The following is a 72,089-nucleotide window of genomic DNA, read 5'->3' on the forward strand; positions in this document are numbered from 1 at the left end:
CAGATAGAAAGACTGTGGGGAAAGAAAACAGCGACACCAGTGGCCAGCTTGGACATTACAAATCTGACTTGGAAATTAAAAAGTGAGGACAGTGACACCAGTGGCTACTTTTTTGACACTGCAACTCGACCTGGAAAGTTAAGAAATGAAGACAGCGACACCAGAGGTCTGAACTGTAATATCACCTTAACAAGGAAAACAGCGACCACTAGTGGTTGGACTTAAAAATATAATTGAAGACTAGTAAAATAAAAATAAGGACTGAAAAGAAATAAGTGGTAAATGTTAGTGAAACCTTGGTTGAGAATATTTGAAAAGGTGATACTATTATGTCAACAAATAAGAAATATAGTCAAAGTGTGATCTATAATCAACAGGGTAGAAGGAACTCAGGCCAAGATATAGATATGGAAGTGAAAGAACTAATTTTAAGCCTGAAAGGAGATATAGGTGAAATGAGAAAAGAATTCACTGACTTGAAAAGGGAAATGGACAACAAAATGAATGGAATCGAGGAAAAACTAGACTCAATGAATATAAAGGTGGAAGACAATACAAAAGCAATTGTTGAGATGAGAGCACAAATAAATGTGCTCTCAGAAGAAAATAAGGAATTGACAAAAAAAATAGAGGAAGGGGAAACCAAAACACAACAATTAGAAGAGATCATCAAAAAACCTCTAAGGAAATAAAACATTATAAAAAAGAGGGGGGGAAAGCTGATAAAGAAAGGGAAGAATTTAAAATAACACAAGAGGCTACTTGGGACGCGATGTCTATGTTACAGATGCAGTCCAAGGAGAAGACCCTAAGACTGAGGAGGTGTCCCAGAGAGGTTGGATGAAAATCTACAAGGGGCTTTAACTAAAGAAATAGCTACCTGGCTAGAAATAGAAGAAGAAGAATTAGCAGACAACACAGAAAATTTATTTAGAGTTAATTCGAAAAAAGCAAAAGAAAACCAATGGCCAGGAGACTGTTTAATAACATTCACCTCAAATAAATGGAAAATAGGATTTTCCAAACTAGGAGACAAAAGAAACTTATGATAGATGAGGAAGAAATGGTAATCCTGAAGAAGTGCCCCCACGTCTCTTGAGAAAGAGAGATAAATACCAATTTTTAACAAAACCTCTTAAAGCCAACTCCATATTTTTAAATGGGATAATCCAGAAGGATTATCCTTCCACTTAAAGGTAGGAGAAGGAGATTTGATAATCCGGTGGATTGCAGATATTTTCTTCAGAAAGTACAAAGATGAACTGGGAGTAAAAAAACAACAATTAAAGGAACTCCTAACCAGAAAACATCACGCCAAGACAGCAACTCTGAAAGTGAATAAATAATAATAAAAAAATTTCTCTTCTCTCTTAAGAATTAACAGATTTTATTTGAATAAATAAATAAATGAATCTCAAAATTTCCCTTTGGAATGTGAATGGATTAACAGCAAAAATAAAAGAAATAGAATATTTCATATATTATTGAAACAAAAAAAAATGATATTATATGTCTTCAGGAAACGCATATTAAAAAAGAACATAAAAGATTGCTGATAAACCCAAAACTAGGACAAGAATTTGTAGCTGCAGATGAAGTTAAAAAAAGGAGTAGTGATATATGTAAGAACAGGTTTAGAACCACAATTAATATTTTCAGATCCGGAAGGTAGAATAATTGTATTGAAAATAAATTATCTCGGAGAAATAATACACATAATAGGAATATATGCGCCAAATACCAAAAAAGCAGAGTTTTTAAAAAGGTTGAAACAAAATTGTTGGAATATGTTGAAAGTAAAATGGTAATCTTAGGGGATTTAAATGGAGTAATTGATCCGAAAATAGATAGAACAGGAAGTAGAAAGGAAAATAAAAGAGGGAAATTACCGACATCCTTTTTAATATGATAGAAAACTTAAATCTGAAAGATGCTTGGAGATTCAAGAACGATGGCCGAAGAGAATATACGTTCTTTTCAGATTCAAAAAATATGGCAAGTAGAATAGATGCCATCTGGCTCTCCTCAGAGCTACTAAGCAGAGTTCAGGAAGTTAAAATATTACCAAGAACAATATCGGATCACAATCAGATTTTATTACATTTAAATTTGGAATGGAAGTCAGGTATTAAAAGATGGAAATTGAACACTTCATTATTATATGATGAAAAAGTAATAAATGGCGCAAAAAGAACATTACAGGAATTCTTCAAATTAAATAACAAAAAAGACTCAGATATAAAGACAATATGGGACACCAGTAAGGCAGTAGTTAGAGGATATTTTATCAAACAAAATGCCATACAAAAAAGAGAAAAGAAAAAGAAAAAAGAGGAAAAGGGTAATTCTAGAAGAATTAGAGAAAAAAGAAAAAGAGTTACATAAAAATCCAAAAAATAAATAAATTTAAAAACTGAAAATTAATATGCTGAAAACAAAATACAAAATTAAAATAGAACAAGAAATGGATGGAATTTAAAGATTTGGAAACAATTTCGAATTTGCAAACAAACCGGGTAAATACTTGGCTTGGCAATTGAAAAAAAAAGAGAAATGAAAAATTAATAAACAGAATAAAAGTAGGGGAACAACTATTGATGATCCACAAATAATAATGAAAAATTCATCCAATATTATGAAGAATTATACAATAAAAAAGATGAAAATAAAGAGGAGATAAAGCAATATTTGGAAAAATATAAAATTGGAATTAATATAAAAGAAGAAGTGAAAGAGCTAGATACCCCTATAACAATACAAGAAATAAAAAACTCAATCAAAAGGAGTAAATCAGGGAAAACCCCAGGGCCAGATGGCCTCCCAATAGAATATTATAAAAGATTAGAAGACATTTTGGTAGCCCCTTTACTTGAGATAATGAATCACGCATTAGAAAAAACAGAAATTCCGGATTCCTGGAAAGAAGCATATGTCACACTCCTGCAAAAACCTGATACGGATAATGAAAAAATGTCAAATTACCGACCAATTTCCTTGTTAAACAGGGATTATAAAATCTTTGCTGGAATAATAGCAAACAGATTAAAAGAATTGGCCAAAAAAGTAATACACCCTAACCAAGTGGGTTTTATACCCGGGAGACAACTGTATAATACACAAGGAACATCGTGGACATAATAGAATACCTGGAATTCAAAATAGATAAAAAGGCGGCCTTACTATTGTTAGACGCAGAAAAAAGCATTCGACAATGTCTCTTGGGAATTTATGAAAAAAACAAGCTGAAATAATTGGCATAGAGGGAAGAATGCAAAAGGCCATTGAGGCATATATAACTATCAAAGCGCTAGGCTTATAATAAATGGAAATCTAACGGAAAGCTTTTTGATTTCCAAAGGAACAAGACAGGGATGGTCCCCTTTCGCCTCTACTATTCGTTTTGACAATAGAAACTCTCTTACAAAACATTAGAAATAATAAGAAATAAAAGGAATAACATTAGGTAAGAACTCTTATAAAGTGCGAGCTTTTGCTGATGATATTATAATAACCACCCAAGACCCGATAGAGAGTATACCAGCAGCTCTGGAGACAATTAAAGAATACGGGGAATTAGCAGGATTAAAAATAAATTATCAAAAACATCATTATTAACCAAAAATTTAGAGTTAAAAGAGAAAAGGAATTACAACAATTAACAGGATTGGAGATTAAAAAGTACTTGGGGATTTGGTTAACCTCTAAAAGTATTAATTTATACGAAGATAATTACGTAAAACCTGGAAGGATATCAAGAAAAACATGGAATATGGAATAGGCTGCACTTATCATTATGGGGAAGAGTCTCCGTTGTCAAAATGAATATATTGCCAAAGATGACATTCTTATTTCAATCCATTCCAATTTTAGGGGGCATGAAGTGCTTTAAGGACTGGAAAAAAGAATTGATGAAATTTATTTGGAACGGGGAAAAACCCCGAATAAAATTTCAATTATTGACCGATAGTAAGAGAGGGAGGTTTTGCACTGCCCAACCTAGAATTGTACCATGCAGCAGCAGGGCTATATGGATAAAAGAATGGATTACATTGGAGAACCCAGAGATATTGGACTTGGAGGGATCAGACAATCGATTCAGTTGGCACTCCTATCTGTTATATGATAAGGTTAAGGTCCACAGGGGTTTTTTAAACCATCTTATAAGAAAATCTTTATACAACATCTGGTCAAAATATAAAGGAATTCTAGAACCAAAAATCCCCCTGTGGACCTCACCAGTGGAAATTATAACAGTTAAAAAACAAATATGGAAGGGAGGTGGGCCACATATCAAATATTACTAGAAAAACAACAAGAGGAATGGTCTTTAAAAAAATATGAAGAGGTAAAGGAATATTTGAATGACTGGCTACAATATTTCCAGATTCACCAAAGATTATAATGGATAGAAAAAGGGGTATCGCAAAAGAAATTCGAAATTTGAAAAAGAATTAATACAAAGCAAAGGCAGATACATCTCACGTATGTATAATTTACTATTAGACTGGGATCTTAAAGAAGAACAGGTGAAATCTGTAATGGTTAAATGGGCCCAAGATTTAGGCCATAATATCTTGATGGATCAATGGGAAAGGCTCTGGCAAGTAGATATAAAATTCACTGCCTGTTACTCTCTTAGGGAAAATGCCCTTAAGATGATGTATAGATGGCATTATACACCGGAAAAACTAGCCAAAAGTATAACAATAGATCACCTTTATGTTGGAGATGCGGTAAAGAATGTGGGGTCCTATATGCACATGTGGTGGAATTGCCAAGAGGTTAGTATATTCTGGAATGATGTCTATGAAGAACTGAAAAAATTACTGAAATGTACATTTAAGAAAAAACCGGAATTATTTTTACTAAGTATAGTGCCAGATGAGTTAAAAAAAACCAAAAAGAACATTAGTACTGTATGGAGTAACAGCGGCCAGAATATTAGTAGCCAGGAATTGGAAGAATAAGACTTTACCAAATATGACTGATTGGCAAAATTGATGTTAGAGTATCTTCAGCTAGCGATAAACACTGGAAGGGTAAGAGAGCAGTCCAACAAAAAGTCCACATTGAATGGAAGTTATTTAAGGAATACCTGGAGAATAATGGTATTAGAAGCTCCTTTATAGCAGAATAGACTGAACCAGATGATAAATCAAGTAAGAGTTAATAAGGAGATAAAGAGGAATAAAAAGAAAAACTTATAACTGTGCGATAAATATAGATAATGAATAGCAGAAACAGCGAGTTTAATTGGAAGTCTTTTTTATTTAACATCGAAATGTTTTAATTAGTGGAAATTATGTTACAATTTTTTGTTTTTGATGTTGTATTGGATTATTCTTTTTGGTAATAATGTAAATAATTCATTTTTCCTTTCTATTAATTCTTTTTTTCTTTCTTCATTTACATCCTTCTTTCTTTCTTTTCCTTTTTCTTCTTACTTTATGTTATGTTTTGTTGTATTTTAGTTCTTACTGTTGTGATATTGTTACACGTCTGAGTGTTTTTTAAAAGAATAAAGTATATTTAAAAAAATAAAAAAAATAAAAAAAAGCTGTCGGTTGTATTTGAAGACTTTTTTTTTTAAGAATAAAAGCAGCATTCTGCAAGATACTCAGCCCAGACAATGAGATCCAGCGCCGAGGGCCTTCTGGCAGTTCCCTCACTGCGAGAAGCAAAACTACAGGGAACCAGGCAGAGGGCCTTATCGGTAGTGGCGCCCGCCATGTGGAACACCCTCCTATCAGAGGTCAAAGAGATAAGCAACTACTTGACATTCATAAAATACCTGAAGGCAGCCCTGTTTAGGGAAGTGATATTTTAATGTATTTTAATATTTGTTGGAAGCCGCCCAGAGTAGCTGGGGGGACCCGGCCAGATGGGCGGGGTACAAGTATTATTATTATTATTATTATTATTATTATTATTATTATTATTCTCTTTCTCAAGGACTCTTTTGTGCCAACTAGGGTCCGAGGACCAGGTGAAGGAGTCAAAGGAAGTCAGAATCTTTTTCCTTTTCAAACACTGAAATGAACTTTACAAACAGGCAGTGGGGTTGTATAATACTTGCTGGGAACATAAACCCTGTATGCCAGTGGTTCCCAGTTAGCTAAGTACCGTATTTTACCGTATTTTTCGCTCCATAGGACTCACCGGACCATAGGGCGCACCTCATTTTTAGAGGAGGAAACAAGAAAAAAAAGCAAAGCTCCTTTTGCAAAGGGGGGAAAAGCAAAGAGGAAAAGCCCCATTTTTAGGGGTTCAACTCACATTTCTGAAAAATCTTAAGGAAAGGGAGCCGTTTCTACTGTTTCCAGACAGATAATCTAATCAGCCAGTCACATGTCCTGGGGAAACAAATAACCTCCCTCTGCAGCACATTCAACAAAGGAGGGCGGGGCTGAAGGGAGCCGGGACACTTATCTCTCTCCTGATCTCTTGCTGAATCAGCTGCTGAGCGGGGTCCTTTCAACACTCCCTTTTCTCTTTGTAAAACTAAAAAGAACAATCTGCTTTTGGCCCCTGGGGAATTCAGCTCCAGGACAACCATTCGCTCCATAAGACGCACAGGTATTTCCCCATACTTTTTAGGAGGAAAAAGTGTGTCTTATGGAGCGAAAAATATGGTACTGCAGACTCCTTGTTTTTCAAAAGCCAAACCATGGGCCAAAACTACATTTGGACATTGTGATATCTCTGCAGCAGTTTTGTCATGTGAATGGCATCATGGAGCCCAGGGGCAGAGCAAGGGGGGGCGGGCCGCCCCGGGTACCGCCCTGGGGGTGGGCACTCTCGGGGCAGGCTCTGCCCCTGCAATCGGCGCCGGCTCGTGGGGCGCGGTAACTTTTAACAGGTTTGCAATGTGTGAACATGCGCTAGGGAGTGGCGCCCCGCCCCCAGGGGGATGCCCCTGCGTTTGCTGATGGAGCCCCTGGGTGGGTGGTACGTGGACCACCAATTGGGAACCACTGCTGTATATGATCTTAAAAAGGTAAAGGTACCCCTGTTGTAGTGTTGTTCTTTTACATGGATAGAATTCTAAAACATGGGGAGAAAAATCCATTCCTATTGTGGTGTGGATGTTATGAGAAAGAGCTGACCATCTTTTTAATGGTAGAAGGCACGGGGAGTGGGTGAATAAGTAGACATCCAATCTTGATTGGTCAGTGTTGCTCTTTTTTTTCTTTCCAGGTACTGGAATGACATTTCGCAACATTGGCTAATGAACGACGGCTGCACCGCAATGTCCTTTGATTGCAATGAAAAATGCTGGATAGCATTGGATTGTTATCTACAAATGCCGTATATTTGCAAGAAGGTGCCTGATGATGCTTGGATCTATGAAGACACTTTAAGATGAATGAAATTGGATCCCGTGATCTCTTCATAAAAGCAAAACCAAGAGCTCACTCACACCCCAATGTTTTAATCCACAATCCACACTGCCATCTATGTTATGGGACTCTCGGCATCAGCCCTCAAAATCATCTTGAAAAGACCTTATTCTGCAAGCTTAAATGTAGAGGCTACAAAAATAGAGAAATGGAAGGTTCCAATCATAGCCTGTTTTCTGTTTAATGTGTTATTTGCAATGCACACCAATATGTGTTTCCTTACTCTGTGTGTCTGATGCCCCATTGCCCATTCTGATCTCCATGGTCGCTACCTTACAAGGCACATAACGACAGTCTAATCACAAATACAACTAGCAGTCTAATCACACAATACAACTTTGGCCTTTATCACTGGGAAATTCTGGCGCCATTACTCTCATAAAGAGCTAACATTGGGCAACAGAACATTGAACTGCTCTTGATTTCTTCAGAACTTGGCTGGGGTCCACACCAGTGTGGGCACAGCACTGGCAGCATGTGCTGCTCCTTTCATGGCATTCATGATGGCAGGGTGCCAACTTGAATAAAATATTGGGGTGGAGCAGGTCAGCTCCCCCCTCCATAATCGATCACAAGACATGCACACACACCATTTGAATGGTAATGCCCATTAACTTGGGGGAGACGGCACCCTAAAATTTTATTGGGGCCTCTACCCCTAGGAGTTGACTCCTATGCACAGTGGCCGTCAACTGGGTTAAGTAACCAATTAGACTCTGCTGTCCTGAACCAGACCTTTACAAGGTGTGAATAGCTTGGTCTGTGTTGAGGACTAGCACCTCAGGAGTCTAGTCGGGGACCTCTCCTGCCACGTCTGCATGATTGACGGTGGAAATGGTGTTGTTGCTTTAATCTGTCCTGCATACCCAACCAAGGAGAACTGGTATTTTAATTATTTATTGACAAAAGTGATATCTTCTTGGTGGTAAATAAGACACTTGTGTCTTGGTAGTGGATGCTTGTTCCTAACTCCTGAAAGAGAAGATTGTGGCAGTGTTTCATCGAGGGGAGAACTGAGCTGGCCTTCAGAACTTCTAGGTATTCCATCCTGTCATGTGGCTTCCCCTAAGTTTTCTGAAGCCATCTTTCTTAAAGTCTAGAATTTGAGTCTTAGTATGCTTTGTTGCTCCTTTCCACTGTATAATAAACTCCAGAAGAGCATGATCACTCCCACCTAATGATCCTGCCACTTCTACCCCACTAACCTGGTCATCATTATTGGTTAGGACTAGATTTAAAATGGCTGATCCTCTTGTTGCTTCTCCCACTTTCTGGACAATGAAATTGTCTGCAAGGCCAGTGAGGAATCTCTTCGCCCTTATGCTCTTGGCTGAGTTTGACATCCAACAAATATCAGGATAGTTGAAATCCCCCATTACTACTATCTCACTTCCTTTTGAATGCTTGGTCATCTGTTCCAGGAAGGCATCATCTGTGTCCTCAGTTTGGCTTGGGGATCTATGGTAAAGTCCCACAATGAGATCACTGTTATTTTTCTCTCCCTTAATTTTGACCCAGATACTCTCAGTTTGGCTTTGAAGTTTTAAATCCTGGATCTCTTCACAGGTATACACATCCCTGACATCTAGATTTATCTGTCAGGAGAAGAACCCAAGGATAAAATATAAATTGCTAACACATGCTAAAGAGAGAGGAGGCTTCGCCCTGCCAGATTTAAAATTATACTGTAAGGCAGTCCATGCAAGCCAATTTTAAAATCCAAATAGTTATAGTCTTTTTCCTTGTGTTGGTCTTGTCGGAGTCAGCATTCAAAATGCCTAGGGATTTACCCCCCTTCCCTCTGCGTATTGAATGCGCCGGGTAGGTTCTCCTTTGTTCCGATTAGTCTTAAGATTTTATATCGCTGGCTTTAGCCCAATTAAGTCTCTCCACTTGTTATAGTATTTAAGGAAGAAAAGTTTTTAAAAGTCCTTCAAGACTAACCTTTTAATTGTTTGAAAGAACTGGTACTTTTAGAACAATTTTATCATGTACTACCTGTACATCTTTGAGTACTTGTGCATGACCAGAACCCTAAAAATGCCAAAGATGCTGCAGTGCTGGTGGAAAATGTCTGTGTATCATGATTGATGTGTGTGTATCATGATTCAGTGCAGAAAAGTTGGGGAATTCCCCAAACTAGTATATGGGAGGTCTTTGCGCAATCCATTAAGCTTGTTAATGTTGTAATTTGTCCAGGGAAACGGGAACAACGGGCATGCTCCCCTGCTGGCCCAAACACCCCCGGCCGAACTGCCGGTCGAACGTCAAAGCCCTGGAGCAGCAGCAGAAACCATAGACCTAGCTTCAGAAAGCCAGGCACTCTTTCTGTTCACTTAGCAGCAGAAGATGCACCACAGAGGCTGGCATGAGCATTATAGTTAAGCATTTATTAGGCGAACATGAGGACAAAAGAAAGCATACGAGCAGTCACCTCCATGTTCGGAAAACGAAAACAGAAAGTACAGACTGAGGAACGGAAGTTCCCAGCAGCACACTGGAACACTATACATGTGATAAGCTCCCATCCTCAGTCTGTTGTTAAGGTGGAGTGGGAATTACAACATCCTCCCCCTTTCCATGTAACCTTAATCTTTGGCATTACACACCAATTGTAGTTTCCGAACATACACCTGAAGTTGTTCTCTATTAACTACCTTAGACAACAAGTCTGCAGGAATCTCATTACCTGGCATGTACGACACCTGAATGATTCCCTTTCGGATACACTCCCTTGCACGATGTAACTTAATCTGCAAGTACTTGGTTCTTTGCTTGCAACTCTCTGAATTAAGCAAAGCCAAACAAGACCTGTTGTCCTGGTATACTTGTACAGGACAAGTCACATTGACTCCGATGTCCTTGAACAGTTGTATTAACCATTCACAGTCCATGAGTGAAAATGACAGTGCATTTAGTTCTGCCTCACAAGAACTTAAACTTACTGTCGACTGCTTCTTGCACAGCCAGTCAAACAGACAGTGGTTGTACACGTAGCATACTCCAGAAGTGCTTGTACCATCTGTGGTGTCACTTCCGAAACTGGCATCTGCAAAAATTTCAAGTCCTCCAGTCTTCTGACTGGTGAATCTCAATCTGTAGTGCATTGTCCCTTTTAGGTAGCGAGCTACGCGTTTCAAAGCTTTCCAATCCTGGACTGACGGATTGTTAGCATGTCTGCTGAGCAGGTTAGTGCTCGCAGCAATATCAGGTCTAGAGCACCTGGCAATGAAATTTAGTTTGCCCAGAATGCATCTATACAGTGATATGTCAGGAAACATCTCAGCTTTTTCATCTCTTTGAAAACCTGTTACCATTGGGGTATCCACAGGATTTGCATCAGTCAATTTAAGTTTGTTTAGCACATCAGTGATTTTCTGTGTTTGGTGAACCAGAAAATTTCCTGTCTGGTCCTTCTCAACCTGCAGAGAAAGGTAGTTGGATACCTGGCCAAGATCCTTCATTTCAAAGTGTTGTTTAAGTTGTGCTAGGGTGTTATGGTATACCTTTTCATCTTTCCAAAACAACAAAAGATCGTCGACAAAACAAACACAATACAGTTTGTGTTGCCCCTCCCCTTTCACGAACACACACGGATCTGCCTTTCCCTGGTGAAAACCAAGAGAGAGCAATGTCTCTGTAAGTTTGGTGTTCCAACATCTGGCACTCTGCTTCAAACCATACAGGGACTTCTTAAGTTTACAGACCATCCCTTTCTGAACTTGCACTCCATCCGGTGGAAGTAAGTACAATTCTTCGTCTAGAATCCCATACAAAAATGCTGTATTCACGTCATGGTGGGAAACGTGAAGTTTTTTCTCTGCAGCAATTTTGAGCATGAGTCTTATACTCTCATATTTGACTGTGGGGGAATAGGTTTCGTTATAATCTTGACCTGGTACTTGGGAAAAACCCCTGGCAACCAACCTGGCTTTATGCCTCACAATCTTTCCATTTTGATCGGTCTTCGCTTTAAAAACCCATTTACTCCCAACCAGTCGCATTCCTGGAACTACTGGAACCAGTTCCCAGGTTTGGTTCCTATCCAATGAGTTAAGCTCATCATCTATGGCCTTAAGCCATGGCTCAGCATTCTCAGGGGAGAGTTCTTTTACCTCCTGAAAACTCGAAGTTTCCCACACCTTCTTTGAGCTACCAACTACAGCAGTAGCTGTGCTGGCAAACTCCTCATCAAACCTTTTTGGCCGTTTGCCCTTCGTGGCTCTTTCTGAACGGCGCATCAGACGCAAGTCTTCAACCTTCACCTTCTCCTTCTCCTTCTTAGGAGAAACACTGCCAATGGTGAACAGTGGTTCTTCCAATTCAGCATCAGACTCATCTGATGGTCTAATTGAGGCTTTGGCACTCTGGTAATCTGCTGAATCGCTGTCGCTATCAGCGGCACCAGCACCTCCCACTGAATCGGAATCTGAAACCTGATCACCATCCTCAGCTTCCTCTGCTTTCTCAGTGTCAGGATGACTCTGAAAAATCCCCACATTGTCCCCCCACTTGGCACAATACTCCACACTCCTGGTGAATCGCACTGTTTTTGTGTCGGGCATGTAAACTCGGTATGCACCTTTCTCATACCCTACAAATATCCCATGTACACCACGCTTTCCGAGCTTGCTGCTCTGTGGAGTATGTACCCACATATCAGAACCAAAGATTCTCATGTGCTTGACAAAAGGCTTCTTGCCAAACATCCTTTCATAAGGGGTACATCCTATGGGTGTAGACAGCCTCCTGTTGTAAGAATAAACAAAATGTGCTAGAGATTCTGCCCAATACGCTTCTGAAAGATTTGCATCATGCAATTGAGTCTTCATACCCTGTAGCAACGTCTGGTTTGCTCTTTCGCAAATCCCATTTTCCCATGGGGATCGTGGACAAGCGAGATCATGTTGGATTCACTTCTCAGTCAGAAAAGCCTCAAACTGCTGAGAAGTGAATTCCCCTCCTCTGTCAGTAAAAAGACATTGTATTTGCTTTCCATGGGCATTTCTCAACCAAGCATAGAATTCCTTGAACTTGGAAATGCATCTGACTTTTGTTTGAGCAAGTACACATGAATAAATCTAGAGTAAGAATCAATCAAAACCATAAAGTACTTTGCTCCACCAAGAGAGGGCGCTAATGGACCAACTAGGTCTGCATGGACAATCTGGTAGGGTTTTGAAGCCTGCCTGCCAGATACCTTGCCCTTAGGAGCCACCCTCACTTTGTGCTCTGCACACGATTTGCACTTCATGTAGAATTTACAGGGCTTAATGGTTAGACCCTCAACTACTTCTGGCATTTTGGTCAGCGTCTGCCAGGACATGTGACCAAATCTCCTGTGGTGAGTGTGTATACAATCTGCATGGAGAACTTTGTTAGCACTCGCCACACAACAAGAATCATCATTCTGCACATTGTCAACATCATAAGCAATTTGAAATAAATTGTTCATATAGTCAGCATGCAAGAGTTCCTCATCGTCCTTGCTGATGACGCAGAGGCCCTTCCTAAAGAGAACATCGAAATTCTTCTCTGTGAGCTGGGGAACACTCAGTAGGTTCTCAGATGACTCAGGAACATACAGTACATTGGTGATAGTTGACTGCAAACTCCGGAGTTCCACCTGGCCTTCTCCAGCAATCCGGATTGAAGTTCCATCGGCCTGATGTATCTTGCCATCCTGTGGCTTGCAGGAAACAAATAGTTGCCGATCTTTGCAGATGTGGCGTGTCGCTGCAGAATCCACAACAAATCTGCCTTCAGTCTTTGCAGTATCTGTTCGTGCAACAAAAACCTTGTTTTGCACATTCTTTGACCTTCGGGTCCCCGTCTTCTTGCCATCTGCAGACTTTTGCTTTTGCTTGCCTTTTGCCTTGGGACAAAATCGTTGGACGTGGCCTTGAACTCCACAGTTCCAGCATCTCACAGCTGATAAGGCCTTAGCTCCCCCTGGTGGCTGCAACGCTGTACCAGACGACGTGGCTGCTTGCTCCCCCTCAAGTGGGCAATCAGGAGCTGCTGCGTTTGCGTCGGTCATATTCATTCTGCAGGACTGCAGTTACTTTGGCTGCAGTTAGCTCTTGTGCAGGAAGGGTTGCCAGCTGGCTGGCTATCGCACTGTAGCTTTGATCCAAAGAGTCCAAAATCAACACAGAAAATAAATCTTCTGGCACATTGAACCCTCTGTGCACCAATTCCTGTCTCAGTCTTAATAACTCCAAGATATGGGCTCTCACATCACCCCCTGGCTCAAGCTTTTTAGTGTGCAGCTTTCTGAAGTAGAGAAGCACAGACCCCGCCTCCTTCCTCATATGGGCGGGTCCTTAAGGCTTCCCACATCTCTCGAGCAGAGACTTTGCCATTTATCGTTATTAGCTCCGCCGGAGATAGTGATAAGACAATCAACCCCATTGCCTTCGAGTCAGCCGATGACCATGCAGCAGTTACAGGAGTAGGGGCTGCGTCTTTCACAGTGTGCCATACTGCATGCCGTCTTAATTGAGCTTCACAATAGACTGCCCAAGTCTGATAATTCTGTCCGTTTAATTGTGGACAGTGGTTTTCCCCCATCGCTCTATCAGAAAGATCCATTTCTGCTTTTCACTGCACACTTCAGCCAGCGAGAGGCTATTTTACAGCTTCACTATCTCAGCAGATTTATGACCTGCTTTCCTCCGGCCTTAATTACGCTTGGCACAGACATCAAAGTCTTCTAGCCGCCGACCGGGATTCATGCTTGTTTCGCTCCTCCACATACCTCTGTTTCAGTGCTGTGAATCTGGGCCCATAACCCAGTTGTTGTAATTTGTCCAGGGAAACGGGAACAACGGGCATGCTCCCTGCTGGCCCAAACACCCCCGGCCGAACTGCCGGTCGAACTTCAAAGCCCTGGAGCAGCAGCAGAAACCAGAGACCTAGCTTCAGAAAGCCAGGCACTCTTTCTGTTCACTTAGCAGCAGAAGATGCACCACAGAGGCTGGCATGAGCGTTATAACTAAGCATTTATTAGGCGAACATGAGGACAAAAAAACATACGTGCAGTCTCCTTCATGTTCGGAAAACGAAACAGAAAGTACAGACTGAGGAACGGAAGTTCCCAGCAGCACACTGGAACACTATACATGTGATAAGCTCCCATCCTCAGTCTGTTGTTAAGGTGGAGTGGGAATTACAACAGTTAAAACAACAATGAGAAGGTGTGTTGCAAACAAGCCCTTTGTCTGTTCAAGACTATATGCAGAAGCTACAAGCAACTTTGAGTAATGGTTGGAAAACTTCCCAATAGTGTCTTAAGTTTCCCAGCAGGTGGAAAACATTACTATGATAGAAATTCTACTGTGAGAGTTTGTCCCTGGAGATAGTGTTGGTTTTGTGTGGCATTAAACCGCACAAATTTTGTGTGAATTGGGTGTGTAATGACCGATTAGGCAGGGGCAGAGGAAGGTGGGGGTGATGGGAGCGCACGCCACCCCATTGGCACGGTCCCAGTGGGTTTCCATCGCGGCTGCCCCCCTGCCCCACAGGCTGCGTGCCCCGCCCCCAGAACACGCACCCCACCCCTGGCGGTGCGCCCCACCCCCAGAACATGCACCACGCCCCTTTGGTGGTGCATCACGCCCCGGAACGCATGCCAGCCCTGCCCCCCGCCTGCTCACCACCCCTGGTGCCGGAGAAATGAAGCTCCGCCACTGCAATTAGGTTCTTTTAATCTGTTTAGGTGTTTAACATAGATGAGACCCAGTATACTCTAGGAAGGCACAAGTAAACCTTAGACAACCAATATTGGATTTTCTCTATACAGTGGTACCTCGGGTTACAGAAGCTTCATGTTACATAAGCTTCAGGTTACAGACTCCGCTAACCCAGAAATAATGCTTCAGGTTAAGAACTTTGCTTCAGGATAAGAACAGAAATTGCGCTCTGGCGGTTGCAGCGGGAGGTCCCATTACCTAAAGTGGTGCTTCAGGTTAAGAACAGTTTCAGGTTAAAAGCAGACCTCCGGAACGAATTAAGTATGTAACCAGAGGGTACCACCATAATATTGTTTTATTAATTAACAAGTAATTCACATGTCAAGAAAGGAATAGGCACTCAACCATACATCCATTCACCACACCTTTCATACTCACCACTCTTCACTCTACACTGAATGATCAGATCCAGTAAGAGCCATGGGGTGACACAGAAAGCACTGTAAATGTCTGGCACACATCTTAGGCTGGAGGGCTTTGCCATATATACACCCTGTTGTTTGGGTGCTTGGCATTATACAATTCCTTACTCCTGTTTTTTGGCATCCACGTTATCTCACAACTCTTATCTTGAAGGTAATGTTGTGTAACCCATCTCTATGCCTCCTTGTCTGTGTACTGTTCCTGTACAGTTCACAGCACACAGTTTTTGCAAAACATCTTGATGTTCTCCACATTCCATTAGTGCTTATACAACACAGTTAACAATCAGTTCACTGACAGCTCAAAGACATCGCTTCCATTTTGTGGTGTTCTTCAGCCATCTTTGTTGTTGTTGTTCAGTCGTGTCCGCCTCTTGGTGACCCATGGACCAGAGCACACCAGGCACGCCTATCCTTCACTGCCCCTGCAGTTTGGCCCAAACTCATGTTAGTAGCTTCGAGAACACTGTCCTACCATCTCATCCTCTGTCGTCCCCTTCTCCTTGTGCCCTCCATCTTTTCCAACATCAGGGTCTTTTCCAGGGAGTCTTCTCTTCTCATGAGGTGGCCAAAGTACTGGAGCCATCTTTAGCCCCATACAAACCATACCACTTGTTACAGGTGGGACCTGGAGAGGTGGTCAGGCACTTGAGCACAGTTAACTATTTAGTAGCCTGCCCTCAGGAAACACCCTAAACCCTAAGATTTACCATGTGAATTGTTTTGAAGGAGTATCACGTGTATGCTTTAGCCATGCAGTTTAACTATCCTGACCAACTTGTTGATTTGTTAACTGAAACTACAAATATGAGAGGTTTGAAAGATGCTGTTTTTAGCCCTGCTATGAGTTTGTCTCAGCAGCAAGAGCTGTATGCCGTACTAGAGAAGTTTAAAAATGTTTAATTCAAGTAAACCTTGTAGTACACATTTAGCTTTACATAGTATCAATCCCAGTCTCTGCTTCTCCCATTGTAATCATCCTTATCATGTTTCAGAGCAACATTGTAAGGAAATTGCTGATGAAATTCAAGCTATGTTTAATTGGGAGTTATTAGGCCCAGTACTTCACCCTGGGCAAGTCCTGTAGTTCTGGTGCCTAAGAAAGATGGGAGTATAAGATTTTGTGCAGACTATAGACGGTTTAAAACACTGTTACTGTTCCTGTCCTTTCCCCTTACTGCATATCGATGATCTTATTGAATATTTGGGGAAGGCTAAATTTATAGCCAATTTTTAATCTAAGGCAAAGATATTGGCAAATCAAACAGCATTTATTATGCATATGGGTTTGTATGAGTTCATTAAAATGCCTTTTGGATTATGGAATGCTCCTAGGACTTTCCAGAGCTAGATTAATTCTCTGCTTAATGGCATGTCTCCTCGATGTTGTCAGGGAACTCTGAAAGCAGATGGTCCTTAAGAGCTGTTTGGAAGCAATCCCGCTTAATCGAATCTTGAAGGGCTCGAGTGTTGATTTTTTGCCTCTGTTTCCTTCCTTGAAGCCTGCGTTGAGGTATAATCTTGATAGTCATCATGGAATGTATTAATTGGTGATCTGTCCAGCAGTTGTGGCACTTGTCATAGCTCTGACAAGTAGCACATCAGGGCAATCTTCAAGCTCAGACAATTACATAGTCTAAGAGGTGCCAGTGGTTTGACCGAGGGTGCCTCCCTGATGTTTTAATTTATTTTTCTGTTGAGTGAGTGTGGTTGGTAATAACAAGGTTGTGCACTGCACATATAGTCAAAAGTAAGATTCTCTCTGGTTGCTGTTGCCAATTCCTTCTTTCCTAATAATCTCAGACCACAGATTGAAATCCCACCCAACTCTTGCATTAAATCAACCCAGGAGGATAATGTTCTCTTCCTTAGGCATCTCTGATAGGATGGCATCCTGCTAAGAGTATCTCCCCCCCTATAATGTCTTCACCAGCATCCAGTGTTGGTGTATAAACCCATTGGAATAGTATTCTAATATAATAATAATAATAATAATAATAATAATAATAATAATAATAATAATAATATTTTATTTATACCCCGCCCTTCCCAGCCAGAAACCGGGCTCAGGGCGGGCTAACACTAATTAAAATCACAGCAAAAAACATAAAAACAATCAATTTAAAATACAGATTAAAATACAAATTTAAAAATTCAAAATTCAAACTGCAGTCTCATTTTCAACTAGCCCAAATATCAAACAGAGAAACCAACCCCAAAGGCCAGGTGGGAACAGCTCCGTCTTGCAGGCCCCAATGGAAAGATGCCAAATCCTGCAGGGCCCTGGTCTCTTGTGATAGACTGTTCCACCAAGCGGGGCCCATACTGAGAAAGCCCTGGCCCTAGTTGAGGCCAACCTAGCATATTTGTTGCTTGGGACCTCCAAAAGATTATTATTTGAGGACCTTAAGGTCCTACACGGGACATACCAGGAGAGGCGGTCCCTTAGGTACGAGGGTCCTACGCCACATAGGGCTTAAATGTCAAAACCAGCACCTTAAACCTGACCCTGTACTCCACCGGAAGCCAGTGCAGCTGGTAGAGCACTGGATGAATGTGATCCTGTGGCCAAAGACTCGGTAAGGAGCCTCGCCGCGGCATTTTGCACCCGCTGGAGTTTCTGGGTCAGCTTCAGGGGCAGCCCTGCGTAGAGCGAGTTACAATAACCAAGTCTGGAGGTGACCATCGCATGGATCACAGTGACCAGATCAGGGCGAGAGAGGTAGGGGGCCAACTGCTTAATACGGCGGGAGTTGGTTTTGGCCAAGTTTTATATGAAGGGTTGAAAGTTGCCCATTAATACCAGTAGGGACTTCTGACAAGAGCTTCACAATATCATTTTAGATAGCAACGTCTACTCTATGTATTCAACATTCTTGTTCAGGTAGACCTTTCCAGAAGAATGTGTAGCCTTCTTTTTCTTTCTTTAGTTGTCTCTCTCCTGCTCTTTGGGCTTCTTGAAGCACTGCAATATCAATGTTAAAACGTTGCAACTCTGATGGAAGTCCTGCATTCAGGATGCTCATTATCTGTGTTATCCAACAAAGTCCATATATTCCATTCCATGTGTCAAAAGTTCAATTGTCTTTACGACCGCTGGGTGGTGACCCCATTCTCATTCGCGGGATCATCACCTTGTCGTGGTGAGTGGGCTTGCGCGTTCCTATGATCCTTGTGAGCGAAGCTGTCGGGAATCCCGGCAGGGTCACCCAAGGCGGTAAGGTCAAAGGAAAGAGCTAGACAAAAAAATGATCCAATAAGTTCTCGAGGGCAGGACAGGCAGATGATAACAAGTGGTATGTTTACAACGGCTGTGAAGCGGATGAAGGCTGCAGCAGATAAGAATCTACCGGTTGTCGTGACTACTTATGCCACTGGAACAGAAACCTTACTGTGAAGACTGTGTGTTGGTCACCTGCACTGATCTACACACATAAAACAAATTCACGCAAGGTGTCTACCCAAAACCCCATCCCAACCCAAACCCCCAAAAGCCCCCATGGCCATTGGCAAATGGTAACAGGGGCAGCATTGTGAAATCTGGAAGTCCCTAGTCATGAACCAGCACATGGGCGGTGGAAACAGATTCAGGCGTTCTGACTCAAGGAATGAGGCATATATGCTTTGATGATACATTCAGTAAACATATACTGAACATGTTGAAATTTGACTGTTTCTGTTCCTTTTGTTTGTGCTTTAACTTTGCAAATGAAGATTTACACTAATGCACTTTGCCCATATTTCTGGTACAAGTTTGAGATAGGAAGCTTTCCAATATTACTAGCAGAGTTTATGAGGAGGTAAGGACTCTTCTGGGATGATATACTTTGAAGGTAAAGTATGTACCCGGCCTAAATAAAAAATCAAACTAATAACTTTTTTTAAAAAATAAGTAGGATATCCAAATCTAAAACCAAAATTTTCCTGCATTTATGCTTTATGTGGCATGCTGAATAGATATGATGAGCAGCCAATCAGGAAATGGTATAGCCTAAATGGGAGGAGTTCTGGAATGCATCACAAGGGAGGTGGTTGAAACAACCTTAAGAAGAAATTAGAGAAAAGATTGTTCCATGGCAACACCAAGGTATCCAAACAGAAAGAGGTCTGATTTCCTTACAAGCTATGATATTTGCAGGGTCTCATTCCAGGACCAAAAGGTCACTAAGAGACTAAATGATAAGGAGCTTTTATAAACTACAGGTGGTCTTTCTCTTTTAAATACTAGAATTCAGGGTCACCCAATTGCCAGTGCCCCCTAATGGCTGTTTGGCCAATAGCAACCACCAGACAAACAAGAGGTTCTTTGGATTCCACTGGACTGAGACTCTGGGGTAGAGACAAACTTTTATTAATTGGTAAACATTAACAAATAAATTGATCAGCAAAGTAGAACAGAGTCTAATATAAAGCCAACAGCGACTGGAATAAACTACAAAGCTAGCAATATTACTAATAAGCAAAAGATCTTAGGCAACAATAGTTATAATACAGATAGAATAGGTTCAGCTCTTCATGTCTCCCCAGCAGATGGTCATTCTCTTCAAATTCTGGAATGGCACATAGAACTCCCATGTATCAAGATCTCCCTGTCTCCTTCAGCTGCTGGCCCTTATATAGTCCATAGTGAAGGTCTTACCCCAAGTTGGCAAAAGATGTAATTCATGTTGTAATTTCATTTTCATCCTTTGATCTGGCCTGGGAGTTGACACATGTGGGCATGAGCCTTCATTTGCATTCTTTATCTCTGTGGTTTGGTCAAAGTAAGGTTACTTTCCTTGTTCCCAGACAACTGGTTCCTCCTTCCCTCCTCTATGCAGTCAGGTGTTTCATAGCTGGCCAAGCTATGGCGTTGCTTTCACTTCTTCTCAAACAGCCAGGTTCCTTATATTAAAGCTCCAGCTACATTGCAAACCAGGAGCACCACATTCAGTTTTATTCCCTGGCAATACAGGTGCTCTGCTCTTTATCCAGTTTGTAAATCCAGATCCAGATCATGATCCAGAAAATATAAGGCTTTGGAAAACCCATTTACTAGTATATCAAGGACTGCTAGCTCATGTTGGGCTTTTGTTTTAAACTGGAAAAGCCTCAAAACCAGTTTAGCACTTGGAGTGGTGTCCAGCTACGCTTCCTTCTGCATTTCCCTGCTTCTCCAGTGCTTTTGCCGAGTTGTTCAAACTTCAAACTTCTTCTTGCCCAACGGTATGTGTGCCATTTGTGCCAGCAATAAAACCCCCCTGCCAAGCAGGAGACAATATTGAAGGCAATATTTATTTCCTACAGATTTGAAGTGTGCTTACCACCCTCCATGCCAAGGTTGCAGAGCACATCTGGTGGGGTGAATCCATTGTCCAAACCATGGTGGAGAGGAGCTGGTGGCCCACCAAGGAGTTGGCAGCCCGCCAGGTTGTTGCCATGGAAGCATGAGACGATGAGAGAGGCCTGAAGATGGCTCTGATTCAGAGGTGGTAGATATAGTAAGCTCTTCAAAGACTGTTTAAAAAACAAACAAACAGGGGCTCTCCCTATTGCCCTGTCCATAATTCGTTGTTACCTAAAAGAAACCTGAAAATTGTCACTCTTTGAATAAGCACATCGAGGGTTCAACTCCATTGTCCAATTGAAACACCGTTGTGAGGAGTTAGCAATCTTGCTAAGCTGGCCGCCACGCGTGAGATGATGAGAGCGACCTACTGATGGCTCTGAAGCGAGATAAATAGGCCAAGTTCTGTTCTGTCTGACAACCCAACTCTGTCAGAATTTGTTCCCTACTGCCCTGTTCCCACCCTAAGTCCTCCTGAGGGTCAAAATGGGTTGGTGGTTGTAAGTTAATTCTTGGACACAAGGTTCTGATAGGCTTGGTGAGGTGGTAAGTAGAAAATCAGGTACTGAGGATCAATGGCTGACGCTTGGATGCAGGAAAACAGAAGAGGAGGGAAGTTAGTCTCTGATATGGTTGTTGGAACCGGTAATATAATTGGGATGGAGAAATGGAACATCAGAAAAGAGAAGAAGACAGTAAGGAGAAAATAGCTATACCCAAACACCCTAGATCACTTGTACAATGTTATATTGGAGCGGACAAGTTGCTATGTAAAAGTTTTCTTAAAAAGAGAATGTTCTGAAGGATGTCCAGATAGTGAGAATTGCAATGGCTCCAGTAGTGTGTCTGAAGGTGATGTTGAAGAAATGGATCTTATTTGGGGAAAATTGTATGTTTCTGTTCCCTGACATTAGCAGAGTTTTATGTTAAATTGGTCTGAAATTGTGGTGATGGTAATGATGATATTGTGTATGATGGTATTGTGTATTTGTTTATATTTGTGTGTATTCTAAGTTTAAAGTGTTTGCATAGATTGGAAAAAAATGAAACTAAATTATTGCTCTGGGCCAAAGAGTAGACCATGTAAGATCAAGGGTGGAGCTATGGGAGAACAAGTCCATTTTCAGACAGTTCTTATAGACAGTTCTCTGGCTCTCTTCCCACCCCAGAAATCTTCCTCTTGTCCATATAAGGAACATTTCCTGTTGTACATATAAGGGCAAAAGGACATTTAGCCCTGAGTTGTTCATGCGCACTCCAGCAAGGCCATCCTATCTCTGACCTAGTTCCTTCTGTGCAAGGACAGTTACTTTTCTGTGTTATCTCCAGACTATTAGTCATAGCTTGCCAGAAAGAAATACAATGCAGATCAAAGTTCACCGCTTACAGAGAGTTTTCATAAGGCAAAGCTTAAAAGTTCTTTTATACTTATACATTCAGGTAAATATATACAAGGTTAGCTAATTACCCCTTCCAGGAGGATAGTGATTATTAAAATAATATTAGAAGGAGAACCAATTGTAGTTGTTGGAATCTACGGGCCAAATAATGGGAAATCTGAGTTCTATGCCAAAGTAAGATCTCTGCTATGGAATATATGGATATGAATATTATTCTGCTAGGGGACTTAAATGGAGTAATGGAACCGAAACTGGGACAGATTGCAGAAAGGGACCAGGGGAAATGATGGAAAGCTACCAAAAGGTTTTGTGGAAATGGTGAAAATTCTTGATTTAGTTGATATATGGAGAGACCAAACATCCTGTAGAAAAGGAATTTACTTATCTCTCAGAACCCAATGATTCTCACAGCAGAATCGATGGAATATGGGTAACAAAGATATGATAATAAATACAGAGAAAGCAGAAATATTACCAAAAACACTTATGACCACAATCCAGTATCATTAACACTTAATGAGATGGATTGAGAGAGATATTCTGAGAGCCAGTGTGGTGTAGTGGTTAAGAGTGCTAGACTCATAATCTGGGGACCGGGTTCACTTCCCCGCTCCTCCACATGCAGCTGCTGGGTGACCTTGGCTAGTCACACTTCTTTGAAGTCTCTCAGCCCCACTCACCTCACAGAGTGTTTGTTGTGGGGGAGGAAGGGAAGGAGAATGTTAGCCGCTTTGAGACTCCCTTCGGGTAGTGAAAGCGGGATATCAAATCCAAACTCTTCTTCTTCTTCTTCTTCTTCTTCTTCTTCTCTTAAGGGTAAAGAGGAGAAAGGGAGCTAAAAGGCTGATGAAAGAATACTTTGAAAACAACTGGAAGAAAGGGACAGATGTTTAAAACAATGTGGGATGCTGGGAAAGCAGTTGCGAGAGATATTTTATACAACAAAATTCAATAATATATAAGAATAAAGAAAACAAAAAAGGAGTTATTAAAAGAAATAGGAGGAAAGAAAAATTAGCATATATGAGTAAAAACAAGGAGAGATTAAATGAGGAAATTAAAATATTGAGAACAGATATAATAGAATTATAGAAGAAGAGGTTAAGCAACAATTAAATTCTGGAAATATAGGAATTTTGAATGGGCAAATAAACCAGGCAAGGTACTTGCCTGGCAATTAAAAAAATGAAAAAGTGAAAAACTAATAAACAAAATAAAAATAGGAGAAAGAATAATAAAGGATACAGTAGAAATAAAAAAAGAATTCAGAGAATACTATAAAAAACTATATCAGGAAGATGACTCAATAGAGGAGATAGAGAAATATAAAGGAAAATAAATTAACAGAAATAGCAGAAGATTATAAATTACTTAATGAACCAATATCAACTACAGAAATCAAAGAAATAATTCAAAAGACCAAAATAGGAAAATCCCCAGGCCCAGATGGCATACCATCAGAATATTATAAAGAAATGGTAGAAGAAATAGTTGAACCATTAAAAGAAGTAATAGAGGAAGCATTGGAGAATTTATGGGGAAATTGATTAAAGAATTGAATCTAGGCGAAAAATTCCAAAAAGGTATAAATATATAATAAACAAAAGGCGAAAATCATAATTAATGGAGAGATGGGGGAAGAGATCAACATATTCAAAGGTACAAGACAAGGATGCCCTCTATCCCCAATGCTATTTTTTAAAAAATAATATTTATTAAAGGTTTTTCCAATTAAATTCAAATTACAATACATGATAAATTTTTCAAACTCCCCTTTCCTCACCAAGGGGAGCCTACAAAACAAACCCCCCTCTCACTGGGGTGATCCACAATTCTTCCCAATTTAACCACTTACTTTGCACATATCATCTTACCTTTTCGACTTCCCGATCCCCCCCGGTGATTTCAAAATTAACCCAAATTCACAGTTATTGCCAATTAATCCCCATATTTCTTTTCCTCCTTCTCACATTTTTCTTAATTCTTTTACTAAATAGCATTAATCTTACGCTTCTTATTTATCATTTTCTCCTATCCTCTGCATTCACTATATTCCTGAACCTCCATTGCCTAATTCCAAATTTCATTACAACTACCCATTTTAAAATTAATTTCATTTTAATTCTCCCCCCTTCCTCCTATACTCCCTTCTATTCTATTTCTAATTCGTTAACCATTATCCTTACCAAACCATATGTCTGTACCGTAACATAAAGAGAATTTCCATAAAAACATTCATTTTCAACCCACGCCCACCCTTTCAAATTCCAAAACCCCACAATCCTGGGAAACTAGCTTCTGCTCCGTTCTTATCTCATTTGTCCTTGAAACTTTTTTCAACATTTGTCCAGGCTCTGCACTGCCTTCGATTGAGCTCTCTTCTTTACAGCAGCCTTCCCATTCTTTCTTCTTCTTGTTTTGTCCCTTCTGACGTTTCTCTTTTGCTTTCGTGGGTTGAGTCCAAAGATTTTTTTTATCCTGGATCTTCTCTTCTTCTGTAGTTTTATTTTCATAGTTTTCACAAAAGTCATAAATCATTTTCCTGCAAAGCCAAATCCAGAGGTACCACTGTCCCCGTAGCTGATTTAGCTGCTTTACCTCTCACTGTTAAATTGTACAAAAGTTCCAAAACCTTTGTTTGAAAGTCCTTCACCCGTTTCCTTTTTGACATTCTTAAAGTCTAAAAAGCTATGCAGTCCAAACGTTTCTTCGCTGCACAAGCAGCCATCCAAAGTTTCCTCAAAGAGGGTAATAGTATCTTAAAGGCTTCAGAAATTTCCTTGACACAAAGTTATTTAGACAATTCGGACTTGATAATTACACTGTGCCTTTTGTTTCAACACTCCGGGACCCACTTCCGTTTTTGAAGTTCCTTTAAAACAGCCGAATTTTACGATCGCTTTTTTCCTTTTTAAAAAATCAGTACTTACAAAGTCCAAATTAGCCGAATCTTGGAAGAATTGGATGCTCTCTCTGTCAGCAGCCGCTACTTCTCACTGCGAGGATAGCGTTCGATCCACAGCCCCCGCGCCTCAACCTCGCCCATCACGACAGCCCTTACTAGGGCTTACCAGAGAGCAAGGGAGGCGCCCTGGGGGATCAGCCAGATCCCATGCCTCCAGGATGTCTATCCCCAATGCTATTTATAATAGTATTAGAGACATACTCAAGAAAATAGATTGGACAATCAAATAAGAGGCATAGCAGTGGGTTGTTAAAAGATACAAGCTGAGAGCTTACGCAGATGACATATGATCAAACAGAAATCCCTTACAATGTGTACCCCGAATATTAGAGTATATAAATGAATATGGCAGATTAGCAGGTTTCAAATTAAATTATGGGAAAACAAAAATATTAGTGAAGAATATGAAGGAAAAAGATAAAGTGGAATTATCAAGAAATTACAGGATTGGGAATTCAAAAAAAAAGATATTTGGGAATTATATAACAACAAAAACTATGGATTTAATTAATGAGAATTATGGCGAAATATGGAAAGAAATAAAAAAGACTTACAAGTATGGGATAAATTAAATCTATCATTATTAGGGAAAATATCAGTAATAAAGATGAACATTTTATCAAGATGATGTTTTATTTCAATGTATCCCAATATTAGGAGGAGAAAAGGCTTTAAAAATTGGAAAAAGGATTTGGCAAAATTTATATGGTCAGGGGAAAAACCAAGAATAAAGTACAAAATCATGATCGATAAGAAAGAAAGTGGAGGATTTAGTCTCCCCGATTTAGAATTATATCACAATGCGGTGGTCTGACCTGGCTAAAAGAATGGATTAAATAGATGATTCAGACGTATTGGATCTAGAAGGAGTGGAACGAGATTTGGATGGCATGCCTATCTAGTGGATGAAAAAGCTAAGTGCATAAAGGCTTCCTAGGGCATATAATTAGAAAATCTATATATAAAATTTGGGGGAAACACAAAAGAATCCAGAGCCCAAAACCCCATGGTGGGCATCACTGGCAGAGATTGTTGCGGTTAAAAAATGGAATATGAAAGAAATTGGGTTTACTATTAAGATGTACTAGAGGAAGAAAATGGGGGACTAAAAGAGGGACTTTCATTTATATTCAAAGAAAAGAAGACAACAATAAGAACGTCGGAAAGAAGCAGAGAAATTCAGCAAGAGATACAAGAAAGAACTAGGTATAGGAGAGGAAGATCAAAAAGAAGTGAAAATTAAACGCTGAGTAAAATTACCGAAAATAAAACTATTTTATTGTAAGATATTGTTTAATCCTGAAATAAGATCATTTTCTCCTTTTGCAAGAAGCTTTATGTAAATTGTACTGCATAGGTAATAGGACTACAGATATTCAAGACATATCTTAATTGAAAGATTTTAAATCCAGTTAAAGTGATGAATCTTAATATTGTTTCATGGAATGTGAATGGGCTAAATGAAAAATTAAAAGAAATAAGATAGCACATATATTAAAAAAAGACGCATGGGACGTTATATGCCTCCAGGAAACCATGTTTCACAGAAACACAATAGAATATTATGTAATAAAAATTAGGAAATGAGTTTTTTTCAGCAGATAAGAAGAAAAAAGAGGGGTGGTGATTTATGTTAAGCCATAATATTAGCGGAAAAGATATTCCAAGATAAGGAAGGCTGAGTAATAGGTGTCCGAGTGAATTCAGTAAAAGGCAATGTGATTGTGATAAATATTTATGCACCCAAACGGTTGTAAAAAATAATTCTTAAAAAACTAGAAAAACAAATAGGAGAATTTGTGAAGGAGGAGGAAATTATCTTAGTAGGAGATTTTAATGGAGTTGCTTTACCAGAAATAGATAGATCAAATAAAAATAAGGGGAAGAAAGGAAGATTACCAGAATCTTTCTTTAATTTAGTGGAAAATTATGATTTAAAAGATAGCTGGTGGATAAGGAATCCCAAAGAAAGAAAATACACACACTATTCAGAGGTTTGGAATTCGGCGTCAAGAATTGATAGTATGTGGATATCATCTAATTTACTCCCAAAAATAATAAAATGTGAGATATTGGAAAAATCATTAACAGATCACAATCCCATTATGGTAAGAATAAAAGAGAAGTACAGGAAATTTAATTTCAATAGATGGCGATTAGAGAGTACTCTAAATGATGAAACCTATATAATAAACTGAAGGAATTGTTGAAAGAGTTTTTTGAAAAGAATACATCAGAGGAAATAGAGTTGACAACACGTGGGATGCAAGTAAAGCATTTATCCGAGGTTTGTATATTCAGCAAAAAAAGTCTGGTTAAAAAAGAAAGGGGGGGAAATCTAGAAAGAATTAAGAATGAAATAGAAGAGAAAGAAAAGGAATGGAGGGAAAATCCGGAAAATAAGAACCTGGCAACACAGATAAAAATTCTACAAAAGAACTATCCATGCTGGTGGGATTAGAAATAGAGAAAAAATTAAATGGACAAAACAAAAATATTTTGAATCTGGGGGAAAAAAATCGGGAAATTATTGGCATAGCAATTAAGAAAAAACAAAACCAAAAATAATTTCAAGTATTAAAGAAGGAGATAAAAATTGGACCAGCCCAGAGGATATTCAAAATGTTTAGTTAATTATTATAAGAAATTGTATAAAGGAGAAGAGATAAGTGATAAGAAATTAGAAAATATTTCACAAATCGGAAACTTTTACAAATTAGTGAAGAAGAAAAAGAATTTTTAAGCAGTGTAATATCAAAAAAGAAATTTATCTGGCTATAGCAAAGCTAAAACCAGGGAAATCACCAGGTATGGATGGTCTCTCAAATCGACACTATAAAATATTTAGAGAAGAACTGGTAGAGATATATCAAAAATTAGTGAATAAAATCTTAGAAGAAGTTTTCCCAAAATCCTGGCAAGATGCATTCATCACATTAATTCCAAAAGGAGAAGGAGAGAACATACAGGTGGGAGATTTTAGACCAATTTCCCTCCTAAATGTAGATTATAAGATCTTTGCTGAAATACTAGCCAATAGATTAAAAAGAGTATTAAACAGAATAATTGGACAAGATCAACAAGGATTTCTCCCGAAGAGGAAAATGTCTAATAATATGAGGATATTTTTAATCTGGTTGAATACTTAGATTGGTTTCCAAGCAAAAAAGTGGCATTTATATTCCTCGACGCCGAGAAAGCATTTGATAATTTGACATGGAAGTTTATGAAAAGAACATTAGAAAAAAGTGGTATAGAGGGAAAATTTCTAAAAGGAGTAAATGCTATATATAACAAACAAACAGCGAATTTAATTATAAATGGGGAAGTAACAGAAAAATTTGAAACAACAAAAGGCACTCGTCAGGGATGTCCATTGTCACCCCTATTATTCTTGCTATCCATAGAATGCCTACTTAAAGATGTAAAAGAAGATGAAAATATTAAAGGAATAAAAATAGGAAGAAACAATTATAAATTAAGGCCTTCGCTGATGATATTATAATCATGTTAGAAGAACCAATAAATTCAATAAATTACTTGAAACATAGATTACAGATTTATGGGGAAATAGCAGGATTTAAAATTGATGTGAAAAAAACCAAAATAATTACAAAAAATATAAGGAAAAAAGAAGTAGAAGAATTACAAACATTGGCAAATTGGGAGATAGTAAATAAAGTGAAATATCTAGGTATAGAAGTAACGGCTAATAATATAAATTTATTTGAAAATAACTATTCAAAAGACTGGAAGGAAATTAAAAAAGAGCTGGAGAGATGGGAAAATCTAAATTTATCCTTTTCGGGCAAAATAGCAGCAATTAAGATGTCAATATTACCGAAGTTTCTGTTCTTGTTCCAAATGTTGCCAATCGTGGGGAAAAAAGAAGTATTTGCTTTATGGAGAAAAAGTTTAAGTAAATTTATTTGGGGAGGGAAAAAAGAAAGAATCCTATATAAATTTTAACAGATACGAAAGAAAGGGGGGGATGGGGAGTCCCGGACCTCAGATTGTACTATGCAGCAGCATGTCTGTGCTGGATAAAGGACTGGTGTTTATTGGAAAACAAAGAACTGTTGGAACTAGAAGGATTCAGGAATATTACAGGGTGGCATTCATATTTGTTACAGGAAAAAAAGGGAAGTAATAAAGAATTTACCGATCACATAATTAAAAAATCCCTATACAAAATTTGGATAGAATTTAAAGACTTGATTGAACCAAAGGTACCATGGTGGCATCGCCGTTAGAGATGACGGCGATGAATAATAAAATTAAGGAAGAAAAATGGCTGACTTATCAAGATCTGTTAGTGAAAAAAATGATCAATGGGTTTTGAAACCGTATCAACAAATTAAACACCAATGTGCAAGCTGGTTACAGTATTATCAGATACAGAATATTTTTAAAAAACACAAGGAAATAGGATTTGTAGAAAAAAAAATCAAAATTACAAGAATTTCTATTAGAAAATTCGAATAAACCATTATCAAAAATATGTAAATTTTTACTTGAATGGGAATTAAAGGACGAAGAAGTAAAATGTGTAATGACGAAATGGGCACAAGATCTAGGGAGACCCATATATAGGGATCAATGGGATAAATTATGGAAAAATAATATGAAATTCACAGCATGTTCTGGAATTAAAGAGAACATGATGAAACTGGTATATAGATGGCACTTTACCCCAGAGAAGTTGGCAAAAATATATAGAACAAACTCGGGTAAGTGCTGGAAATGTCAAAGTGAAATAGGTACGTATTTCCACTGTTGGTGGAAATGTCCAAAGATTTATGAATTTTGGAATATTATATATGAAAATTTGAAAAAATATGTTGAAAATTACATTTGGGGAAAAAACCTGAAATATTTCTATTAAGTATGACCCCTGAGAATATTCCTGAAGACAGAAAAAACATCCTTTTGTACGCATGTGCTGCAGCTAGGATACTTATAGCTAAAACTTGGAAAGGAGAAAAAATACCAACAGTCCAAGAATGGCAAATTAAGCTAATAGAATATATGAATTTAGCAAGGATGACAGCAGCAATAAGAGATATACAAAAACAGAAAACAAAAGCAGAATGGAAATATGTGGAAGAATATTTTGAAAAAGAAGGTTTGAAAACAGAACTAATGATTTGCTTAGATTAAGTTGCGCACATGGGAGATTTAAATTATATACATATATATATTGTTGCCATTTTTTTTGTTCGTTTGTAAGAATGAGAGTAACTAAATTATTAGTTAGAGTAATGAAATGAGTATTATACTAAGAAAAACCGTTGTAGAAGCAATATGAAGTCATATTTTAAATTTGATGTATAATTTGAAAGAAAGTATTGTTAATTTATGTTTATTATTTGTGTGATGCAAGATTTAATGTTTTGTTGTGTTTTATGTTTGAAATCCTTTTTTTAAAGAAACATAAATTTAATGACTTATTTTAATATAAAAAAGCTAAAAGATTATGAAGAAATTAAAGCGTATATTACAGATTGGTTCCAGTATACCCAAATTAAATATAGATTACAAGAAACATCAAAAAATATATCTAATTTATATAATTTGTTGCTAGAGTAGGAAACAAAGGATGAATTAGTTAAAGCATCAATGATTAAATGGGCACAAGATATGGGAAAAATATTATGTTAGAGCAATGGGAAAAATTATGGAAAGATATGAACTTCACTAGATGTAACATATTGAAAGAAAACTATTTAAAAATACAACATAGATGGTATTTAACACCGGAAAAAAATAGCCAAAATGAATAAAAACTGCTGAGATGTCTGCTGGCGATGCAATCTTAGGAAAAGGCACCATGATGCACATATGGTGGAATTGCCCAAATATAGTTCGATTTTGGGAAACTGTATATAATGAGATGAAAAGAATGTTTAGATACTCTTTTAGAAAAACACCAGAAGGTTTCCTATTGGGAATAGTACCAGGCAGCTTAAAGGAAGAAGACAAAACATTATATTTATATGCAACAGTAGCCGCAAGGTTACTGATAGCAAAAAACTGGAAAAGTGGAGTAATTCCAACAAAAACAGAATGGCTTGCCAAACTTCTAGAATATCACAATATGTCTAAAACAATGGAAGAAATTGGAAGGACCACAAGAGAAAGGGTGGACAAAGATTGGAAGCGTTTAGAGGATATTTGCAAAATTATGTTGAAAAGTTAGATTTCCTATTATAATAAACAAGTTCCGTTATGACTATTGGATATTAAGCAAGTTAGACAACAAAGGGAAATTGTAAATAAATAAGAAATTGGAATAATAGTGTGTTAAAAGAAAGAAAAAGGATAAATGGAAAGAAATTACAGCTGAGCTGATTGGAAGTCAAGCACAGGGTGGTGTGTGGGGTGTTGACAGGTGGTGGGAAAAGGTAGTAGACGAAAGGATGTAAGGAAGAGTATGATGGAGTGTTTGCTTTTTAAGATGTCTAGAAAGAATGTCTGTATGTTGTGTATGTCTTGTCTGTAACATGTGAATGTATTATAAACTGTATTGATAAACAATAAAATAAAGTCTTTTTTTAAAAAAACTTTCACAATTAAATTGTACAAAAGTTCCAAAGTCTTTATTTGAAATTCCTGCGACCGTTTCCTTTTTGACATTCTTAAAGTCTAAAAAGCTTATGCAGTCCAATATGCTTCTTCGCTGCAAAAGCAGCCATCCAAGTTTGTTCTAACCAAACCTTCCGGGACCACCAGAAAGAAGGGTAATAGTATTTTTCTGTAAAACACAGTTCCAGTTGAAAGAAAACCTAATTCATGCCCCCTGCCTGGGGGGAAAAAGCTTTAGAAATTTCCTTGCCACAAAGCTAGACACCAGCTTCAGATTGAAAATTACACTGTTTCCTTTTGTTTCACGATCAGGGAACCAACCTCCATTTTTGAAGTTCCCAGCACAGCCGAATTTTAAAGTCACTTTTCCTTTTTCTTTTAAATCAGTACTTACAAGTCTTAGAATCATAGAGTTGGAAGAGACCACAAGGGTCATCCAGTCCACCCCCCTGCCAAGCAGGAAACACCATCAAAGCATTCCTGACAGATGGCTGTCAAGCCTCTGCCTAAAGACCCCCAAAGAAGGAGACTCCACCACACTCCTTGGTAGCAAAATTCCACTGTCGAACAGCTCTTACTGTCAGGAAGTTCTTCCTAATGTTAAGTGGAATCTTCTTTCTTGTAGTTTGAATCCATTGCTCCGTGTCTGCTTCTCTGGAGCAAAAAACACAAAAGACCAAGATCACAACTGACGTTATGCCAAACACACAAAAATCGGACCGGCTGAAAAATAATCACAACTCTTAACGATTGCATATATAACAAATATAATATAAATCTTAGACATAGTATAGATAGGTACAACCATGCAACTGTAGATATATGCCTGCAACATGTGTCCATAAGTATCATGGGATACACATATTATAGATCAAGGTCCCAAGAGGGATATAATGCAGGTTGTATTGGTTGGTGGTGGTTCTGTAGTTACGCCATTCAAAAGATGCAGATGAAGTTGCCACGAAGATAAAGTTGAACAAAAAATATATTATATTTATATCCCATCAATCTTTTTCCGGGAGGCGCTTCAGACGCCCATACAGGAAGAAATAACTCCTACATATAGGGATAATACTCTGGTAGTAAATCTTTCCGATAGGACTCTCACCTCAGATGAAATACGAGTGTTAAATTTAGGTCTAGGTTTTGTGCCGACCCCTAAGTATTCGGCTTTTCAGACTAGAATTGATTTGTTTAAATTAAGCCGTCAAATAAAATTAAGAGAATTTTTTGGCAACACGCAATTGACACGTGATCCCTTTAAAAAGAAATCCACTTTCACTCCCATTTCCCAGAACCCTCTTATCAAACTTTTGAACATTTGTTCTTCGGGATTTAAGTATTAAAGAACGACAATTAAAAAATTACAGTCCTCATAATCTAAGTAAAAAGATCTGGATATTTTGAACGGTCTTATGTCTGACCGTAACCTAGTCATAAAACCAGCAGACAAAGGAGGAGCAACAGTCTTATTAAATAAAACTGATTATATTCAGGAGGCCGAAAAACAATTAAGCAATACCAAGTTCTATATGCAGATTCCTGGAGACCCTACTACAACTGTTAAGAATAAATTAAAAAATATCTTACAGGAAGCTGTTTCCTTAGGTTATATTAAAGACTCGGTTGCTGATTTTTTATGTCCAGACTATACCAGGACGCCAGTTTTCTACACCCTTCCAAAAATACACAAGGGCATTAGACCACCTCCTGGCAGACCTATTGTTTCTGCATCAAGTTCTCTATTAGAGAATTGTGCACATTACATAGACACCTTTTTGCACCCTTTCACCACTGAGACTCCAGCATACATTAAAGACACCAAACATTTAATATCTCTCATTGAAAATTTGGTCAGTCACGGGGACTAGTATTTTGGCCTCCTGGGATGTGTCTTCTTTATACACAAATATTCCATTAAATGATGTACAATCTTAATTTAGAAATTGTTGAGCGACCACCATCAGACTTCACCTCCTGTACACTTTCTTATGGACCTCCTTGATCTGGTTCTGTCCAATAATTTTTTTAGATTTGGCTCTAATTTTTTTTTACAAAAACAAGGAGTTGCAATGGGATCTAAGTGTGCCCCGAGTGTGGCAAATATTTACATGAGAGACTTTGATCTAACGTGCATCAAAAATAATAATCCCTTTAATCAAATATATATTTTATGGTCGCTACATTGATGACCTGTTATTTATATTTTCTTCCGATATCTTTAATGAATTTGATGTCTGGATCAATCAAGTGAATTCTAATTTAACCTTTGAAGGCAAATCAAGTCCTCATAGCTTACCCTTTTTGGATGTGGAAATCTTTATAGAGGAATCAAAAATTCAAGTACGACCTTACAAAAAAAGCATTGCCAGAAATTCTTTACTACATTACAGGTCCAATCATCCCAAACATCTACGCGACAACCTACCAGTGGGACAGTTTCTGAGGCTAAAACGAAATTCGTCTAAACATCAGGATTTTGAAATTCATTCCAAAATGCTTACTACATCCCTCATGCAACGAGGTTATCCCACGTCGGTTATTAATTCAGCACTTCAAAAAGTCCAATTAAGAGACAGGTCTTCACTTCTAACAGACCACACGGCCCATGAGGTGAATTCCTCGCGTTTGGTTATCCTCGCTTGAATTTAACCATTTGACGTCTCACATTCAAAAATCATTAGACGGCACTGGCACATTGTGCAAGACATTCTAGGATGTAATACTGTGCCTTTGTTTGCAAAACGGCGAACGAGATCCTTTAAAGATTCTTTGGTTCACACAGATATTCAACCCATGTTGACCCAACGTTTTTTTTTCAGGCCCGCCACAGGGCTTTTATAGATTTGGACACTGCAGTGCATGCAAGTATGCTCTACAGGTTAAAGAATTCACAAATGTCAAAGGGTACAAGTTTGTAATACATTCCTTTGCGACATGTGCCACGTCCCGAGTTGTGTATGTTATCAGGTGCCCGTGTGACTTGTTGTATGTGGGATATACACTTAGACCTATAAAAATTAGAATTTCTGAACATAGATCTAGAATAAGAAACTGTGTGATGGATGCTCCTCTTGCTGCACACTTTTTAGAAGCATCACACACGGATGAAGATCTGTCCTTTTTTGTTATTTGGACTTATTCTGGCCCGTTAGAATTAGCAAAGACAAGATTATTGCAGAAAGAAGCCAGATTTATTTTCTTGCTTAATACACTACATCCTGCTGGTCTTAATACAGATATAGATTAAAACTGTTTCTTATAATCCAGATCTTGTCTTTCTTCTCCCTCATCATTTTGTGAATCTGATACTTGTTCTATATACACTTCTGGTCTTTAATTTTGAAATATTTTACATTTGCAACTTAATTAAAACATTTTTTGTGTGTTTGTCCCTTTAAGGGCCTTCCAGAACAATCCGAATTAGCAACACCTGTATCTCTTGGTTGTATATCTATATATAGTCAGCTCTACTTAGTATGTTTGTTCCACCCTCTACACTCTTGTTGTTCTGTGTTTGCGCATCTACTTCAAGTGGTATGTATAACAGCATTCATTTGGCGGGTTGTTAACATACATTTTGGTTTAAGATACTGATTTTGTATCTCCTTTATATCATATCATACAGCGTATTTGGTGCTGAAGAAATCTATTTTATTCCTGTTGTTCTGTGTTTGCGTATTCACTTCGAGTGGTATGTATAACAATGTATTTTATGCGTTGATAGCAGACTTTTGTTGTTGTTTTTTTAAAAAACTGATTTTGTATTTTTGTATACAGCGTTGTTGCTGATGAAGCCTAATTTAGGCGAAACAAGGCTTAAAACCCGGGTAACCTTGTCCCTTGTTTGACGTTTTCGTCGTTACTTCTTCATCCTATTTTGGAGTGGCAATATAGCAAAGTTATTTATTTTTTGTTCAACTTTATCTTCGTGGCAACTTCATCTGCATCTTTTGAATGGCGTAACTACAGAACCACCGCCAACCAATACAACCTGCATTATATCCCTCTTGGGACCTTGATCTATAATATGTGTATCCCATGATACTTATGGACACATGTTGCAGGCATATATCTACAGTTGCATGGTTGTACCTATCTATTACTATGTCTAAGATTTATATTATATTTGTTTATATATGCAATCGTTAAGAGTTGTGATTATTTTTCAGCCGGTCACGATTTTTGTGTGTTTTGCTTCTCTGGAGCAGCAGAAAAAAACCTTTCACCCTCCTCTATATGACATCCTTTGATATATTTGAACATGGCTATCATATCACCCCTTAACCTTCTCTTCTCCAGGCTAAACATACCCAGCTCCCTAAGCCGTTCCTCATAAGGCATTGTTTCCAGGCCTTTGACCATTTTGGTTGCCCTCTTCTGGACACGTTCCAGCTTGTCAGTATCCTTCTTGAACTGTGGTGCCCAGAACTGGACACAGTCTTCCAGGTGAGGGCTGACCAGAGCGGAACACAGTGGTACTATTACTTCCCTTGATCTAGATGCTATACTCCTATTGAGGCAGCCCAGAATTGCATTGGCTTTTTTAGCTGCTGCATCACACTGTTGATTCATGTCAAGTTTGTGGTCTCCCAAGACTCCTAGATCCTTTTCACATGTACTGCTCTCAAGCCAGGTGTCACCCATCCTGTATCTGTGCCTTTCATTTTTTTTGCCCAAGTGTAGTACTTTACATTTCTCCCTGTTAAAATTCATCTTGTTTGCTTTGGCCCAGTTCTCTAGTCTGTTAAGGTCATTTTGAAGTGTGATCCTGTCCTCTGGGGTATTAGCCACCCCTCCTAATTTGGTGTCATCTGCAAACTTGATCAGGTTACCCTCAAGCCCATCATCCAAGTCATTGATGAAGATGTTGAATAAGACTGGGCCCAAGACAGAACCCTGTGGCACCCCACTAGACACATCTCTCCAGGATGAAGAGGAGCCATTGATGAGCACCCTTTGGGTTCAGTCAGTCAGCCAGTTACAAATCCACTGAATGGTAGCATTGTCTAGCCCACATTTTACCAGCTTCTTTACAAGAATATCATGGGGCACCTTGTCAAACGCCTTGCTGAAATCAAGATAGGCTATATCCACAGCATTCCCTTCATCTGCCAGGCTTGTAATTCTGTCAAAAAATGAGATCAGGTTAGTCTGACATGACTTATTTTTCAGAAACCTATGCTGACTTTTAGTTATCACAGTGTTCCTTTCTAGGTGCTCACAGACCGTTTGCTTAATGATCTGCTCTAGAATCTTTCCTGGTATTGATGTCAGGCTGACTGGGCGGTAATTGTTTGGATCCTCTCTTTTCCCCTTTTTGAAATTAGGGCAACATTTGCCCTCCTCCAGTCTGCAGGCACTTCGCCTGTTCTCCAGGAATTCTCAAAGAATACTGCCAGTGGTTCTGAAATCACCTCTGCCAGTTCTTTTAATACTCTTGGATGTAGTTCATCTGGCCCTGGAGACTTGAATACATCTAAATTAGCCAAGTATTCCTGTACTACCTCCTTACTTATTCTGGGCTGTGTTTCCCCTGCTGAATCATCTGCTCCATATTCTTCAGGTTGGGCATTGTTTTCTTTCTTGGAGAAGACTGAGGCAAATAAGGCATTGAGGAGTTCTGCCCTTTCTCTGTCCCCTGTTCGCATTTCACCATCTTCTCCTCTAAGTGACCCCACTTTTTCCTTGTTCTTCCTTTTGCTACGGACATACCCATAAAAGCCCCTTTTGCTGCTTTTAACCTCTCTAGCAAGCCTGAGTTCATTCTGTGCTTTAGCTTTTCTGACTTTGTCTCTACACGTGCTGGCTATTTGTCTGGTGGTTTCCCCCTTTTTCCATTTTTTGTACATATCCCTTTTAAATCTTAACTCAATTAAAAGTTCTTTACAAAGCCAACCTGTCTTCTTTAGGTCTCCTGCAATGATTTTGCAATGATCTCAGAATCAGAACCAGTGAAGGCGGTGAAGGTCCTGCGTGAGTGCCTGGAGGCAGTTGGAGGATGGATGGTGGCTAACAGATTGAGGTTGAATCCTGACAAGCTAGAAGTACTGTTTTGGGGGGGACAGGAGGCGGGCAGGTGTGGAGGACTCCCTGGTCCTCAATGGGGTAACTGTGCCCCTGAAGGGCCAGGTGCGCAGCCTGGGTGTCATTTTGGACTCACAGCTGTCCATGGAGGCGCAGGTTAATTCTGTGTCCAGGGGGGCTGTCTCCCAGCTCCATCTAGTACGCAGGTTGAGACCCTACCTGCCCGCGGACTGTCTCGCCAGAGTGGTGCATGCTCTGGTTTTCTCCCGCTTGTACTACTGCAATGCCCTCTATGTGGGGCTACCTTTGAAGGTGATCCGGAAACTGCAATTAATCCAGAATGCAGCAGCTAGACTGGTGACTGGGAGTGGCCGCTGGGACCACATAACACTGGTCCTGAGAGATCTACATTGGCTCCCAGTATGTTTCCAAGCACAATTCAAAGTGTTGGTGCTGACCTTTAAAGCCCTAAACGGCTTCGGTCCTGTATACCTGAAGGAGCATCTCCACCACCATCGTTCTGCCCGGACACTGACATCCAGCGCCGAGGGCCTTCTGGCGGTTCCCTCCCTGCGAGAAGCAAAACTACAGGGAACCAGGCAGAGGGCCTTCTCGGTAGTGGTGCCCGCCCTGTGGAGCACCCTCCCATCAGAGGTCAAAGAGATAAGCAACTACTTGACATTCAGAAGATACCTGAAGGCAGCCCTGTTTAGGTAAGTGTTTAATCTGTGATATTTTAATGTATTTTATTATTTGTTGGAAGCTGCCCAGCGTGGCTAGGAGGACCCGTCCAGATGGGTGGGGTATAAATATAATAATAATAATAATAATAATAATAATAATACCACAAATACAGACTTCTTGTTTCTTCTTGAATCCTTGATGCTAAAGGGGGAGAAGAGAATCCCTTGAGCCCGGCATGCAAGGACTTTGAGGTTTGAACTTGAGATAAGACTTCATTTGTTGCAAAAGACTTTATTTAAAGTTTCCTTCTCTACATTTATGATTCGGCACCACTCCTCCGAGTGTTGGTTCAAATTATATTTGTACAAGCAAGGATGGAAGAAATTGGATTATAAATATGGAATATAAAATCAAATGGAACTGTGTGTGTAAAAAAAGGGGAAAGGGAGGGAAGCTCTATTTTGCAAAAGGTTTATGATGGAACCTTAGAGGTGACTCTTCCCCATCCTTTATTATCTATGGACTGAACTGAATAATGCTAAGAGGACTTGGGATTCAATTTAATTGGAAGTATAATTGCTCATATATTTTCAGTTGGAAGGAAGGATGAAAGGAGTCTGTGAACGGCCAAGGAACTGATAAGGTTCTTTACTGAGTCATCTGCAGTTCGACAGACTGCTCTTCTTCCTAGGCTAAGATGGGAAATGGTGAAAACGGGTTATTTATTGGGACAGTGTGATGTTTGCAGCTGCTGTTAAAGTTCCACAACAATGAAGCACGGGACGGAGTGATGGAGAAATTTCTGGAATAGTGGGACTTCCGGCGAGGGCGCCATTGCTGGCGGTCAGGAGCTGTCTCGCCTCCGAGACAGCTCCGGTTTTCCCGGGTGCCAGGAGACCCGCAAACCGTGCAGCGGGCTCCGGTAAGCCACGGGAGGAGCATCCCGCGGTCTGGGCACTCCGGCGGGCCCCTTTCCGCCGCTCCAATCTCGGGCTTCCCTTGTAAAAGGGAGGCTCGAGTGAATGGGCAGCGGCGCGGGGCTGTGGAGGCTGTCCCCAACCGGGAAATCCAAGTGGCGGCTGCTGCCGGCATTTGAGCGCCCCGTTCTTCTTCTTTTGGCTCGAAAATAAGAAGAAACCCGTAAGCTGTAAGTACGGAGATCAATTGGACGTCTAAATTAAGTTAATTGGCTTTAGGGGAGAAACGTTAAAGAGGAAGTCCGTTTCTCCCCCTTGCGACAGGAGAACAGTAACATTGGCTCCGGCTGTTGCTACTTTTGACTGATACAATGTTTTTGCAGACTTTGTATTTGATCTACTAAGAAAACCCCTGTAAGGGGTAGAGCTGAGAACTTTTGAGGTATTTCTTCTGAGAGACTGTGGATTATAAGGTGAAGAATTTTTGCACTCTGATCGGGGGAAATGACGGCTGTAATTTGAGATTTGAAGATGGAAATGTACTGAACTTTGTTATTTCCTGCCTACTTCTGCCCTTTTCGGTTTCGCTTTTACGATGACACCAGACCCAGCGATGACTTTAGGTCAAAGGACAATTCTTCTTAAACTAGAACTTTTGCAACAGAATGTAACCGAAAGTTACAAAGCTGAGATTGTTGAGATTCGAACTGCCTTTAAGTACTTTGCCAAGGAACTTAAAGAAACAATTAGAGAGCGAAGTTTGGAGATTTCATCTGAAGCAGAGAAGACGCAACTCCAAGACGAAGAAAAATCCTGTCGACGTGAGAGGTCTGGGATTGTTTATGCTGACGTTATAACAGCTTTCTGGGGTGGGAGCCCAGAAATGCAGGAACAACAATTTTGGAAATTACAATTACAATCTGATTTGAAGACTGAACTGGAGATGCTTGGTGGTGATGTATTACGTCCTTTGAAGAATTCAGCAAAGTTCCTTTGGGACAATATTTTGGGTTTCGGATATAAAGGAAAAGATGACATTCTGGATAAGGGTTTGGGAAAAGGTTGGGGGGAGGCCTGGTGGGTGATTGTGATGGGAGGAGAGAAAATGGTAAGAAGGGGGGTAGGGTGAAAGAATACATATGATTAAACAGGAAGGCTTATCATGGTACCCCGACGTCAGAGAGTAAAAATTTGGTTTGGAGAAGAAATACTTAGGCTTTTTATGATATTGTACTGGTTTAACAATTTACAAGATATGAATTAGAAGTAATAAGAGCAGCAGTTTTATGGAACTAAGAAAAGATAAGGTTATAAGAAGATAAGATTTGCAATAGGAGATGGTATTTCTTTTTGTTATATTTAGAATTTGAATGATATAAGATGTGGAGATGAAGAATAAAAATGATGGTGAATGTAAAGTTAAAATAATTAGGAAAGTTACTAATGTAAATTAGAATTGAACGCAGGAGAGAGAACGGGGGAAGTCCCCCTAATATGATTTGGAATAAGATTAAAATTAACAGTTGGTGTGTTCCAGTGTTTGAGGTTTGTATTTGTTTTCTTTTAATTTGTTGATGTTTTTTGTAGTATGATTGTAATTATGTGTTGTTGTTGTTTTAGTTGTATTTGTTCTTTGTAATGTGGAAAACCAATAAATTTTCTTTGAAAAAAAAAGAAATTTCTGGAATAGTGATGCAATATCAGCTCCAACCTGGGCTTGACGGATAACAGCATCAACTGGGGGAAAGAATGACATAACTCCTCACAAGGAAACACCACAGACAGAATAATTGCCACACACAGGAAGAACAAGGATATAGTTCGAGTTGCTCACTTGTCCTTTTATAAATCATTTACAAGAAGATTTATTGCATACTGTCATTAACCTCGGAGCCCCGCACGCTGGCATCCATACATCAAAATGACACTGAAGCATCTGAACTAGAGTCACACCACCAACAGGAAAAACAAAAGGGTCCCCCTCTTCTTCTTTTATTGGCATTATTCTTGGACCCTTGTTCTCCTGTGAGCCCTAGGACTCTCAGGGTCAGCTGCCGACCCTTCCTCTTACAAAGTGACTAACGGCTGCTCCTCAGAGAATTGACCTTCATCCAGCCCGCTCTCGCCTGTGCTGATAAGGTACATTCTCTCCTCCTTCTGAGAAGGGGTGTTTTAGCCCACTGCTTTCGGCTGGCTGTGAAAAATGCAAGTCTTTCTCCGCCTCTTCTGACTGACTGCCCCCCCCCCCCACGGACTGCTAATCTTGACTGTGGGAAGTCCTGTCCATGACAAATTCTAGCACATGGGGGGCCATTTTATCTAATTTACATAATTAGGTATTTGAACGATTGGTATTAATAATTGTATTGTAAATTGATACTGTTATAATGAGGTAATTATTGGATTGTAATTGCAAACTAATAAAAATTATTATTAAAAGAAGAGAAATATCCCTGAACCTATGGGAAAATAATAACTGGGATATAGCAATGCTTCAGTGTCTCACCAAACACAGGAGGTGAATTAGAGGCATTACAAAAAGATGATGTTGTTGTTGCTCAGTTGTTCAGTCGTGTCCGACTCTTCCTGACCCCATGGACCAGAGCACGCCAGGCACCCCTATCCTCCACTGCCTCCCGCAGTTTGGCCAAACTCATGCCAGTCGCTTCGAGAACACTGTCCAACCATCTCATCCTCTGTCATCCCCTTCTCCTTGTGCCCTCCATCTTTCCCAACATCAGGGTCTTTTCCAGGGAGTCTTCTCTTCTCATGAGGTGGCCAAAGTATTGGAGCCTCAACTTCAGGATCTGTCCTTCCAGTGAGCACTCAGGGCTGATTTCTTTAAGGATGGATAGGTTTGATCTTTTTGCAGTCCATGGGACTCTCAAGAGCATCAATTCTTCGGCGATCAGTCTTCTTTATGGTACAGCTCTAACTTCCATACATTGCTACTGGGAAAACCATAGCTTTAACTATATGGACCTTTGTCGGCAAGGTGATGTCTCTGCTTTTTAAGATGCTGTCTAGGTTTGTCATTGCTTTCCTCCCAAGAAGCACGAGTCTTTTAATTTCATGACTGCTGTCACCATCTGCAGTGATCATGGAGCCCAAGAAAGTACCGTATTTTTCGCTCCATAGGACGCTCCGGACCATAGGGCGCACCTCATTTTAGAGGAGGAAACAAGAAAAAAAAATATTTTTCTGGTTTTCCTCCTCTAAAAGCCCTGTTTTGTTTTATTTTTTGTTTTGTTTTTGAGGATCAGCTAAAAGTTTTGCAGCTTTTTTGCAAAGGGAAAAGCCCTGGGGTTTGGGTTGTTTTTTTTTTTTGGGAGGATCAGCTAAAGGTTTTGCTGCTGTTTTTGCAAAGGCAAAAGGCCTTTTTTGAGAATCAGCTAAAAGTTTTGCAGCTTTTTTTGCAAAGGGAAAAGCCCTAGGGTTTTTTTTTTTTTTTTTGGAGGATCAGCTAAAGGTTTTGCAGCTTTTTTGCAAAGGGGGAAAAGCAAAGCTCCTTTTGCAAAGGGGGAAAAGCAAAGAGGAAAAGCCCCATTTTTATGGGGTTTAACTCACATTTCTGAAAAATCTTAAGGAAAGGGAGCCATTTCTACTGTTTCCAGACAGATAATCTAATCAGCCAGTCACATGTCCTGGGGAAACAAACAACCTCCCTCTGCAGCACATTCAACAAAGGAGGGCGGGGCTGAAAGGGAGCCGGGGACTCTTATCTCTTGCTGATCAGCTGCTGAGCGGGTCCTTTCAACACTCCCTTTTCTCTTTGTAAAATAAAAAGCACAATCTGCTTTTGGCCCCTGGGCAATTCAGCTCCAGGGACCACCATTCGCTCCATAAGACGCACAGGTATTTCCCCTTATTTTTAAGGAGGAAAAAAGTGCGTCTTATGGAGCAAAAAATACGGTAAAATCTCTCACTGCCTCCATTTCTTCCACTTCTGTTTGCCAGGAGGTGATACACCTTCCAAAAATGGAATAAAACAAAGACCATTAGATGTACTTCTAGATCATTTGTTAAAGGTTCAAAAATAAAACTGTAATAACTTTTGGGGGGAAATAAGCAGTATAACAGATCTGAAATAAACATTTTCCTGGGTTTATGGTGTATCTGGATTGCTGATTGGATATGATGAGCAGCCAATCAGGAAATGGTATAGCCTAAATGGGAGGAGTTCTGGAATATCTGACATCACAAGGGAGGTGGTTCTTAGCCAGTGGGAGGATGAAACCACCTTAAGAAGAAATTAAAGGAGAGAAAAGATTGTTCCATGACAACACCAAGGTAACCAAACAGAAAGAAGTCTGATGGGTGAAATATTTTCCTTACAAAGCTATGATATTTGCAGGGTCTCATTCCAGGGCCAAAAGGTCTCTAAGAGGGGAAATGATGAGCAGGTTTATAAAACTTCAGATAGTTTTTCTCTTTCAAATACTAGAATCCAGGGTCATCCAATGAAACAGAGTGGCGGTATATTCTAGGGCTGTGTACAGGTACCCTGCTTTGATTCATGGTCCCAGGTTGTAAATCCAGATCCAGATCATGATCCAGAAAATACAATTCTAGAAGAAACCCATTTACTAGCATATCAAGGGCTGCTAGCTCAGATAACTTCGAAATGGGTTTAGACAACAGCCCTCTTCTTTCTTTCTTTAAGCCACAGCATCAGATGTCAGGCTGGGTCTCTGCAAAAAGAAAACAAAATGGCACACTTGTATAGCCTGGGTAACAGCTTCCCTCTGCTTCTTTTCCAGGTCCAACTCATGGTCTCTAAAGTCTTGTTAGATTGAATTGGATTTAAATACGTCCAACTGAGACCGGATCAAGTACTCCATCTTTTCCGATGATCAGGAGGTAGTTATATAATTAAATGAATATACCTTCTGTTAAGGGGGGGGGGAGATGTGGCCCTGTCGTGGAGGGAGTTGACACCCAGGAACATCTGAAGACCTCATAGATCCCACATTATTATTAAATGGTGAACATCTTATTGGAGTCCTATTAGCTAGATGTGCAGGAGGTAAGAGAGAGGAATAGGTTGTAAAATGAGAATGTGCTATATTACCTAAAACAATTTTTTAAAAATTGCCTTGGAATCCATAGGGAACATCTCTTTTGGTTTAAAGCTGAGATTGATCCAGCAAAAGGAAAAGAAAGACGTTTCAGTTATATTGGACTCAACAACATCTTTATGTTGGATTGTCTAATACTGACAGTCGCTGCTGTATACCTAATGTGCTCAGAGTCTTATTCTCCATTTGTTGTTGTCTGATTCTAGCTTGTTGTTTCACAGACAATACTGAGAGGATGGGGCCCAAGCCAGCGCCCGCAATGCCTGCAGCTCCAGCGGGAGGAGAACAACCAAGTGGTCTGTATACAACACAGTCATATGGGATGAGGTTTCTCTTAAAGCAGAGGAATCCATGGGAAAGGGAAGTTGATGGGGAGACAGGTAGAAAGTGGAACCAGCCATGTTGTGCCAGGGAAGAGTGCAGAGAAAAGCCTATGCAGCTCTTTGGGTGCCAGAGATCCACAAAGCCCCACAGAAACCCCAGGATTCAGCCCACTCTTTGCTGCTGGCTGTGGTGTTCCTTTACTGTGTGCAGCCAGGAGTGCCTCCACCATTAGGCAGAATGAGACAGTTGCCTCAGGTAGCAGGTGCTGGGGTGGGAAGAGATGTGTAGACCACACAAGCTGCACTGCACCTCCTCAGTTAGTCTACTGCCCCATCAGCAGCATTGAAAACAGAGCCCATGGCCAGCCCAGTTCAGCTTCTGTATGTGGAATTATGTGTACAGAGGGAGTATCTTGTCCAGAGGCGTTGGGTATAAGATGTGAAAGGGGCTTCAGCCATGTCAATATGTTGAGGCAGCAGACTCAGCCCCTGCAGTATTGAGGGGCTAACATCCCCAACCATCGCTGGGCAATCTATGTGTGCCCCGACCAGGAGCCAAGAGGGGGCTGAGATAAGCGAGGGGATCTTCACCTTCTCTCCTCCCAAACTCCACCTGGCAGCCCAGGAGTCGAGGGGGGCCTGGGACATGCGAGGGCGATCCTTGCCTTCACTCCTCCCAGCCTCTGCCTGGTATCAAAGACCCACAGCAAGCTGCCTCTTGTGCCTCCATTGAAACAGCGACATCTCCAAACAAAGGAATTCGGACCAATTTGACAAGGCAGGAAAAAGAATTTAAGGTAGTGTCAATAAAGCAACTGGATCCATCCATACTAGAGTGGCAAAGAGAAGGTCTATCCCCCCCCCCCCCGACGCAGGTGTTGATCTGCATGGGAAAAATATGCAGGGACTGAATTAAGACTGAGAATGAGAAGAAGTACAGGCTAGTGATTATTTTTACAAGCATTCCAGGCGAAGAATGACGATTAACTTGTGATTTGTCTAAAGCTCTGGATGCAGAATTTTTGTGACTTTATAAATATCTTCCAGCAAGTGGGCCATATCGCAAAGATCTTTAAATGTTGTGAAGAGAGGAAAGTGGGACTTTGATTCTGTATTTTCCTTTCTTTTCCCTTTTTCCCTTTAAAAAATACATATTTTGTATATATTTTTGTTTCCTTTGCCTCCTTTTGATAACCCAAAGGAGATGGACACTGAGACCAAATTTAATCTGAATTACTTTCTGGATTGCTGATTTTTTGATTTTAATTTTTTTTTTTTGGTTAACACATAACTAAAGGATTATTTTTATTGTTATTTGCTCTGTGCCTTTTTACGATTTATTATTGGGATCTGACGGGGTTAGATACCAACTGGAGACAAAGGGTGGAAATTTAGTGATATAGTGACACAGTGCGGCCAAAAACATAACTGCAGGATCTTGTTTGTTACCTTTTCAAGTATTTCCCTATAATAAAGGAAAGATCGCTATCTAATGACATTATGCTATGGCTATGGCTAACGTAGGCAAGAAACCAACTCCAGGCCCAACCGCAACACCGTCAGAGAAAAGGTTCAATTGTAGAAGAGGACACAATGTCTGATTTGACAAGAATTTCATTAGAAATGAGAAAAGAGATGGGGAGGGTATCCAGAGACTGGGACAGAAGTCTGCTTTTAATGCCCAGACAGTCCACAACTTATCAGCAGAAATTACAGAACTGTCACATAAAAGTTCAGAATTATAGAACAGTACAGGATTTAAAGCTGAACACATCCAGCTTGGAGGAATCATCTAAGAAAGACAAAATCGAAAATTCTTTCTAGTAGCACCTTAGAGACCAACTGAGTTTGTTCCTGGTATGAGCTTTCGTGTGCATGCACACTTCTTCAGATACACTGAAACAGAAGTCACCAGATCCTTAAATATAGTGGGGGAGTGGGGAGGGGTATTACTCAGAAGGGTGGTGGGAATGGGTGATAGGCTGATAAGTGTGGAAAACCTGTTGACATCTAAGAAAGTACAAGGGGAGGTAAGAGAAACAAAGAGGGGGCAAGAAAGAATGAGGGTGGAAACTGAAGCAATAAAATTGCTTTATGAACAGACTCTAAAAGATTTCATTCTTAGTTTGAGATTTGCCAGAAGATATGGCGGTTGAGTTAAGTGTAAAGATAATAAAAGAACTTGCCAATTTGATTGAAATGGATGAAGAAACTGTTAGAGTGGCACTGGATAAATCTTTTCATGTAAAATCAAGATATGCCAAAGCAAAAAATCTGTCGGGTGATTGGTGTTGCTGTTTTTAATTCAAAGAGATTTAAAGACAGAGTAATACAGAAGCACTATCTGAAAACTCTTCACATTGATGACCAGAGAATAACAATTTTGAAAGAAATCCCGATGAAACTGCTACAGAAAAGAGCAAATTACAAATATCTCACAGATGTACCGTGATAAAACAAAATCACTTTTCCTTGTGAATACCCTGTGGGAGTCTCCTTTACATTTAAAGGGAGAAAGCAGAGATGTAGAGATCCCACAGAAGCAGATAAATTCTGGAGAAAATATGGAAAAGAATTAGCAAGAGAAAGACATTTAATTTGGAGCCATGACATGAAGAACAATCAACAAAGGGGAGAAGAGAAATAAATTAATGATGGACAAAATGGCATGGATAATCTTAATGTGGAAAGTAAATGGACTCAATAATAAAAAAGGAATGAGTTGAACATGTGGTTAAAAAAATAAATTTGGATGTGATTTGCTTTCAGGAAATGCATATTGTGATGAATCACAGAAGAATTCTGATCAATAAAAGGTTAGGAAAGGACTTTGTGGCCTCTGATGGTAGAAAAGAAAAGAGGCATGGTAGCATATATAAAACCAAAATTAGATCCAAAACAATTATTTAAAGATGAGCAAGGAAGAATAGTGATAACACAGATTACATCACAAGGAGAGAGAAACAGAATGTTAATAGTTGTAAATGCACCAAATGAGAAAAAAGCTGACTTGTATAAGAGACGAGGAAATCTTATTTGAATATATTAATGAAAAGATAATTTTGATGGTAGATAAGATTGATTTAGCTTCCCTGGAATGGGACAGACTATAAGAAGAAGCGATACAAAAGAAGGGAAACTACCTAAGGCCTTTATCAGAAGACAGCTTCTACTGAAATGAGGCTGCACTTTAATGTTGTATCTTCATCTTGATTTTAAGTTGTATTTTAATCAATTGTTTTTATACCTGGTGTTAGCTGCCCTGAGCCCCGTCTTGGCTGGGGAGGGCAGGGTATATTTATTATTATTATTATTATTATTATTATTATTATTATTATTATTATTACTAAGTCTAATGGATATATGGAGAGAGAAACAGTCACTGGACAGACAATTTACATTTACCTTGTCTGAGAATAATTCAGCAAGTCAAACAGACTCTGTATGGACCTCTACAGATTTGTACGGTAAAGAAGGTAGAAATTTCACCCAGGACATTATCAGATCACAACTCTATTATTATGGAATTAAGAACAGAGCAAAATTGCCGATTGAGACTAAATGAGAAGTCATTAAACGAGCAAGACATATTAGAAAAGGGGGGTATTAAGAGATTATTTTGAAATCAATCTGAATCAGGAGACAATTTGAAAGTGGTATGGCATATAAGTAAAGGAGTGATGCATCCCATGCAACAATTTTTACAAGAAATAAAAAGGAAAGAAAATGAATTGATAAATTGACCTTGGAAAGAGAGGGTGAAACAGAATATTAAGAAACTGCAGACATAGTTTTCAATTATAATAAATCAAGAAATAGAGTGGAAAATTAAATATTTAAAATATTTAAAACAGAAACAATTCAAGCAGGCTAATAAACCAGGGAAATTATTAACATGCCCCCCCCCAAAAAAAAGACAAGAGAAAGCATGTATGAATAAAATTAGCATAGGAGGTAGAGTTGTGGAAAATCCTAAAGAAATAAGAGGTCAATTCATGAGTTTTCATACCGTACTATATTGTGGGACACGGGGGTAATTTAGATGAAATGCAAAAATCTGTAGTGGAATCCCTAAAATACCAATAGATGAAAGGACAATTTTGAATGCACCGGTGACAACGATGGAATTACAGCAAGTAATTTGATAGGCAAAACCTTTGAAAGCACCAAGACCTGATGGTCTGTTAACAATATACTATAAGAAGTTGCAGGATTATCTAATATAATATAACAGTTAAATGGCATTATGAATATGATTTTAAAGACAGGTGAGCTGCCAGAATCGTGGAAGAATGCTTATACAACTCTGATTTCTTAACAAAATAGAGACCCTGAGCAGCTAAAAAATTATCAACCTATATCTCTATTGAATGATTATAAACTTTTTGCAAACATATTAGCAAATAGGTTGAAACTGGTGGTATTAAAAGAGGTAATTATTATGACCAGGCTGGATTTTTTGGCCAAAAGAAAAATGAAAGATAATATTAGAAATGTAATTGATATATTAGAATATTTACAAGTGAGAAATGAAAAACAAGCGGCTTTAATGTTTCTAGACACTGAGAAAGCATTTGATAACGTCTCCTGGGATTTTATGTTTAAAGTTTTAGAATTTATGGGTTGTGGAGACACTTTTATAAAAGGAGTTAAGGTAATATATTCCGACCAGTTAGCTAAGTTGATGGTAAATAGTGTCCTGACTGAGAACTGTAAAATAACTAAAGGAACAAGACAAGGCTGTCCGTTGTCACCTTGGTTGTTTATAATAGTTTTCGGAGTATTAGCACAAAGAATAAGATGTAATCAAGATATTAAAGGCATAAGACAGAGACAATATAAATTTAAAGCATTTGCATACATCCTGGTGATATCTGTAGAAGAATCAATAGAATCAATTCCCAAAGTATTACAAGAAATTAAAAAAATTGGCGAGGTAGCAGGTTTTAAGATTAATAAAGGTAAAACCAAACTCTTGGTTAAAAATAAGAATGAGAAGAGCCACAAAAATTACAAGATGTATCCGGTTTAAGGATTGAAAGAAAGGTTAACTATTTAGATGTATGGGTAACAGCAAATGATATAAATTTAATTTTGTTATAGCCAAGGTAGGCATCCCAGTCATACCTATTGTTATAGCTTTCAAGATCCAAGACATCCACAAAGAAATTATAGAAATTTATTAAAATAAGAGGGAGGAGATAAATTAAAGTAATTTGAGGAATTATAGGTAAATTAACAACATGGTTGCAATATCATCATCTGAACGATTATTTAAGAAAGACAGGATATGAGGGTTTGGGGAACAAATATCTCAACCGTAGAGAGCCCTGCTGGAATGTAATGTAAAAGTGTTGTCTAAAATGTATAAAATATTATTGGAATAGGAGACAAAGTAATGATGATGATGATTGGCTGAGTTTACCCAGCCACTCTGGGTGGCTTCCAACAAAATATTAAAATACAATAATTAATCAAATATTCAAAGCTTCCCTAAACAGGGCTGCCTTCAGATGTCTCCCAAAAGTCAGATATTTCCGTTTATTTCTTTGACATCTAATGGGAGGGTATTCCAAAGGGCGGGTGCCACTACTGAAAAGGCCCTCTGCCTGGTTCCCTGTAACTTCGCTTCTCCAGTGAGGGAACCACCAGAAGGCTCTCAGAGCTGGATCTCAGCGTCCGGGTTGAACAATGGGAGTTGAGGCACTCCTTCAGGTATAGTGGGCCAAGGCCATTTAGGGCTTTAAAAGTCAGCACCAACACTTTGATTTTTGCCCAGAAACATACTGGGAGCGCATTGCAGTAGTCCAAGCAGGAGGTAGCCAGAGCATGCACCACTCTGGGAAGACAGTCCATGGGCAGGTACGATTTCAGCCTGCATAACAGATGGAGCTGGTAACCAGCTACCCTGGAAACAGAATTGACCTGTGCCTCCATGGACAGCTGTGAGTCCAAAATGACTCCCAGGCTGCACACCTGGTCCTTCAGAGGCACAGTTACCTCATTCAGCACAAGGGAGTCCTCCACACCTGCCCGCTCCCTGTCCCCCCAAAACAGTACTTCTGTCTGGTCAGTATTGAACCTCAATCTGTTAACCACCATCCAGCCTCCAACCACCTCCAGGCACTCACACAGGATATTCACCACCTTCATTGGTTCAGATTTGAAAGAGAGGTAGAATTAGGTGTCATCCACATACTGATGAACACCCAGCCCAAACCCCCTGATGATCTCTCCCAGCCGCCTCATGTAGATGTAAAAAAGCATGGGGGAGATGATGGAAGCCTGAGGCACGCCACACGTGAGAGCCCAGGGGTCTGAGCACTCACCGACCAACAACACTTTCTGAACACGGCCCAGGAGAAAGGAGCGGAAGCACTGTATGACAGTGTCCCCAGCTCCCAGCCCTTCTAGACGGTCCAGAAGGATGTTGCGGTCGATGGTATCAAATACCGCTGAGAGATCCAGCAGAACTAGGAAACAGCTCTCACCTTTGTCCCTAGCCCTCCAGAGATCATTGACCAGTGCGACCAAGGCAGTTTCAGTCCTATGGTGAAGCCTGAATCCCGATTGGAAGGGATCCAAACGGTCTGCATCCTCCAGGCGTACTTGGAGTTGTTCAGCTACCACCTGCTCAATCACCTTGCCCAGGAATAGAAGATTTGAGACTGGGTGATAGTTGGCCATATTGGCTGCATCTAAAGATGGTTTTTTAAGAAGCAGGTCTGGGAAGACTCCCTCACAGAGAGAAGCATTCACCACCTTGCAAAGCCCATTGCCCAGCCCTTGGTGGCTCGCTTTTATGAGCCAGGATGGGCAAGGATCAAGGAGACAGGTGGTTGTTTTCACTCGTCCAAGCAGCCTGTCCACATCCTCGGAGGTAACAGATTGGATGAGCAAGTAAAATCCTCAGTGTTACACTGGGCAACAGATATCAGTCATAATATAGATATGGAAGTATGGGAACGATTGTGGAGTATGGATATAAAATTCACAGCATGCTACAGTTTAAGAGAAAATTATATGAAAATGATATATTGTTGGTATCTAATAGCGAGTAAACTGGCAAAAATGTATAAAACTAAATCAAACATGTGCTGGAAAAGGTTCTTTTTATCTTATGTGGTGGTCTTGTAGTAAGGTTAAAGCTTACTGGGAAATGATTTACAATTAATTGAAAAGGATGTTCAAAATAACTTTTGTAAAAAAAAAAACCTAGAAGCTTTTCTTTCTTTCTTTTTAAATATATTTTTACTAAAGATTTCTTGGTTTACAAAAGTATGTGCAATGTCTCTTATTTTTGAGTTACATTTTCTACAGATAAGTTTCATTTGTTGGGACATAAGTGTTGCATTAGGAAGAAAGGGGGGTTCTAAGAGGTGGAGGGGGGAATGGTGACTGGTTTGGGGTGGGGTCAGGTGGCAATGCTTCACTACCAGCTTTTCTTTTGGGAATTATAGGGACAGAGCTACCTAAATTATATGGAAATTTATTTATGTATGTTACAGTAGATAACAAACTCATTTCATAAGAGTATATATTTAAAGTAGATAATTAGATGAGTGAGTTAAATAAATTGGGATATGCAGAAGATATTAAAAAACAAATTTAAGGAACCACAGAAAGAGGGGGAAGGAAGTCAAACTTTGAAATGTTAAAATGATTGTAAAACTAATGAAATCTGTAAACTTGGAAAGCCTAAATGAAAACTTTTTTTAAAAGAAAATAGATAGAAAAGTTTCCTCAAGCAGCAAGGCTTCCTCCATCTGTTTACCCTCCCATCCCCACCCACTGAACCATTGAATGTCTCTGGCTGATGGCTGCCACAGCGTATGAAAATCCTTTATGGGGGGTGGCAATGATATGTTGGCTACTGATGGCTAAAGCAGGATTTTCTTTCTTCAAGCATCTGGTTTTCAGAAGTTTGTAACCTTCATAAAATCTCCCATTGGTGAATACATTGTCATATTTGGGATTATCGCCTTGACTGTGCTGACACTGCTGCTTTTCGTGCTATGTAAGTACACAATTGGCGTATTTTGCTGCTACTGTCTTGGGCTTTGCTTGAATGTCAATAGCATTTCCAAAAAGAGATGGCATGATCCACCTTCCAATTTACCCCTTTCATCTCTCTTTGATTTCCGGGGATGAGTTACAGTTGTCACCCATTGAGAACAATGACACTGTTTGGTTCTCCCTGAATAAGTGAGTCCCAACACTTGGAACAGAAGCACAGGCTAACATGAGTCCCTGGGACACCCTGAGCAATTCCCTTTCCCAGTTGCCACTCTCTGCTCCTTTCCCAACTAATCCTTATTTGCTGTGGGAGAGCCTCCATTCCTGATCCAATCCACCCTGCCCTCTGCTAGGGCTCCAGTCCCTTGAAGGAAAGCACTTGGGGAAAACAGGCTGCAAAGGATAAGGCCATGGCCAAAGTGCGTGGGTCCAGAGCCTAGCCTACTTAAATATCGAGATATATGCAGGGCTTTTTCAACCAGAATCCATCAGGAATCTGTTCCAGCCCCTCTCAGGTAGGCGCCATTGCCATTCTAAGAAAACAAGGGAGACATTCATGGTGCGTTCCAGTGTCTCTTTTTCTAGAAGAATAGCACTGGATAGATGAGCCCTTGCCCTATATGCACACCTAATTCATTTTTAAAGGGCACGCGAAAGTAAGCAAAGCTCAGGGGCGGGAATCAAATGATCCAAGAATTTGCATATTTTAAGCATGAGGCACAGCATGAGGCAGCCTGGCAAATGCAAGTCCATAGGACAAAGAGGACAGGTGTATTGAGACACCCCAAAATTTGCAGCTCTCTAAGGAGGGCCAAGGGACGCAGGTGGCCCTGTGGGTTAAACCACTGACCTCGGGGCTTGCTAATCAGAAGGTCGGTGGTTCGAATCCCTGTGATGGGGTGAGCTCCTGTTGTTCGGTCCCAGCTCCTGCCCACCTAGCAGTTAGAAAGCACGTCAAAGTGCAAGTAGATAAATAGGTACCGCTCTGGCGGGAAGGTAAACGGAGTTACCGTGCACTGCTCTGGTTCACCAGAAGCGGCTTTGTCATTCTGGCCACATGACCCGGAAGCTGTATGCCGGCTCCCTCGGCCAGTAACGCGAGATGAGCGCCGCAACCCCAGAGTCGGACATGACTGGACCTAATGGTCAGGGGTCCCTTTACCTTTAAGGAAAGCCAACCATCTGATGACAAAAGTAACAGGCCAAATGGAAACCGGACTTCAGACCACCAGGGCAGCTGCAACCAAGTCCCTACCTGTAGTCATTGTATACATATGACTGTTTTTCAACTGATCCATTGACTGTAGATGTTAAGTTTGCAGATGATATTAGGTTTTCTTGATTTGATTTCTTACTTGCGTTAAAAGTCAACAATTTAAATTCAATACTAAAAGCAATTTGAAAGCAAGTATCCCCTCCCCCAGCTCACCAGACCAGGGTGCCAGAACATAATTTATTCTTTTCTACCTACCTCCTCCTTAGATCAAAGGGAAATAACAAAAAGAGATGAGTTTCAAATAGCAATGGACATAATCCGAACCTTTGTTGTTGGGACTGATACAATTCATGAAGACAAGGACGGTAAGCATTTGTTCAATTTGGGAGTCATATTGTGTGAGCAATATATATATTCAATGAAACTCCTCACTTTTTCATTGCTCAGCAGGAAGAAAAGCAGACAGTTGTGATTTTCACCTCCCCACTAGAAATGCTGTCCTCCCCCATCACACTGTAATTCACCATGTTTGTGTTAGTGCAAGATTCTAGCACTAGCACAAAGGAACTTTGCCCCCACTTCTCCCTGCATGCCATCACCAAAACTACTCTCCAGGGTGGGGAAAAACTTTGGGTGCCTGTATTTTTTATATCTCCCAAAGCATAATTGAAAACTGCAAAGTATTATTTGAATATTTGACTTTACTGTTGGACTCGAGGCGGAATTCGTTTGTGACCCTGTGATTCCCAGCAGAAAAGGAGGACTTAGGAGGGGAACATGGGAGATACTTCATGGGCCATTTTTAATATGAGAATAGCATCGTGGATTGCATGGGTCTTTGGTCTGATCCAGCTGCAGGGGTCTTCTGAGGCTTTCCATTTGTGATCTCAGCCACAGAGAATCAAGTCTGCCCTCATATACATCAGAACCCCATTCTGGAGCTCTGCTTACTGTTTCAGGCTAGAGGGTTTTAAAATGTTTGAAAATGGTTTCTCAATATTTGCAGATTGTTATTTCAGATACTCTTTTGCTTTGAACTGTTTCAAATCTTTTAGACTTCCAAATACTCGCTGTAGCTCTAAACATATCAGAGGAAGTGCGGTATCTTGCCAACATAAATGAGGAACTGCAAAGGGAAATTGGTAAGATACCCTACGATGCTGAAGAATTATACTGCAGTCAGTGGGAACCTGCCCTTAGTCTGCACCAGCTGAATGCCCCTCCTCTAGCTGAAAACTCTTAGAGCCAGAGCTGAGAGCTGCCCTCCTTTGCATCCAGCCACCCTAGGGAAACATCAGAGATATTCAATTCAGCTCTCCTGAACTTTTGAATTGATTTAGCTTTTATGATGGGGAAAGAAAAGACTTTGCCATTCTTTTCTATAACATCGAAAATAAAAACAGGTCAGCTAAAAGACCTTTCCTTTATTATATTCACCCATGGGAGAGGGATTCTGAAATAGCACATCCGAGGCAACTTCCGCAAACTTGATGAGATTGACTGCTGGGCAGTGGGGTGATTCATGCAACAGCAAAATCTCTCTTCTGTTTCATAAGCCCATCATCAGAAGCCCTCAATCCCGCTCACATAGTGAATTGACCCCTTGGCCACTGAGTACTTAATAGTTAAAGTGACTATAAAATTGCCTATAAAGCTTTAGATGCAAAAGCAAAGAATGGGAATGAATGTGTATTACGTCTCTTGTACTTTTCTGAGCCCAGGGAAGGTTTCTTAAGGAGCAGTTTTAGCACTGCCTCCTTCAAGCAGGCTGGGACCAACCACTCTTATAAAGAGGCAGTAATCACCTTTCTAGTCCAGCCAGCTGTCCCTTCCCTGCCAGTTTGTATCAGCCACAAGGGGCAGGAGCCGGAGCGCAAGTGGTTGTCCTGACCGATCCAAGCACCTTGTCCGCATTCTTGAACCTTACTGACTGAAACACACCCAACACAATGGAAACAGGCTCTGCTTTGGACACCCTTCAAAATTCATCTGTTATAATAGAGTCAAGATGCAAACAATTTTATCCTCAAAATGCTTTGCAAACAAGTCACAGAAAGCTGCTTTCACTTCTATCATCTTCTTCGGGCCAGACTGCAGCAGGCCCTGTGCTACCCTGGAAAGCTCTGCTGGATGGCACAATGGAGGAAGGAAAGCAGGCCTTCTTTGTATCCTTCACTGCCACTTGGTAGGCTCGAGGATGAGCCCTCACCAGCGGTTGAATGCATTCAACCGGATTTTTCCTCTAATCGCGTTCAAGCCATCTCCCAGCTTCTTTTTTTGCCCTCACCTCTGCAGTATACCAGGGGACCAAACAGGCTGCATGAAGTGGGAGAGGGTGTTCAGGGCCAATCGTGTCAATGGCCCAAGCCATTGGGCAGTTGTGCCCACCCTGTGGCACCCCCTTCCACAAGATGTCAAGTAAAAAAACAACAATCTTTTTTTCCAGAAGACATCTGAAGGCAGCTCTGTTCAGGAAAGTTTTTAATGGTTGGTGTCCAGTTGTGTTTTAATTTTTGGAAGTTGCCCAGAGTGGCTGGTTTAAACCCAGTCAGATGGGCAGCATATAAATAAAGTATTATTATTATTATTATTTATTATTATTATTTGGTTGTTCCAGAGCTCGGCCGTAGCTCGGCAGGAGCACCAGTCAGATCAGCTGGAATATCCCCCAGAGCCATTTGGAAGCCCACTGGATCCATCCTGCCAGCTCAGGCAGGGAGACTTCTGGGCAGCAAAATGGGTGGTAAACTAGCAGAATCCCTCATCTGTCCCAATTGTCCAATTCCAGGAACACACACTCTAGATTCCCCTCCCTCCCCTTCCGCAACTAGACAGAGAGCCTAGAGAGAGAGAGAGAATTTTGATAAACCACAGCTACTCCCCCTCTCCAAACTTCAAGTCTGCCCTGATGCTGCCCTAAGTATCCAGGTGGAAACAAGTAGGTGAGGTTCTTGACTGTGCTCCTTGCTATAGCTATGCTTTTTCTTGTTTTTTCTTGTTTTAATCTTTCTGAGCTTCCTAGATGAATATATGTTATTATGTGGCCGCAGAAATAAACTTAACAATAATAATTGAAATCTGCACAGACATACAAGGTGGTTCCCGTTACATTCCCTATCTTGTTTTCTTTTTTTCCTCCATATCTGGCTTGACTCAAAGACACCATTATTGAACAATTGAATGATGATAGTTGGGTTTTATATGAACGTTCCATGTATTTGTATTCACGTGACCTACGCTCATGGGTGGATTCAAGAAAAAAATGTGAGGAGCTAAAGGCCAAGCTCCTGACTGTGGATACAAAGGAAGAACAGGTGAGCATAGGAAAGGTAAGGGAGCTTCTTGATCCAAAGGGCTCCTATCATCACTATCCATTTAAGAAGGTTACAACTACTTGTATGCAACCAAGACAGCAATTTCAACAGTCAATCCAAGGTCTGGGAGGGCCAGGGAGCAGCTGCTACTATCTGGGACTCAATAAGGTTTCTTGGAGCTGCTGAACTCTAATAGCAGGAAGCTGGCAGTCAGGAAGGAGGTCTTGGAGGAGGATGTGGAATAGATACTTGAGAGTCATCTATCCACTGGATTGCCTGTAAATTCTTCCTCTGCTCTTTGAGATGTACTGAGTGCTTAGAAAAAAGGCTTCCTTCACCACCCTAACCCTAAGACATGAGAGTATCATGGAGATGACTCTAGAGGAGTTTGCAAGGTATATCCCTCTCCCAGCCCCTTAGACCAGGCAGATGGGCTACTGGGGTGCTGCAGGGCCCAGACATGGGTGAGACCCCATCATCAACCCATCAAGCACACCACAACCAGACTGATTCCAGTCTCTCTGGAACTAACCAACAAAGCAAAATTGGAGTATTTGCTACACAGGGTCATTGTCCCACTAGATGGTTTCAAGACCAACTGTTCTATGCCACAGTCATTTACAGTATCTGGAAATTTTAACTCTGTGTCATGACTGGAAGACTTATGCAGCAAGTTTCAGTGAGGGCAGGAGAAGTTACCCTTCACTACAATATTTCCTCTTTGGGATGCTTCCTTGATTCCATCATCATCATCATCACCATCATAATTTTGATCAGGGGGACAATACCACCTCCACTGTACAAAATTATTACTGGTGGTGGGAATACAATGTATAGTTTTGATCACTGCTTCTCCCAAAAATGTGGATTGGGTCTTCAAATGTGACGCTTGCTCCTTTTGAAATGTGTTTGTTTTATGCCTGTTGAATTTCTGTAAAGAGCTATACAGTATTCTCCCAGAAAAAGGGACATTGTCTTAAAAGATTTTATTTGTTTTCTCTCCCCACCCCTACCCTAGATATTTCTGAACGCGCGAGTAGCTAAATTTGGAAAGGACTTTTGGATGGGAGTCAGTAAAGAGGGAAATATATGGAAATGGCTGCACGGAAGTGAAGCAAAATACAGGTAATATCAGTTAATATCTTGATCCTCCTCCACCAAAATAGCTGTTTACTTGGCTGTTTTCCAATAATAATAATAATAATAATAGTAATAATAATAATAATAATAATAATAATAATAATAATAATAATAATTTATTTGTACCCTACCCATCTGGCTGGGTCTCCCTGGCCACTCTGGGCTGCTTCCAACAAATATTAAAATACATCAGAATATCACAAATTTAAAACTTCCCTAAACAGGACTGCCTTCAGGTATTTTCTAACTGTCAGGTAGTTTTTTATCTCTTTGACCTCTGATGGGAGGGTGTTCCACAGGGCAGGCGCCACTACCGAGAAGGCCCTCTGCCTGGTTCCCTGTAGCTATGTCGTGAAGGCTGAAATTTCAGTTCAGTGGAGCACCTACTGTTCCCAACCCTAACCCTTTGGAAAGCCATCTAATTAGACTTCAGTTTAATTTTGAGATGTTTTTAGGAGGTAATTTAATTATTGTTTGATTTTATACCAATGTTATACCAATGGTATAAAATTGGTATATTGTTTGATTTTATACCAATGTTACCGGCTACAACCTGATCTTCCTACGCCTCGGGGGGGGGGGGGTTGACTTTTTTTTTTGCCCCCAGGTACCAATTTACCTTGCTACGCCCCTGTACTTAGAACCACCATGTAAGATTTAGATAAGATATATATGTGAGGGATATCATATCACTTCAATAAACTCTCTAATGGCTTTTTGATTATAGATTATATTTTGTATTTCAGTTGTAGACTTAGCTATTTTTGTTTCTGTATAGTGTCCCTGCGGGTGGATGATGGAGGTGAGAGGAGGTGGATACAAATCTAGCAAAGTTTTAATATGCTCAGAACAATCACTACTGTGCTAACTCTGTTATGAGAGAGTAAGGATCTCTCTTTCAAAATTCTCTCTCCAACACCCACAATGATACAGAGCAGATCTGAGGAAGATGTGGGTGCATATGGAGAGGGGGGCAGTTCTGTTGCAGAAATGGAAATCCTGGCAATAGCAGAAGTACTGCATTGGATACTCCCCAAAATAAATTGACTGAAAGTTCTTGTGTGTACCACTGAGCCTTCCAAAGTGAAACCCTCCCTTTTTTGTATTTTCCTATGAGAAATCACTTCATATGAAAAGCTTGTAGGTTAGAATTCTAAAATATGGGGAGAAAAATCCATCCCTATTGTGGGTGGATGTTAAGAGAGAATGAGCTGAACATCTTTTTAATGGTAGAAGGCATGGGGATCGGGTGAAGAAGTAGATATCCACCCTTGATTGATCAGTGCTGCTCTTTCTTTTCTTTTCAGGTACTTTCATGGTGGTGATCCAAAACCCGATAACCCAAATCACTGTGTTGCAATTAAAAAAAATTGCCAAGGCGCGTTTTGCTGGGATGCAAGAAACTGTCAGGAACGTTTATCGTATTTGTGTAAGAAGATGCCTGATGATGCTTGGCTCTAAGGAGACACCTTGAGATGAAAGTAATTGGATCCCATGATCTCTACACAAAAACAAAAACAAGAAATCGCCTTGAAAAGACCTTATTCTGCAATCTCAGACGTAGATGGCTACAAAAATAAAGAACGAAGGGTCCAATCATAGTCTGCTTTCTGTTTAATGCATTTATTTGCAATGCATACCAATATTTGTTTTCTTTTTTTAAAAAAAAATTATTTTATCATTTTTTCGATACAAACATCAACTGGAAGAAGAAGAAGAAGAAGAAGAAGAAGAAGAAGAAGAAGAAGAAGAAGAAGAAGAAGAGGAGGAGTATGGATTTGATATCCCGCTTTATCACTACCCGAAGGAGTCTCAAAGCAGCTAACATTCTCCTTTCCCTTCCCCCCAAACTGAGAGACTTCAAAGAAGTGTGACTAGCCCAAGGTCACCCAGCAGCTGCATGTGGAGGAGTGGAGACGTGAACCCGGTTCACCAAATTACATGTCTACCGGTCTTAACCACTACACCACACTGGCAAAAGACACATACAACAAAAACCATTTGTTGTTGTTCAGTCGTTCAGTCGTGTCCGACTCTTCGTGACCCCATGGACCAGAGCACGCCAGGCACCCCTATCCTCCACTGCCTCCCCCAGTTTGGCCAAACACATGTTAGTAGCATCGAGAACACTGTCCAACCATCTCATCCTCTGTCGTCCCCTTCTCCTTGTGCCCTCCATCGTTCCCAACCCCAGGGTCTTTTCCAGGGAGTCTTCTCTTCTCATGAGGTGGCCAAAGTACTGGAGCCTCAACTTCAGGATCTGCCCTTCCAGTGAGCACTCAGGGCTGATTTCTTTAAGGATGGATAAGTTTGATTTTTTTGCAGTCTGTGGGACTCTCAAGAGTCTGCTCCAGCACCATAATTATGCCCGTTGTCTTTGTCCATGGAGTTTTCTTGTCAGGGATACTGGAGTGGCTTGCCAGTTCCTTTTCCAGGTGGATCACATTTAGTCTAAACTCTCCACTATGACCTGTCCATCTTGGGTGGCCCTGAATGTCATAGCTCATAGCTTCACTGAGTTATTCAAGCCCCTTCGCCACGACAATGCATTGATCTATGAAGGAGTGGGTTGCCATACATCTGGGTTTTCCCGGGCAGGTCCTGTTTTTCAGGGTCTACACCCCCATCCATTTCCAGGGGTTTTCTCTTTTTTTAGTACCAAGACATGCTCCAAAGGAGCACACTTGCGCTTGGGAACAGCCATTCCAGGAGCGTGACATAGAACAGATGTGTACCAGGAAGGGGTGTGTCTGGGAGCTTTCCTTTGCAGCCAGAGAGTGTGCATGCACAAGGCGAGACCAATGCACCCCCGTCCTACAACCCTGCCAGAACCATCTCTCTCTCTACTGGCTCCCTGGGACCTTACATGGGAACCGAGCAGGGACAGAAGCAGAGTCGGCTACAATCTTTTGTTTCATGTTGCCACCCTCCTACGTTTCCCAGCAGCTGCAAGCAGAGAGGTTAAGGGAGCTCTTTCTCTGCACCAGATGCTTCATCCAGTGCCCAATAGCGAAGGCAGAATAGCCAAGGCTGTTTCAGGGGAGTCTCGCCCACCACACATTAACTTGCAGTGTTTGTTTGGTGAAGGGGTATTTGATTCACCCCCAGTGGAGCCTGCTGCTGTGGGTGCTGTCAGGTTAACCTTACTAGCTCTCAGTGAGGCGGCCAAGTCTGATGGGCTGCTGGAAGGCGAACCATAAAGTTTTATGAATGAGCAGGTACTTTTAAGTAGGTTCCAGGTTTCATTTCATTTCAGAAGCATGATTCAGTCTTGAGGTACTATTAGATAACAGAGTGCCTTAGGCTGCAGACCCAGGAGCAAATCTCATTAAATTCAATGTGCCTTACATGGAATAGATATGTGTTGAATTGCTCTGTGAATCTACAAGAAGCTCTTCATCAAATCATATACAAGTGCAATGTAGTTCTCACCTGCTCATACATGTTTACTCACAAGTAAATTCCACTGAGTTTAATGGGACCCCAAACATCTGGGATTAGGACAATTTCCTAACTTGTCAGCAAATGTGTTCAAAATATGGCAACCCTTCTGTACCACAGAGAACTAGTAGGCTTCTTACTGACCGCAGCACAATAGCTCAACAATGGAAGAACCAGACTGAAATACCCCTGAACATTTGGGAAAATAATATCTGGGATAGGGCAGTGCCTGAGATATAACAAAAACAGATATCTTCGAAGAAATATAGACCCCTTTCTTTAAGGATATTAATGTCCAAAATCAAGACCTTGTTATACCAGCCACTCAATTTTCTCTTGAATTCATACTTTTTTATTAATTTTTATTTTAACATACAGACATAGAACTCATCAATTATATTTACATTGTTATTCCATAGTTTATAATACATCCCATATGCTTGTGTCTTATATCATCCTTATATTCTTTTTTACCTCCTATAAGTTCCATTCTTCTTACAATACAGATCTGTCATTACCAAACCCCTCCCTATTCCCCCCCCCTTTCTCCCCCCCCCCGGCTTCCCCCCTTCTTCCTCTGTTTTATTCTTTCTTTTGTTCAGTTCTTGCGGTTTCAAACCTCTTTATTGTTTTTATCATATGTTCTTAATTATTTTCAACTTTATCCTCATCTTTTCCTCCTTATATTCTTTTATATTTCCAACTCAATAAAGTGTTCTAAATCAAGCAATGAGATTCTAGTTACTATTTCAGATTCCACATATTCTATTCAAATATAATAAAAATTTTCCCCATTCTTTTTCATATGTTCCACTTCCTGTTTGCCGAATTTTCACTGTCAATTTTGCTGTTTCCATATAGCTCACCATTTTTTGTCTCCATTCATCTACAGTTGGGATTTGTTGTTGCTTCCAAACTTGTGCCAATAAGATTCTCGCACCTGTTGTTGCGCACATGAATAGAGTCACATCCTCTTTTTCTACATCCTCTCCTACCATACCCAACAAGAATGCCTCGGGCAGTTTTTTAAATGAATATCTATAGATCTTTTTTAGTTCATTGTAAATTTCTTCCCAATATTGTTTCACTTTAGTACAATTCCACCACATGTGGATGAAGTTTCCCTCCTTCAACCCACATTTCCAGCATTTTTTATTTCCTGATTTATACAGCCACTCAATTTTCTCAGTGGTTACATAAAGTAATATGTTTGAACACTGAATGTTTAAGCTTATGTCTAAAATTAATGGACAGAACAAACACTATTACATTTACTGCTAGATGAGTGTTTAATGGATTATTATTATTATTATTTTCCCCTGCAACTCTGGGTGGCTTCCAGCAGAATATAAAAATATAATAAAAGTCAAGTGTTTAAAACTTCCCAATACAGGATGTCTTCTAAAGGTTTTGTAGTTCTTAATCTCATTGATATAATATGGGAGGGTCTTCCCCAGGGAAGGTACTATTGTCAAGAAGGCCTTCTGCCTGGTTTGCTGTAACCTCACTTCTTACAGTGAAGGAGCAGCCAGAAGACCTTCAGAGCTGGACCTCAGTGTCTGGGCTGGACAATGGGGGTAAAGATGCTCCTTCGGATATACAGTGCCAAGTCTGTTAAGGGACAGCAAGAACAGTTTGAATTGTGCTCAGAAATGTACTGGGGAGGCACTGGAAATCCTTTAGGGCCCATGTTATATGATTCTTGTATCTATATACAAAAAGACAGGATATAAACGACAGAAATCATTTTTGAACAATATTTTTATTGGTAGGTAAGAAAAGGTAAAGGACTCCTGGGCGGTTAAGTCCAGTCAAAGGCGACTATGGGGTTGCAGAGGTCATCTCGCTTTCAGGCTGAGGGAGCCAGCGTAGGTCCACAGTTTTCCGGGCCAGCATGACTAAACTGCTACTGGCGCACAGAGGACCATGACGGGTGCCAGAGCACACGGGAACGCCGTTTATCTTCCAGCCACAGCAGTACCTATTCATCTACTTGCACTGGCATGATTTCCAACTGCTAGGTTGGCAGGAGCTGGGACAGAGCAACAGGAGCTCAACCCGTTGCGGGGATTCAAACCGCTGACCTTCTGATTGGCAAGCCCAAGAGGCTCATAAAAAAACACAATGAACAACAAGAGAAACAAGTGTACATAGTTATGAGGGATTTCTGGCATATGAAGCGTTGTTGTTGTTGTTGTTGTTTAGTTGTGTCCGACTCTTCGTGACCCCATGGACCAGAGCACGCCAGGCACTCCTGTCTTCCACTGCCTCCCACAGTTTGGTCAGGCTCACGTTAGTAGCTTCGAGAACACTGTCCAACCATCTCGTCCTCTGAAGCTTATCAAAGTCCAATTCAGAGTTTGTGCAGATCTATCTTAGTCCGGGCAAACTACAGAAAAAAAAAGCTGGAACCTGGGCAAAATTGCAACATAAACGCTATTAATGGCATTTTTATGAGAATTGGGTGTAGAATAAGATATAAAAAATTAGACAAAATTAAATGACAGGAACACTGTGAAATCGTGATTTCAAAATGGCCGACCTGCTGTATCAATTGTATTGTATTTCAATTAGTTTTCTAAACTTAATTGTGTATCCTATGTTTTTTAATTGTTGTTACCAAACGTCAGGGAAAATAATACAAAGTTGTCATTGATCTAATTATTAGGCTACATAATTTCTGTATTTAAATGTTTGCTAAAAACAACAAAGTGAAAGCATGGTACATTGAAACAAGGTCACAATAAGGCGCTTGAACCAGAACTTTTATTATGTATTACAAATAACGAAAGCAGACATCAGTCATCCATATCATCTACTATATCAGAACAATGTTCAATCAACAACACATTTTCACAACCAATGGTCTGGCACTGACCACAAGCTGTTGAACATGGAAAACTATTTTTTTTGCACGTGCAACGGAATGTACAACAACCAGTGGTGCAGTTACAGTGGATAACTTTCAAAAGACTTTCAGGTGCAGGGGCCATGTCTGACATCACAGGGTGAAGCTGGTTGTCCTCCTTTATAATCCAACCCCAGTCATTAGGTCGTAAACCCTCTTTGTGGCATGACCATTCCATTATCTGGTAATATGATTGAAAACTATGGAATTTTGTTGCAGATGTAGTTGGTGGTAGACGTTCTGGTGCAACGAAAGAGTTTGCTGATGTTACTTTGTCCACTAGTATGCGATGTCATAATGTTCCAAGGGAATCATCAACTTTTCCACCAAAAAGTATAACCATCGCCTTCTGACCAGCATCTTCTATATTGATATGTAACTGATCTTTCAAACAAAATGTCAATGCTAATTCACGAAGTCGATTATCTGCGATAAGTTTGTTGAAACATTGCCTTTTCCTATCCCAAATATTCTGGATGTGCTGTCACAGCCTGTAAAGTCGTGGAGGAAAAGAAGATAGTTGCAGGTCTCTGCGCCCAGTATCATTCTACAAGCAATAATGTCAAATGTGTGGTTTGGATTTTTTCCTTGTTTATCACTACGAAAATACAAATTAAATTCCATTTGATGGTTAGCATGGTACAGGAGTAGAATCAATAAATCGGAATCTTCTCCAATCACAGTAGTAGTTTGGAACTGAGGTGATGCCCCAGCTGCCTTCACAATTTCAACATCAGCATCTCCTTCACCTAGTACAACAGTGCATCCTTGTCTCTTCAAAGGTTCAGCTATGAGAAGAATGATTCACTGTTTGTTACTTTCATTGGAAAGAAAGTTGTCTTGTTTTAATATGAATTTAGTTTGCGGAGAGAAGTGTACTTCAGGGCTAGAGAACATAGATTTCCGACATTTGTGAGTCATATCTTTAATGGATGGGATGTTTTCATAGCTGTCAAAGAAAATAATAGCTTTCCCATATGACGAGTTGTAAAATTCGCATAAGAACATGCTATGTCATCATACCTGTTGTCTTTGTCCATGGAGCATAGACAGCATCTTAAAAAGCAGAGACATCACCTTGCCGACAAAGGTCCGTATAGTTAAAGCTATGGTTTTCCCAGTAGTAATGTATGGAAGTGAGAGCTGGACCATAAAGAAGGCGGATCGCTGAAGAATTGATGCTTTTGGTGCTGGAGGAGACTCTTGAGAGTCCCATGGACTGCAAGAAGATCAAACCTATCCATCCTTAAAGAAATCAGCCCTGAGTGCTCACTGGAAGGACAGATCCTGAAGTTGAGGCTCCAGTACTTTGGCCACCTCATGAGAAGAGAAGACTCCCTGGAAAAGCCCCTGATGTTGGGAAAGATGGAGGGCACAAGGAGAAGGGGATGACAGAGGATGAGATGGTTGGACAGTGTTCTCACAGCTACCAACATGAGTCTGACCAAACTGCGGGAGGCAGTGGAGGATAGGGGTGCCTGGCGTGCTCTGGTCCATGGGGTCACGAAGAGTCGGACACGACTGAATGACTGAACAACAACAAATGTCATCATACGTTTCATGTGACTTCCATTTAAGGCAGTGCAGCAGCGGACCACCATCTAACACAAATTGATCACTTCTTGGAACGTATTCGGTACTACAACTATTCTGTTTCTGCATCACATATTTTTTTTGATAACATGTATTATCTGTGGCTTGTCATCCTTCCTGGGTATAGAGCATGATTTGAACAATGAAGGTGGGTATGAGCACAATTCATACTGCAGCACTTCTTCCAAATTTAGTTCTCCTGTGTTAACAATGTCCAATAGCCTTTGAAACAGCAATGCTGGGTCAATCGTTCTTTCATCATCTCCAGGAATTTTCAGTGCAGCAGAGAACGCTAATGTTTTAACTTTGTCAGAAAGCTTACATTTATATGCAAAAACTTCTTGGTCAATAAGTTTAGCTACAATGACCTTACCAACTTCTTGCAATGCATGCACATTAACATTTGCCAAATCTGCAGTTACACCTGTTACAATATTACGCAGACTTGACTCGGGTGTAAATGGCGAGAATGCTTGCAACTTGCTCAATACCAGTTGTGAATCACTTTTGTCTCTAATCAGCCTTGCACTAGATAGTTCCTTGTGTTGTTTACTTGATGAATATGACACATTGGTAAACTCCTGCATAGCTAGATTATACCCTGATGATAAAGGCAATGATAAAGACCAAACTGCTCTCTGAACGCCAGTCAATCCACTTCCTCTGGTCAAACCCCCTGTAGTTTTAAGAGAGCGCATCAGACATTGTTCGATTACTAAGTCAGAACCCAATCCTGCCCAGTACCGTTCACTTCTGCATATCACATGAAATCCTTTTTCAAACATTGCAGAACAGTCACATTTGTTGTTGGCAACAGAATTATATTCTGCAAATATAGGTATGCTGATTTCAAGTAATTATGGTGACCCGCAGCTGCGAAAATGGGTAGACACTGATTTATGGCATCAATATGCATTTTCCATGAACCAGTTCTATCTGCTGTGATGAGTTTTCTAGCAAGATCAACCATATTTTGATACTCAAGCCATAGTTTACTTGTTGCTGAGTTTGCTTTCAGCTAGCTCTTCTTTGCATCCAATGCACAGCTTATGTGTATCATAGTCTGTGAAGAATCCACTTCTTCTATAGTTTTGTTACAGGACACTAGTGAATCATACAGTGCAGAAGCTTCTTTTAAGACCTGGGGGAATTCTGAATGATCTTCAATTATCTGCGACATTATTTCAGCACTTAAGCATGAATCGAGAATCAAATGTCCACGAAAAGCTCTTGATACTGATTTCCCATTTAACATATGCACTACTGTATTTTCTCCATAAATCTCTTCGAGGATTTCTTTAAGGCCCGATCCTGCCATGAGTGTACCAATGGCCCCAAGAAGATTCATGAAAGTATGAAAGGAACCAAGCAATAGAATGATGTCCTTGAGAGCACTACCATCACATGATGAATGAACTATTTGTGATGCTTTCCAAAAGAGTGGCTGATCAAATGTTATGATAGTTGGTATATTGTGCTTAAGAGCTAAATCTCGTAGGTATGTTAAGGTAGACAGGATGCAAGTCATTTCAGTGGGCTTCATATCAATGATAGGTAGGAAAAGTACTGATGATTTCTCAACTCTCTGGTTGTTTTGGTTATTATGTATTAAGTGCATCATTCCAGACCAGCCAGGCATTGGTTGTTCAAAGTTCCTTGACAGTTTCCACAGCAGATCTACTTTGACATTTGTGGGATAGATATCAGGCAATATTTTAAACTTAATGCCTCTGAGAGTACTGGATGCAAATCGAAATTCATGAATGTTGATGGATGCAGCAGCTTTTAAGTCACAGCTCAATATATTCTTTCTTAGAATACAACGAGAAAAGGTTTTTGCTGGGGTTATTGCTGCTATCATCCCCATACCATGGAATGTTGTTCTCACCATTCAGTGTAAGAATATTGTGATCAATATTGTCCGCAGCTAGAAGAACTGTGTATCTGAAGAAGTGTGCATGCACACGAAAGCTCATACCAAGAACAAACTCAGTTGGTCTCTAAGGTGCTACTGGAAAGAATTTTCTATTTTGTTTCGACTATGGCAGACCAGCACGGCTACCCACCTGTAGCTAGAAGAACGTGACTGTTTTCAACATTTTCTAATATATCAACAATTAAAAAACATATTATACACACAATCAAGTTTAGAAAACTAATCAAAATACAATACAATTGATACAGCAGGTCAGCCATTTTGAAATCATGATTTCACAGTGTTCCTGTCATTTAATTTTGTCTAATTTTTTATATGTTATTCTACACCCAATTCTCATAAAAATGCCATTAATAGCGTTTATGTTGCAATTTTGCCCAGGTCATTTTGTATATTGACCGGACTATCTTTCCATCCAAGTACAGTTCTCTATGAGTTACGCTGTGTTGAATGTCAGTTGCATGCAGAGATTTTCCATCTGAAACTCACTTGAACTCAGTTTTGACACCTCTCAGGTAGACACCAGTATAAGAGAGCAAGGGAAGTGTTTATGGTCAGTTCTGGTACACTTTTTTTCTGGAAAAATAGCACTCGTGGCATGTATGTTTTGATGAAGATACATTCAATAAATGTAGACCAAAAATGTTGAAATTTGACTGTTTCTGTTCCTTTTCTTTGTGCTTTAACTTTGCAAATGAAGATTTACATGAATGCACTTTGCCATAATTCCTGGTGCAAGTGTTGAGATAGGAAGCTGTCAGGATACCCCAGGGGGTTGCTCACAAGTAACGACAGAGTCCCCTTACTTTAAAGACTACTTTATTATGCATAATTATTTACAGTGCAGAGCTAGCTAAAAACATGACTGCTCAGTCACTTGAAGAATCCAGAAGTGCTCCTCTCTGGTTTCCCGCCCAGCACCAAAGCCAGGACCTCCTCCCAGGCTCTCCTCGTGAGGAGAAGGCAAATCCCTGACAGAAGCTTCCCAATATTACTTGCAGAGTTTATGAGAATTAACGATTTTTCAGGGGGATATTCTTTGAAGGTCATGTATGTACCTGGCCTAAATAAAAAAATAAAACTAATAACTTTTGAAAAAATAAGTAGTATATCAAATCTGAAACCAACATTTTCCTGGGTTTATGCTTTATGTGGTATGCTGATTGGATATAATGAGCAGCCAATCAGGAACTGCTATAGCCTAAATGGGAGGAGTTCTGGAATGCCTGACATCACAAGGGAGGTGGTTCGTAGCCAGTGGGAGGACGAAACAAACCTCAAGAAGAAATTAGAGAAAAGATTGTTCCCTGGCAACACTAAGGTATCCAAACAGAAAGAGGTCTGATGGGCAGAACACATTCCTTCCTTACAAGCTATGATATTTGCAGGGACTCATTCCAAGGCCAAAAGGTCACTAAGAAGCTAAATGATAAGGAGCTTTTACAAATATTAGAACTCAGGGTCATGCAATGAAACCGAGTGGCAGTACCGGTACATTCTTGGGCTGTGTACAGGGTGCTGTCTTGCCAGCGCCCCCTAATGGCTGTTTGGCCAATAACTGTTAGAGATTTCAGAGTTGCCTACGTGCAGAAATGCAGCTGTTATCTCCAAGCAATTAAGCAATTAACTAGTTGGCAGAAAGCCCAGATCTGCTCTCTCTCAGACCCTTAGAAACGACCTGTGATTGGTCAATGAGTTCCTTAAGAGTGAGCTCTGTGTGAGAGCTTGTTAGTGTGGTTAGAGGTTAGTGTGTGGTGCAGGTGTTGGTGTGAAAAAGTGGTCAGTGTAGAGAGAGAGAGAGACAGGGAGGAAAAGATTTTATGTTTTGTTTCTTTTATTTTGTAAAGTCTGTAAATAGTAACTTATGGATGCTAGTTACAGGTGGGTAGCCGTGTTGGTCTGCCATAGTCGAAACAAAATAGGAAATTCTTTCCAGTAGCACCTTATGGATGCTAGTTGCTTCAATCAATAAATACTGTATATAGTTATCCAGTGAGTTGCTGAGTTCCTGCATTGTGCTGTCCAGTCAATTACACAACAGCCAGAAGCTTCCAGAAAAGTCTGCGTCTAACTCTGCGGTGTCCAGGAATACGTTACACTCCTGACACTAAATCTTAAGAATAACAACCACCAGGCAAGAAAGAGGTTCTTTGGATTCCACTTGACGGAGGACTGACAGACTAATTTGGTAGATACAAACTTTTATTAATTGGTTAACATTAGCAAAGAAATTGATCAGCAATGTAGAATAGAGTGTAATATAAAGCCAACAGGAACTGGAATAAACTACAAAGCTAGCAATATAACCAATAAGTAAAAGATTTTAGGCAACAATAATCATAATACAGATAGAGTAGATTCAGTTCTTCGTGTCTCCCCAGCCGATTAAGATTTGGAAGGCTTATCTGGGACACTTCAGACTGGCAGACGGTCATTCTCTTCACATTCTGGAATGGAGCATACCTGTAGAGCAATGTATCAAGATCTCCCTGTCTCATTCAGCTGCTGGCCCTTAAATAGTCCAGAGTGAAGGTCTCGTGCCAAGCTGCCAACAGATGTATTTCATGATGTAATTCCGTTTCCATCCTTTGATCTGGCCTGGGAGTCAACACATGTGGGCATGAGCCTTCATTTGCATTCTTTATCTCTGTGGTTTGGTCAAAGTAAGGTTACTTTCCTTGTTCCCAGACAACTGGTTCCTCCTTCCTTTCCCCATGCAGGCAGGTTTGTGATAGCTGGCCAAGCCGTGAAGTTCCTTTCACTTCTTCTCAAACAGCCAGGTTCCTTATATCAAAATTCCAGCTACGTTGCAAACCAGGAACACCACATTCAGTTTTATTCCCTGGCAATATAGGTGCCCTGCTCTGATTCATGGGCCCAGTTTGTCAACCCAGATCCAGTTCATGATCCATAAATTACAAGTCTTTGGAAAACCCATTTGCTAGCTCAGATGGCTTCGAAACGGGATTAGACAACAGCCTTCTTCTTTCTTTCTTTAAGCCACAGCATCAGATGTCAGGCTGGGTTTTTGCAAAAAGGAAACAAAATGGCACACTTGGAGAGCCTGTGTAACAGCTTCCCCTCTACTTCTTTTCCAACTCATAGTCTCCAAAGTCTTGCTAGATTCAATTGGATTTCTATGCATCCAACTGAGACCAGATATAGTACTCTATCTTTTCTGATGATCACGAGGTAGTTATATAATTAAATGTACAGAGGTGCCCCGCTAGACGAATGCCTCGCTAGATGAAAAACTCGCTAGACGAACAGCATTCGCTAGCGGAAGGCAGCTCCGCAAGACGAAAAAATCAATGGGGCTGCCTCGCAAGACGAATTTTTTTTTTCTTTCATCGCGGAAACCTCCGCGCTCCATTGCTGCTTCGCTAGACGAAAAATTCGCTCTACGAAGACACTCGTAGAACGAATTAATTTTGTCTAGCGGGGCATCACTGTATATACAGTAGCTTCCATTACAGGTGGGGAACATGTGGCCCTCCAGATGTTATTGGTCTACTCTGGGCGGCTGCCAATGGATTAAAAAGGATTAAAAACAGAATAAAACATCACACATTAAAAACTTCCCTAATAGATCCCACATTATCTATTAAATGGAGAACATCTTACTGGAACCATGTAAACTAGAT

This window comes from Lacerta agilis, chromosome 9 (genome assembly GCF_009819535.1).
Source record: "Lacerta agilis isolate rLacAgi1 chromosome 9, rLacAgi1.pri, whole genome shotgun sequence".
Classification (NCBI taxonomy): domain Eukaryota; kingdom Metazoa; phylum Chordata; class Lepidosauria; order Squamata; family Lacertidae; genus Lacerta; species Lacerta agilis.